Source organism: Perognathus longimembris, chromosome 21 (genome assembly GCF_023159225.1).
Source record: "Perognathus longimembris pacificus isolate PPM17 chromosome 21, ASM2315922v1, whole genome shotgun sequence".
Taxonomy (NCBI): Eukaryota; Metazoa; Chordata; class Mammalia; order Rodentia; family Heteromyidae; genus Perognathus; species Perognathus longimembris.
The window spans coordinates 7263134-7335222 of NC_063181.1; the positions used below are offsets into that span (position 1 = coordinate 7263134).

The following is a 72089-nucleotide window of genomic DNA, read 5'->3' on the forward strand; positions in this document are numbered from 1 at the left end:
TGGTCCTCATTTCCTCCCAGTGGAAGTTTAAAGGTTTGCTGTCTCTTCCAATGCTCCCGGTGCTTTCATGGACACTGTGGCTGACATTGTGGTGGCCCTCAGCTCAGAGGTCGCTGCTCTGGACCCTCCTGGGAAGTGCTGGCCCCCCCCCCTTTCCGACATGGCACCGGCCATAAACTCCTTGACACACACTCATCTTTATTTTGGTGTAAGGTGGAATGCCTGAGAGAAACACCCAGCAAAGCCTTTTGTCAGGTAATCCTCCTGACAAGCGAGTAATGGGGGTGTTTTCATCGTGGGCGTGTTGAAGGAGAAGCAAGCGCTTCTCCCACACCGAAGACCCCCTAATCAAATGATCCCAGAGCCCCAAAGTTTGTGCAGCGAGCCTACCCCCTAGCTACCACGTAACCGGGGCTGATTTGTGATGTGTAATTTGTCATAAAACAATATGACCATAAGTAGCACAAGCACAAAAACATCACTATCCTTCAGAGCAGAAATCTCACCCTTAGTGATCCTGTTTGTGGGACTCATTCCGTATAAGGAGAGAAGCTTCCGTCTAAGCACGAGTTGGATAAGAAATGTACGCACTCCTTGTGTATGAGACTGTAACCCCTCTGTACATCTCTTTGACAATAAAGAAATGAATACATGTTTTTAAAAAGAACAAATACTTAACATGACTATGTTGTCCTTTTTGTCCAGGGCTGGCCTTGGAATATTTCTATCACTGCCATCTAAGTAGCTGGGATTACAGGTGTGAGACATCACATTGGCCCAGAACACAAAAAGCTGCTTCAAGTGAAAAATGTGAAAGTTTTCATATAAAGACTAGAGATGCCATGCATAAACAGTTGGCATAAAGAACAGTGGTAGAAACACACATACACACACACACACATACACATACAAGAGATCTCATTCAAGAATACAGTTTTCCAAATTCTAAATACTATAAGAACTGATTTCAGTACAGTTAAAAGGCCATTCCCAAGGACATAATATAGCCATTATAAAAAAAAAGGTAAAAGAAGAGAATCATAAAGGAAATTTATCTCCCTTACTAATCAAAGATGAGTAATTAAGGGTCTTTTCTTGTTATCACAATCACAATAATCATTTTTACTGGTGGTGATAAGATGTGAGGAACTAAGAAGTATTCATTTATGAGCAGAAATTTCCATAAATATTTCAAATTTCCCCTGATTAATTTTAATAAATAGATTTATTAATAGAAAATCAACAAAGGTATCATAAAGATAGTTGTGCAATAACATTTATTATATTCTTATTTATGAAAGCAAATGGGAAACTACTAAATACCCAATAATTAATGGTTGTTTAAGTATATACATAATTTTGAGATTGTTTATGACAGAGATCAAACAATGTATAATTAACTGTCTTTAAATATTTGAAATATGCATAAAATGTCATATGTATGCATGTATAAGTATAGATAAGTAGATTAGATAGATGGTTATATAAATAACTGTGTACAAATAAACTTACACATATGACAATTATAACTGTCTTTAATATTTGGATTAGGAAATTAAATGTATTTTGTCTTTCTTTGCACTATTTGGCATTTTTCCAATTCATGCAAAGATCAGCTTACGGTTAGGAAAAATATTGAGACTTTTAATTGCATAATTTTGTGCAAACAAACATCAGAAAAAGAAAGGTTGAGGCTGAGTGTTTGAACTCTGATTAGGGATCCAGAAATTCACAATTACACCCTCTGTGTTAAGAACAAATGTGATTCTGTTGCCTTGTAGCTGTGTGCAGAATTTATTTCTTATCTCCTACTCATTAATTTAAGCCCACACGCCCCTTAACTCAGAGGAGAGTGATTTGGGGATATTCTAGATGGACGCTTTGGGAAAGCTCACATTTCTGCACACACTCATTTCCCAAGAACTCAGCATTCTGTCTTTACTAATTGTATCTACTTAGCTCACCGTTTACTGTTCCCAGAAATGCTTTAGAGGGTTTTATTTAGTGTGTGTCTATGAATATTCATAGACAGCCTGCTCCTGTATCAGAAACCACACCCACCGCTCTGCAGTATCCGCAGCTTGCCTGGGGAATGTCCTCTGGGGCTCGTAGAGCAACACACAAACTCGATGCTAGCAGCCTGCAGAATGCACAGAGGTCTGCTTTGCTGCACTGACTTTTTAAAATTTATTTTAAAAAATTCTTTCTGATATACTTGTCCTGTGCCATCAAAATGTGTTGTTTTTTTTTTCCCTTTGTCTGTTTTGCATGATCTGGCTATCAAGAGAACGGCCTTTCTAAAATTAGAATGACAATTTTCTAAAGATCAGAGATGGCATCTTGAAGGGATTCGACTTCTGAATTCTTCTGGGATGTGCAGTGAAGCAACATTGCGCATGCACACTCGGCAGTGCGTATAGGAAGGTCCACCTATAGAAAGATCAATAGGCAGATGCCCACGATGGTCCCTTGTAAGTGTCTCCACGAGGCTACCATTCTGAATCTGGCAAGTGCATGCAGAGGCATATGTAGGTGAGTCAGTATCGGGGTGTTCTCTGCCAACCTGCCTAGATTGCAAAGCTAGCTGAACACACAGTGGAAGAATGCATGCTTCATGTGCTTCCTTTATCTGAGTCTAGACACACAGCCCATCTGGAATCGCTGTGGCCCCGAGGGATGTAAGAACTCCTCCACCCACTTTTTGTGTTAATTCTTGAAGCCTAACTTCTTATCACCTGCCTATTTTACCTGGTAAGCCTTGTCTTTGCATTTCATGAAGGGACCCAGAGTGGAAATCAATTGCTCTTTGAGGACACCATACCCCATGAGTCCTCAGAAAGAACAGCCATGAACTGGGAACTCAACAGAAATTTTCACTTGGGTGGAATGACCTTTAATCATAACAACGAACTTCAGGCGTGTGTGTGTGTGTGTGTGTGTGTGTGTGTGTGTGCGTGCGTGCGTGTGTGTGTGCGTGCGTGTGTGTGTGTGTGTGTGTGTGACATTTCTGAAGTTCCAGTTCAAGGTCTCTCTGACCCATAGCATCTAACTTCTCATATTTTTTGTACTTTGCCTCCTATTTTTACCTAAAATATACTTCAATTCTACTAGTTTGAATTTGCAGAGTAAGTAAAACAAATCTGTGTTTACTAAGTTTGCCTGCCAATATGTTCTCTAAACAAGGCTTTTTCTTATTGACTGAACACATTCTCCCAGGGAAGAGCTGGGGTGGAAGAAGATAAAACATGAGGTTTTCTGTTTTAATTGGATCACATTTTTTTTTCATAAGCACGGGTGCACCCCGAGTACCATATTTGATTCTCTTCTCATAGTATTCTTCATGCATGCACTTTCCTTCTCCAGTGATCGAACTTCTACTTCATCACAATGACTCCAAATTTCTGTTGCACTTTTCCCCACTGTCTGTGCCACAAACCCATGTATAGATTTGCATGCTGGAACTTCTTCAAGCAGCTTAAATCCTACACATTCAAAGCAAGTCATTATAGACTCCTCCGGCAACCTGCTTTTGTTTTATTGTGACTACAATCTTCATATTTTTAATGCCACCACGGTCTTCATAAACATCTAGCTATCTGGGAGCCATTTCCCTGTAATTATTTTTGCCTCCCCTTAGTGTCGACCTGTCCAGTGCTTCCCCCTGTCATGTTCCTTGCCTATTAAGACTCTATAGTCAGCTCTCTCCTCTGTTGTAGTAGTCAGCTTTTGAAATAGTCCTGGGTACAAATCTTATACGTTCAGCAAGAACCAGCATATATTTCTCGTTTACATATGCCACATTTTTTCCTTACAAGATGCTCCCATCTGTACCTAAATGAAGACGCTGGAGAGGTAGATTTGACTCTTCCAATTTTCTCATTCTACATATTTGAGGCTCAAGAAATAAATATGTCATTTGAAACCCACATATGTTCTTTAAGTCTCTGGTTAATTTATTCCTAGAGAGTAACTTACTCATATTTCAAGATTTCTATGTCTATAGTCAGAGGAACATGGTATCTTCAATAACTCACTCACGCATTGTGTTCATATATCAATCCATGAGAGATTAGTTTTGTTGTGAATATAAGAATATGTACCTCTAAATTATTAGTCAAAGCTCTCCAGGGAAACCTAATGAAAACAGCACAGGCCAAGCTATAGATAAGAGGTTGATGGTGGGGATTTCCTTAAGTGGTATGGAGACAAGGAGTCCCACAGTCTGCCATCTATGTCTTTGAGAAGCAGAAAAGCTGGTGCTTTCATGGAGCCTGAGAAGCATAGTTGCTCAGACAATAACTCTCAGTTTGAAGCTGAAGCCTTGAGCACTGGTACAGAAGGCCAGTGGAAGTGGGGAAGATGCTTGCTGTATCTGAACCATAGGAGTCAGCACTAGTGAGAGGGAGTGTAGGGTAGGGGCCGGGGCAGGATGACCACATAATCGTTCCATTGATTGTGCCTCAGACTTTCTATGAGTGAGTGGCACCACCATCCGATGAGTGGCATAGCTTCACTCGTTTGCAAGAAACACTGCGTTTGTTATGTGGAACGTACAGGAATCCAAGCACGGTGGGGCTAAAAAGGATGTCATTGCGATAATTCCAGGAGGGGAAATGACAGCCATCTGTCTGGCCCAGAGAGATGGCAGAAGAAAAAGTAAGAAGGGATCTTGCTTGTGAATCGATTTGGGAGTAATATCTGAAGAACGTGTTGACGGCTTCCGGGTCGAATGGAGAGGATGCGAGGAACCCAGGACTCCAGGGAGTTCGCCAAGAACAATGAGGTTGCTCTTTGGCTGAGATAGATGGAATGGCGATTTCAAACATGGGAGTTGGACACTAAGAATATCAAGAAGTTTGCTTTTAAATGTTATCATCTGTAACTGACACAATGTCCTTGAAAAGGAATCGGTTGCATTTTTTTTTCCCCTTGCCAAGACAGCCACAGCCTTGGAGTCACCATTGTGCCTGCAGTAGACTTGAAGATGGAAGTTAAAACTCACCATGGGGTGGGGGGGGGGAAGCCTATCCATAGCTCACAAAGACAAGAGCCGTGATCTAATTCAATAATTAAGCCTCAAGGCAATTTGGCTGGGAGAGAGAGCTCTACCTAAAGAAAAGCTGCACTTCTCTCTCTACCAGTAATGCACAGACTGTCTTCTCAGCTCCTGGAATTTTCTTTTTTAAACATATGGAAGGATCACTTCCAGCTAAGAGGCTTTCCATACTTGCTTTAAAAGGGTGCTAACATTGCCTTAAAAATAAGATGTTATTAATGCCATCTCTCCTCAAAATTAAAGGCAACCCTGGAAGTTGAAGTAGACATTTATACCTCCCAGAATTCTTTCTTGCATGCTCAGGGTTGAACTAGATGATGCTCTTGTATTAAGGAAAACTCTCTGAAGTAGGTGGACCTGACACAATTATCATCATCAAGAGCTTAGACGGTTAAACCTTCAAAATAGGGCGAAGAATTAAGGAAAAACACTTCTAAAAGTAGTACCCCAAGGTGATCATGTATGAGATGAGATGAGGAATAAGGAACCTTAACTAATAGTTTCATATTCTTCCTACCATGGTGCACAAGTGTGATTGCTGAGAATTTAATTCTATACTTTTGATTCTCTTATATAGGTTTTCTTTTGGAACAACCAGAAACCCCTGCAGTCTAGTTTTTATTTTCATGTTGTTGGGAAATAATTTAGAGTCTATTGGCAAGTTGGGGAGAGACTTATCTTTATTGAGTGCATCATAAAATACCTTATATAAGCAATTGGAGACTCTCCAGTTCTCTCTGGTTGCAGAGGAAGTTGTCCTCCAACTCCTGGAGACAGGACTTTGAGAGTCAACCAATGACGTTCAAGTGAGCAGCATTACCTCATCAAAAGCAGTTTTCATTGGCTGTTCACTTTCCCAGTAGCTTTAAGACAGCTTCTAATACTTTAACCCTTCCATGTGTAAAATGTCTATAAAGTATGGTATTGGAAGTAACTTTTGATACTAAGATATTCTATGGGATATGCATAGAGCTTGTGATTATATTTTAAAAGAAAATACTCTTCATTTCCTTTCAAGGTACTCCAACAACACTGATGGTCAGTTTGACTTAATAATAATTTTATTTTTTATTTTTGCTGACTCATACCACCTCACTTTGCAGACTAGACTGCTAGCAAACAACTTTTAGTCACTGAAGGAAGAAGAAAGAGAACTGTCTATAGATTTCTTGCTGTGTCCACCAAATACTGTGACTTCTGAAATAGCTAACATTCCCGATGGATTCTATTCCATTATTCATTGGTTTTCAGCAACTGAGGACTAGGTGCTAGAGAGGAAAATGTAAATCTATTCATGTGGGGAAAACTAAGAGGGTAGAGTCGTGTTTAAGGAATTAAACTAGAGGATTCCTGATTAAACACGAGCAGATACTTGTCCTTTCTTTTCAACCCAAGGATTCCTTCAGACAAAAAGAAAATCTTACCTGTTCTATTTACAGCAGCTCCTGCTGTTCTGATCTCACACAAGGACCCTTCACACCCATTCTTTCATACTGCATTATGACAGTTCTGTGCAAAGTTGTGACTTCATTATATTGTTGCCCCCCCCTTTTTTTTTTAAATCCAGTGTGGCTATTTAGTTATAAAGTCATGCAAAGTCAAGATTTAAGAGTTGCATTTTTCTGGCCTCATTTGGAACCTAAAACAATCAACATCTGAAGCTTGGTGAACACCGAGATATTTGAGTCAGACTCAGGAATGAGGGCCTGAAAATGGCCACGCTTCTTAAAAACCAAGAAGACGAAAACAGCTCAGTCTAGAAAAGAAGAGCTGAGTCTTTTGTCACCTTCATTTCATGGACTTAGTTTCTCAGCGAGCTTAAAAAAGAGCTAGTTCTAGAGTTGATGTCTATTTTTTCCATTATCTGTATTGCCAATTTTTTTTTGGCAAATTAGTTTAAATTAATTTACCAAAATGGGAGAGATGGGTCAAAGTTGACACAGTAATGATAAGGATTACAGGAAGATGCACGGATAAAGCCCTCTTGCTGCCTCTTTCCTCTGGATCTGGTTTGTTTATTCTGGATGTATTTAGGAGTCTACTGGTATCACCATTACTCATTCTTGTTGTGAGGTTCTGTTGTCCGTCACTGCTGTGTTGATTCTAGCTTATGGGTATCAAAGCAGAGTGAAATACATTAACATTCAACTTCTGAACCAAGGGGTCTTGACTTCCACCTGCTATCGGTCATCTGTTTCACCTCCCGCACATGGTTAAGAGTGAATTCTCTAAGGCCAGATTCTCTCTGGCTTGAGCTTCGCACCTGTGGGTTGGAGCAGTCAGGGCTCCTAGTGCTCGGCTGCCTGATTCTATGATGAGGTGAGGTTCACATCGGTGGGATTTAGACATTGCGCCTGCTGCCTTCCTTCCTTTTTCTAAGATAGGGACGTGTCATCCTTTCACATTGTGGAAATTCAGATCATCAACCGGATCCGGTTCAGGGTTATCATCACCAATGATGAGCCATACGCTCTCATCTTTTAGCATATCACTTTATGTTACTGTGACTGCCGTAAGCATCATTCAAGATTAGTTTGTTCATTCACTCCTATTATTTTTTAAATCTGTCCTTTGATCTACTTTCTGAGTACCTTCTTGCCTGACACTTTGCCTAAGCCCTCGGATAATATAGAGTTAAACACATGAGAGCTCGTTCCTAAGGTTTCGCACTGGCTATGTGTCAACTTCACCTAAGACTGTACTTTCCCCAGCATGACTCATGGCTTAGTCTGAATCATCTTTCTAGGCTACCTTGCACTGTTTATTGAAAAACTTATTCAGTAGGAAATGAAGGGATGCACACTGAATAATTTGGGTATTTCCGGAAGTGTTTAATTCACCACTAAGCAAATAATCTTTTCTAAGTAGAATTATTTACCACAAAAGTAGAGAGATTAACCGAATAAGTGTGAAAGAGAAATACTTTGGAAGGATAATAATGTTGTCTGCCTAGGGAGAGGCAGAGAATAGAACATGAACAAATCTAGTGAAGGAATCTGTCTGCTCTACAAGAACGCCCTACTCTTAATATATGGCTGATTTGTTAGAGTCCTAATAAAGTTAATGGGAATGATAAAAACCTTTCCAAATATTTTTTGCTTTTACTTTAAAAATCAATACTTTGCTTTCCATCAAATTACAATGAAAAATGAAGCCAATATGTACCCTTTACAGAATCTGCCAGATTGTCTATTTTAAATGACCTAATGCAAGGAGAAATGCCCAAATGCATTTGTGCCTTCCAAGTGCTTGTTCCACTGGCATGCGGGCCTGTGCCCTCTGAAGTAACCCCATTAAAAATTGGGGATGCCAATGTTAGTTTTCACTTTCTGGTTAGACTTGGGATTAAGTCATTTCCAGGCTGAGTTTCAATGGCCTAAAGTGTATGATATTGGCAAGTTATGTAAATGAACTATCCTTCCTCAAGTTTCTTTATCATCTAGAATGGGAAACATAGACTCCATAAAATAAAGTATTGCTTCTAAATGTATTAAATGCTTTTAGTATTAACGTTAAATAATTACAGTTATCCTTTCCCCCTACCATGCAGAAGTTAGAAGAAGTAGTTCAATGGGTGTGATTTTTCTGCTATTAGATCAAGAGTTGTTTTACTTATGAAGTGGTGTGTTTAGAGTGAAGTCTGGGTGAAGAATGGTCCTTGCTAGGTCATATGAGTGCCTCGAGTCTCAGGACTCTGGCATCAGATATGTCAACTTCAAGGGTTATGTGAACCGCATAGAGTCATTTCAATGATCAAGATAAAATATTTTATATTCTTGAAAGTTTCGTATGAGAGCAAAACCCTTATAAAGTTATGATTTTAACACGTTTGATTCCAAACGATGGCATGAAATATATAACACCCTCTCAGAGCTTTTGTAACAACTGTCCTATAACTGGTTAATTATGGCAGGGTTGGGCTCAAGGCGAATAATAAGATCAAAGCTTTTCGTTCTTTGTAAAGAAAAAACAGAGTTTGTCTCTCGGGTCTAAGAGTGGTCAAGAGAGTCATTAGCTATAAACTCATAATCATAGCCAAGTATTCAGAAATTGGAAACGCACGTTCCAAGTCCTGCTATTGAAATCTGTCACACGTTATGAAAACACTGCAGCATGAGGACTAGCTCTGCCAGTGGAGATGCCTGGGGCACCTTGCAGTCAGTGCTGAATCTAGTCAGAAAAGTCAGTTTCCAGCCCGTTAGCTCCCTGGTGGGGAAGACAAGAACACCAGAGTGCAGAGCAGTGGAACCGACGGGGCTTTTGGACAATTTTTTAGGGAAATATGTTGAATCAGATGGGAGAGAAAGGCCTCGGGGATGCCTTAACTTGCTATTAAAAATCAGATCACATGTAGATGTTGGCAAGTAGAAATCCTGTTAAAGTAAATGCTCAAAAATGTAAATTTTTTGGGGGGGGGAGGGGAATTGGTATTTCAAAAGGGCCTAGGGAGATTAACAGTGAGTGCCCTAAAAAAGAGATGTCTGGTTCCTGCAGGCTGCGGGCACACTGTGTATTTGGTCCCATTACTGTATCTACTCTCCCAATTGGGAGGGACACTTCATTCTCCAGCTGAAGAAAATGATGAAGTTAGCTGCCCTGAGCTCACAAACTGGCCGTTTCCAGCTTGGGCTTTCTCTCTAGCAAACTCCACCATCCTTCAAGTATGTCAAGCAGAGAAATTTCATAAAATGCACTCAAAACTTAAGTGGTTGAAAGAGCTCACGGTTGCTTAGCAACGGAGCTTTCAGAGGTAAGCAGTGCGACAGGCTGAAGAAATCTCTAGAGAACAGAGGAAACCTGGCTTCCCCCTAAGTAGCTTGCCTGACACATTAAGAGGGAAATGTGTTTCAGCAGCTGACAGGCTGCACCTACAAGACAGCAGGCATGGACTGGGGAATCCCTGAGCTCCTTTCACTGTTGTATCTAAGATTAATGAACCATCACGGTACTAGAACTCAGTCCCTGAAACATGGCTACCCTTGGGTGAAGATCCTAATTTATTATTATTATTATTATTAATATTTTTTTGGTCAGGGAGTGCAGCATCTCAGTTCATTCTTCATTGAGTTCCTTACTTACCCAGATCCCTATATAATATGAGTCCACCCTGACAATACGTAATTGTTTTGCATGCATGATTTACTTAAAAGACACATGTTTCTTGAGCAAGCATAGTGAGCCACGCAGACAGTTATGTTAAGGGAATAAGCATGTATTCGCCACAAATGCCATCTTTTCAAGGAGCTTGCAGGCCTAAGGAGGACAAAAGAACGCACACGAGTTTCTGTAAGTGGAGAAGCTTACAGAACTGTGAGCAACCTTAGAGATAGCCTAGCAAAGATTTACCTTTAATTCGATTTCCAGGGCTCTCTGGAGACCCAAAAGGTCTTTATTTTATGATAGGTTTTATATATGGTGAAAATGCTTATCCATCTCCCATGTTTTGCCAAAAGGGTAACTTGAGGCTCAGGTTAAATGGTTCGCATAAATCACACAACTAGTGAGCATCAAAGAAAGGATTCAAATTCATGCTTTCGGGGCTGGGGATATAGCCTAGTGGCAAGAGTGCCTGCCTCGGGTACACGAGGCCCTAGGTTCGATTCCCCAGCACCACATATACAGAAAACGGCCAGAAGCGGTGCTGTGGCTCAAGTGGCAGAGTGCTAGCCTTGAGCAAACAGAAGCCAGGGACAGTGCTCAGGCCCTGAGTCCAAGGCCCAGGACTGGCCAAAAAAAAAAAAAGAAATTCATGCTTTATCATTACACATTTGGCATTTGGGGGTAAGTTAACATCCCTTGATCTGAGAAGACACTGGGAGCCACATGTAGGAGTTATAAGAAATAAAGTGAGAGTGTTTGAAAAGGAGGAAAAATTTATTGAAGAGATAGAATTTGATTGCGCATGATAAAATGCATCGAACCAAGTCACTGAAGATAGTAGGAAAGAAATCTTTAGAAGAGGAACAATTATGAATAAAGGATATAAAAATATGATCCAGCATTCCCACGCTTGGGCATTTATCCAAAAGACTGCAAAGCAGGATACAGTAAAGCCACCAGCACAACCATCTTCATTGCAGTATTGGTCATATAGCCAAGGTATGGAATCATCCCAGGTACCCACCAGTGGATGAATGGATCAAAAAAATAAGGTGCATATGCCACATCTATTAAAAAGGAGAATATCTCATCATTTGCAAAGAAATAGAAGGACCTGGAAAACTTATGTTAAGTGGAGTATGTCATTCCCAAAGAGGCAAAAATTGCACTCATCTTTAGATGCATATTTACATGCATTTAACTTGGGAAATAACACTAAGAATGTGTACACACATAAACACATTCCGCGGTATCTCTTAATGATATGTGAGCAGGATTAGGTAGGAAAAGACCAAGTCTTTGTGTATTCAGTGAACCTAACTTTGGCAACTTCTATGAGTTAAATGCTATGCTGTAGTTATGACACTGTAATTAGACATATTTATTAGGAGGTGTTGTTGATGGGACAGATGAATGAATGCCCTAAGCTGCACATGTGGAAATCACCAGCGAAACTCAAGTGTTGGCATCTGAGATTATTCAGTCAGTGCAGAACTAGGAGCGAGTTCAAGTTCTACCACGTTGCTTCAACTCTCATGGTAGCCCCATAGATGTTAACTGCAATGTTCTGTGTCAGAACTGATTCTTGTGTAATTTTTTCATCCCTGCTGGTTCAGTTCCTTTGTCATTATTCCACTTCTTATTTTTGTTCTGTTCACGATTGAAATAGGTTTGCACAGCACATCTATTTCTGTAGGTGGAAGGTAAATGAGAAGACTAACTCCTACAGTTTAGATCAACCTTACAGCACCTTGGTGTTACTAAAATGTGCCATCCCCAAATATTCACTTCTGGGAACTGGAGTTGCAGAAAAGAAGATGGCGCGTGCGAGAACCCAATGCCTTATCAACCAGGCTACCAGGCATACGGGACGCACTGGGATTCACACCCATGATCAATGAAGCAAAAGGAAGTGGGTTAAAAAGCAGTCATTGGGCTGACCTCTGGAGAGCGTGTGCAGGCATGCAGGTAGTCTTCTGCTCTCCCCCCCACCCCCCCCCCACTCCCCCCCCCACCCTCGCAGTGGATTCTTTTGCTATATTACTTAACAGGCAGCTTAAGGCCAATGGTTCCTTTGGTTACATGGGGACATTGACATTTCCGTGATGGTAATGAGCCTTCCATAAATCACACACTGTCGTTTGTGTGACTCCCAGACCGATTTTGTGGCTATTGTTTTCATTGTGCTGTGTAGCAGAGAGACCTGGCATTTTGGAGAATAGTTCTTCGGAGCAATAACAGCAGCTCTGTGCCAGATTCTGTAGTTGGACCCATGAGCGTATTAATGTAGAATATTAATAACACCCGGGAAACTTTAAAAGTTATCCTCTGCCCCTGGCTCAGAGGCCACAGGACTACTGCCCATTGGCTGTTCAGGTCCCTCCCCCTTGTCTGCTTTTCTCTGTTAAGCCATTATGACCTGCAGAATTCACATCCAGCGGTTTTCTTCATCAAACAAACAATGAAAGGGAATTCAAATCATGTTGCAAATACAAAAGGCTGCTTTCATCTAAACCCGGAATGGTTCATCTAAACCCAGAACGGTTCATCTAAACCCAGAGCTGTGCCTTGGGTGAAAACAAACACTGCTGTCCCCCAGCAGTTTGGATAAAAATCCTGAGGAAAAGCGTCATCAATATTCTATGGTCAAGTCACCCAGTTTATATCATTCAGTCCTTACAAAGCCTCTGAGGTGTCTCTTTTTCTCTCCTGTCTGTCTGTCTGTCTGTCTGTCTGTCTCTCTCTCTCTCTCTCTCTCTCACTTCATCTTTCTTTTACATAGTAGGAAACTGGGGCTCTGACAGCTCACGACTCCAAATCATTCACCTAGTAAGTAACAAAGCTGAAAAGAAACTCTGGTCTCTGAAACAGATCCCTACTCTGTACACTGCACCAAGGTTGCCTGTTACCTGCATCCACTCTGTCTGTAAACAGCACTGTCCCTGGCTTCTTTGTGCTCAAGGCTAGCACCCTACCACTTGAGCCATAGCACCCCTTCTAGATTGTTCTATATATATATGTGGTGCTGAGGAATCGAACCTAGGGCTTCATGTATACGAGGCAAGCACTCTACCAGGCCACATTCCCAGCATCATAATTCACAGCTTTAAGGGTTTTTTTTCCTTTAGAGATTCTTTCTTTCTCTCTCTCTCTCTCTCTCTCTCTGCCCTTTGATATGGAGGTAAATCCAAAGGTCATTTGTACGTGATTTAGGTAGTCAGACAGTCAAGACCACGTCACCACTTCTGATCTCACCGAAGAGCACATCAAGCTGTCTTTCTTTGTAGTGTTTCTGGTCATTTTCATCTCTTCACTTTTTTTTCTATATTATCCTGTTTATACTGTAAATCAAGCAATGGACCATCACAGGTGCATCCGGGGCCTAAAGAATTATTATCTACTCATTTTTCCAGAGATGGAAATTAGGAAACTTCCCTGTGTGGCGAGCACTTCTGGTCGAGTTTCTGGACACTTGGACAGCTTTGCAGTTTCCAAGTACAGTTTTGTGTCCAAGGCCTATTTATCTGTCATCTCCCCTTCATAGAGCAGAGCTGCAGCAAAGGACCATAATTCTTTGTGTGACTCCCTTAACGAAAGATTTAAAGATTCCTGTGTGTGCTATTTTGGAGGAATGGAACTGGCTCATATTGGTTTCAACATCATCTTGAAAGTTTAACATTGTCAGTTATGAGAGAGAGAGAGAGAGAGAGAGAGAAAGAGAGAGAGTGTGTGTGTTACAGGAGCTCTGATTTCTACTTAATTAACCCAAATTGTCAGAGCAGCATTTCTTGTGGCTTGTCACATAATCTTCAGGCTGATTTTTATAATTTCAATGCTTTTGACTACTGACTGTATTGAATCTAAATATGTATGCATGGCGTTTAGGATGTTGAATTTAGTGTCTTCTTCTATACCTCAAGCCTCATCTTCCATCGTTCCCCAGATCTGCTCCCCATCACATCAATTTCCTACCTCATTATCTCTGCACGAATGTAAGCTTGCTCTGAAATACATTCTAAACTCTTCCATACTTATCTGTAAGGTCAAACCATTTTCCTCTGGCCCATAAGATCTTTTCTGATTTCTTCAGTCTTTGTAAGGGATGCGATTCTGACGTTCACTGAGTAGTTTCACTTGGTCAAGTGGTAGCCTTGCGGAGCTCAGTGTTCAGAGTGAGGGTCACGGGAATCTGTTCTCTCCACTCAAGTGAGGAAAATTGGTAGGAGGAGATGAAAGGAGTAGGACAAACAAGAACACTTCTTTTTTGTAAGAAGTTACATGCAGGCTCCCAAAGGACTCGAAAAGGATGAGGCCCTACATCAAGAGGATTTCAAGACTGTGTGTCAGCTGGCTCTTACAGACATTGCCTGGATGGGACAAAGGGAGGGAACTGTTGTTGGATAATGAGAGAAAGGAGGCTAGAGAGAGAGACAGAGAGACCGAAAGAAAATCAGAGAAAAGGATAGAGACAGACAGAGAGAGAGAGAATGACACAGAGGGAAAGAGCAGAAGATGAAGGCTAGAGAGAGGGACGGGGAAGGTTTTTGTAACAGGAGCTGTCTGACAAACGCCATGGACTTCAGAAGAGAAACACAACATGAAGCTCCCAGTCCTGGGAAGACAGAGCTGGAGGATTCACTGTATGCTACACTCCAGCGTCTCCAAACTCCTGCTTCCTGTCTCCTCCTGTGTACACGGGAAGGACGCCCGGGGAAGCCAACACTTCCTGCTGCAGCCCAGAGCAGGCAGCAACGGAGGCGAGCGGTGAACCTCAGGGGCCCATGGGTAACGTTCAACACTCAGCCCGGGGGCTGAAGGCTGTCAACCATCTTGACAGGGCCTGGAGAAGACAAGCAGAAGGAACGAGAGCAGACACCAGCAAGACGCCGCGTGGACAAATGGCAAGCGACACTATCCATGTCCCAACTGCAGCCAACACCGCCGTTTGCTGGGCACGTGTGAGAATCTCTGTGGGTCTCCCTGAAACAAAAGGAGGTCGTTGAGAGGGGAACCTGGCATCTCCGGGTGACTCTGCTGGAGAAGCCCCAAAAGACCAAGTGAGGGTCCGGATTCCAGGAGAGTCAGGGCAGAGCCAGGAAGCCTGACTCGGGCGGCTTTGCTGCAGAGTTTGCAGTCTACAGAACAAAATGGAGGCACTGTCCCACCTCCATTTTGAGGTCATGACATGCAGAGACTTGGAGCATTTGGATTATGTAATATTTTATATCCTATGCCCCAGCGTTCAGCTTTGAGGAACAAATTCTTTTGTATTACGTGTTGGTAGATCTTATTTCCAGTATCTAAGCAGAAGAACAACAGCTATTTTCTTTTCAATAGTTGACGTGTATGTTTAAGCATGTGTGTGTGTGTGTGTGTGTGTGTGTGTGTGTGTGTGTGTGTGTACTGGGACTTGAACTCAAGACCTGGGCTCTGTCCCTGAGCTTCCTTTGCTCAAGACTAGCACTCTACCAATTGAATCACAGAGCCACTCTCAGCTTTTTTCTGAGTCGCTTATTGGACATGAGAGTCTCATGGACTTTTCTGCTCAGGCTTGGCTTTGAACTATGATCCTCAGATCTCAGCTTCCTGAGTTGGTAGGATTACATGCTTGAGCCATCCATGCTCAGCTATAATTAATATTTTTTAAAGGTTGAACATGTAGTTGGTGCCAATGAAATGTTTGTAGATAGCCTAGCACCCTTTAAAGGCTAGAAGCTTATCAACTTTGGTTCTATGTACATTAAAGTAACGGGTCTGGGTACTTTAGTTACGGGGAACTCCTAATGAATGACACAAAAAGACGGGAGCGAGTGGATATGACTGCTAGGTGATGGGCTATCGGTCAATCCCTAAGTGTTCATACATTCAAACATCTTCCCCATTGCACGTGTGTTCTCATCGGCAAGAATGCTGGAATGCCATGAACAAGGGCTGGAATTGTCTTGACACTCACATGCGAAGTAGCTTGAAGAGAAAGAGCACTAAAGCGGAGACTCAGTGTCCTACGTATATCATACATAAAGAACACTCTGTGTGCATTGACTGCGTAGCTCTGTGTGTTGGCAGGGGAATCTGGCTGTTCTTTTACAGACTGAGTGATGAAAGACTCAGAAAAGATAAGCCCAGTAGTTGCGTCTGGATTGTGCAAGGAAGCTTTCCCTCTTAGTATATCGAGTGACCTTCCAATTTTTCTTTTTTCTTTACAGTAGGATTTCTTTCTCCCTTGGTGTTCAATATGGAAGCCTCATGGAGGTGAACGTGACCGGGCATCTTCCTCGTGCGGGTCTTCCCTCCAGGGGCACCCAGGCAGCATCTCTCAGGAGAGAGGGGAGAGGTGGGACTGACTGTAGGCCGGGCGTTCTGCCTGCTGCACCGCCGGTCCGAGGCTTACTGCAAGTGCTTGTCAACTTCCAAAGAGGAATTGAAGCTGGACGCTGGTGGCTCCCAACTGTCATCCTAGCTACTCAGGAGGCTGAGATCTGAGGCTCCGAGGAAGAAAAGTCTCCATGAGACTCTTATCTCCAGCTAACCACTCAAAATCCGGAAGTGGTGCTGTGGCTCAAGTGGCAGACTACTAACCATGAGCGAAAGAGCTCATGGGATAGCACCGAGGCCCGGAGTTCAAGCCCCATGACCAAAGAAAATAAATAGAGGGATTTAATAGTATCCACATAATTTTTCTCTTCTCAACACCGTCAATGTTTTGCTGTCCACAGATGCTTTCAGGTTCAAACTCACACCCCTCCACGGGAGAGCATGTTCACTCTTTGCTCCGAGTTGACATAAGTTTAGTCGGTAACACTTTACATCAGATTTCTTTTCTTTTCCATATAAGCCTTTGATACCAAATTAATGTAAGTATCGATAGCAAGGGTGAATTAGATTTTTGAATCCGTTGTGGGGCGTGATCTCAGGGCCTAGGCACTGTCCCTGGGTTCTTCTTACACAAGGCTATTTCTCGACCACTTTGAGCCACAGTGCCACCTTGTTTCCTGGTGCAATCCTTGGAGATAAGAGTCTCATGCACTTTCCTACCCAGGTTGGCTTTGAACTGCCATCTTCAGATGTCAGCTTCCTTAGCAGCTATGATTACAGGCATGAGCCACCAGCTCCTGGCTAGAATAATGTTTTCAATGTTCCCCGTCCCAAGGCAAGCAAACCCACCAGTCCCAAGTACGGTGCTAACGCTGTCCTGACATCCTCAGTCCTGTTCTGAAGCCACACTAGAAAGGCAGGCTCTTCCATGAGTGCCATTGGCTTTATGAACAAAGACAGAAAGAGTAAAACAAAACCTATTTCCCTTTTGTCTCCTACATCTTACTAAAAGGCAACTTTCCTAAGGGAGCAGTTTGTACCTCTTGTATCTAGGGATAAATATAGTACACTAACAGATACATTATTGGTATAATTGTGATAAAGGAAAGATTTTTAACCAAATGATGCAAGTAGTAAGGTTGTTAGCTTGGTAGCTTCTAAAATTTTTCTTTGGAATATAATTACTCGGAAGTCTCCAATTTCTCTTATATGTCTTTAATTTTTTCCTTGTAGCCTAACTGTCAGAAACCATCTCCAGTCTCTCCGATAGGGCTGTGTATCCTCTTAAACCAGCAATGCAAATTATTATGTTAGCAAAGAAAAGAAACTTGCACTGTCATCTTCTAAGTGTTATCATAAAGTGCAGGATGTTCTAACCGCTGCGCTTAATTAAAAAGAGTAAATCACTTAGGAAGCCCCTCGGGCTGTTATTGGAGCTTTTGTTGGAGCAATTCATTCTTGGTATTGCTACTTAAAGAGAAGAGGCACACCCCTGCCCCTGAAGAAACACGTCCTGGCTGCTGGACACTTGGCCAGAGGCAGGCTGCGGACACCTCAGTAAGAGAGTCCGAGAGCTACTCGTGCCGGGACGTATCAGTACTGTCTCAGGGCTGCAGCCCAGGGCAAGCTTCTCCCGGACCCCTGGCCCAGGTCTCCTCTCACCCATGGCACTGGTGTGAGTGACCCAAACAAGCCCTGCCTTGACCTTCACCTGGAGAGAATCCATTGATGGGGTTTGTGTCTGTGTATTTGTGCCATTCTGTGCTGTGTCATTGTAGGAGAGGTTGATATTCGCCCATAGTCCCATCCCTTAAAACTGGAAGAACTCACACATGCAAACACACATACATGGACGGTTGCAGGCCATGTCTTTCTCATTCTGTTGGCTTTGCCAGGTCTTGCTAGATTGCCTAGCCTTTCAGTTCTAACTGGTTTCAACACACTGATGTTCAACTCCTGATGTTCCTTCTATTTCAGGTTTAAGGTTCCATTTTGCACCTGCCTCTCAACCCCAGTCGGTTTTAATTTTGTCAGACAAGGGGCTTGAACTCAGGGCCTGAGCTTTGCCCCTGAGCTCTTTTTACTAAGACTAGCACTCTATGACTTTTAGCCAGAGTGCCATTTCCCATTTTTGAGTCGTTTATTGGAGATAAGAGTCTCACAGGGACGTTTCTGCCCGGGCTGCCTTCAAACTGCAATCCTCAGATCTCAGCCTCCTGAGTAGCTAGGATGACAGGTGGGAGCCACCGGCAACTGGCCAGTTTCTTCCCCCCCGCCCCCCCCGCCTCATTGACCCCTGTCACCAAGCAGAGATGAAGCAGGACATAACCGTTTTGATCAGACACTCAGACAAATGGACCCCCTGGCCGCCATGCTCCCAGGCCAGCCCATCTTCCATCTTCACTAAGAGAAACAACTTAACATGACAGGGACCCGATGAGCTGAGAGCCGGGGTGGGTGGCGGTGGGATTGAGCGCGGGGTCGGGATGACAGGGCCGCGGCAGCCCCAGGTGGAGGGGGAGGGAGTGGTGGGCTCCGTGGTGACACATGGGGGAGAGAGAGAGAGCAACAAAGACATAGATCGTCAGGGAGCATGGGCGGGCGTGCCCGTGCCCAGGGCTCGACCCGGGCCTGGGTGAGCAGGACCACTGGGCCTCCTGACCACACGCTGCACTGACAAAACCAACGACCAAGCAGGGAATTCTATCTTGGGAGTGGTGACAGGCATAACGTGTTGCAACCTATTATAACACAGTGATAACACAGCCTGCCTGTTAGAGGTGTCAAGACTGGGAAATACTTTGCACCACACACAGCCATTTGCACAGACACAGTCACCCCAGTCAAGGTTGCTCTGGCCCTGCAGGTATATCCTAAAATCAAGACCTGCAAGGAGCGAGCTGTTTCCAAATAGCCCTTGCTTCTAAGAGCAATGTTTAACATCGCATATAGAGTTGCCAAAGCATCCAGCGCACAAAGGTATCGCTTACATCTAAGGAAGACGGGGCGAGACATGTAAACAGGAAGGAAACTATGACCTTGAGTCAAGAGGAAACTTGACCCAAACCTCCTCAAAAACAGATGTGGATGCCTGGCTTCACAGAGTAGAGCCTGACAACAGTTACTACCATTGTGGTGCTCAGGAGAACAGGAAGTTATGTTGTTTAGAAGTGGGTAGAAACGCCACTCTGCCGTTCTCCCTTAAGGGTCCTTTACTGGGGCTCAGGGAGGCTGTGGGGAGCGATCTTGATAGATCGTCAGATCTGGGGGGAGAATTTCCGGGGCAGACCCTCCATTTCAGAAAAGCTTCTGATGACCCATGGGGCCACACAGTGCATTAGCAGGCAGACAACCTGGGTCTGACTTCTCGAATTATCGGTGTTGTAACTATTTTTCTGCTCCTTATTTAATAGCACTAGATTTTATTTTCATTACTTACAAGAGGAACAAATGTCCTTTCAACTCAAAAGGTATTTGATAAATTCACCCTTTGGATTTTAGACGGTTGAGCTATCCCCATAATTGAATAAAATCTAATAGTGTTAAGTGTTTTCTTGATTCCAGGAAACCATCTCTGAGCAATGTTTCCTAATAGGCTTTTGTTGTTGCAGAGCTGAAGTCTTCTTTTGTCTCTGCACATAGACAGGAAGCGGATGGTCGCCCCTCTTCCTTTCCCGGGATCATGGTCCCTGGCATTATCCTGTGGCCCTCTCCTTACCAGCCTGTTTTGCTTTGAGGCTAAGATGCCGCAGGCCAGCGCTTTAACTCCCTGTGCCTTTGAATATACGAGATCGGCAGTGTAGACACAAGAGCACACATGCACACTAACAAGTACAGACACAAATGCACAATGAGTACTGATGAGTAAATAAGTGCACAGAGCCTCGGCGGTCAGCCCCTGTGTCGCTCATATATTTTGTTAGTTTTAAGTCACCAATACCCCCCCCCACCATGAAATCTAGGAGCATTCTTTGCACCTGTTTCTACTCTTGGAACCCTGGAGGTCGGCTCCCTGAGGCAGGAAATGTCTTGTAGAGACGCTGCTGTCTGGTTTCTCTGGCTGGCAGCGTTTCACTCCCGTGGCCTCAAGCTTCCTCAGTGTGCCACTCTTGAGATGATCCGTTTCCCCCCTCCGCCTGCCCCCAAGATTTCAGGAGGAAGTGCCACCTTGAACTTTGGCAGTGTTCTTTTCCAGAGAGAACATCCAAGACATTGTAGGGAAGATCACGTTTATTGGCAGCCTCTCTCCTCAGGACTTTGAGATGACAGAACGATATGGAATCTCAGAATGCTACTTGAATGCTATTCTCCACCTTCGGTTCATCGACTGCGCTTTGATATTAAGATGCTGCTGGTAGCTGGGCACTGTGGCTCATGCCTGTGATCTTAGCTACTTGAGAGGTTGAGGTCTGAGGATTGTGGTTCAAAACCAGCCTGGGAAGACAAATCTGAGAGACTCTTACCCCCAATTTACCAGAAAAGCTGCAAGTGGAGGTGTAGCTCTGGTGATAGAGTACCAAATCTTGAGAAGAAGAAGCTAGGAAAGAGCACAGGGGCCTTAGTTCAAGCCCCACTACTGGCACCAAAAAAAACCAACCCTCAAAAACAAAAAAATAGGCTCACAATATGAAACAGAAGAAATTTAACTATTGCATTCAATGCCAGAAGGCTTGTCTCGGTCATATCTTCCCCCAAGGGAAGCAGTGATTTTTCTTTGGAGTCTTATTAGAATAACAGCTTATCACTGGAAATAGTTTTTCGCTCTAGTCCTAACTCCAGAGAAGACGAGAGAACGGAGCCTACGCCTGGCTGGGGAAATCACCAGGGCAGGCGGGGAGCAGGCTTTGCTCTAACTGCTCTCTCTCTGCCCGCCAGCCCGTCTCAACCCAAAGCTGTCTTTGTCAGAAGAAGCTCCTGGATCACTTAGCTGCTCCTGTGACCTCCTTTGGTCAGCTCCTCGGGTGCCTTCTGTGCGAAAGCAAGGAGGGAGGCTGCACCTCACCACTGCTATCCTCCCGTGACCCCGGCTGCTGTAGAGTGTCAGGGGTTCTGTTTCCTTCTCTGCCCCTGCCATCCCTCCCCCCAACCCCCCGCCCCAAGTGATGGCAGAGGCAGCCACAGAGTCTGGATGCAAACAGAGGGAGAGGCCCGTTCTGTGAAGACAGTGGCTTCCCAGGATTCCGAGGCGTTGACTAGAGAATAGCCTACAGGAGCTGGAAGAGGAACGGCGAGTACTCAGGGCCTGATCGACCTCAAGCGCTGTCTTCCACAGTAGCCCAGTCTCCCTCTGCAGTGCTTCCTGCCTTTGCTGCTTCTCTCTCGTTGTGCAAACCCACACACTGCTGCTGTGCGGTGGTGGGAAGGCTGGATAGTTTGGTGGATAGAAAGGGAGAATGGGGGCGGGGTACATGCCTGTCCCTTGTTCAGGAGAATTCGGTGGTGGTGGTGGTGGTGGTGTGCGCATGTCCGCATTCCCCCCCATGAAATTCGATGTGCTGATGAAAGCGTGCATTCTCCGGAGTTAGATTCCTGGTTTGAGATCCTGACTAATGAATCAGCCAGCTCTATTTCAACTCTCATTTCACTTCTTTGAACCTCAATTTTCTCAAGGCATAAAATGATTTAAAAAGCGAAAACCCACCTATGGGCTGCACAAAGTTGTTCTGAGTTAAATGGCAAATGGCGTGCCCTCAATAAACACTGCGTTTGTTGGCCTTGTTATTGTACCAAATCACTGCGACCCTTGAGCCAGCAGCCCTGGCTTTTGAATTCATTTAGGGAAGATTGCCTAAAGCCACTCTGATAGAATTTCTGATCTTGAAGGGGCCTGGTCTATGCCTTTCCTCCCTGGAGACCCCTGAGGTTTAACGCTATATATGTATATCCTCATTTCTGCGAAATCAATATACATTACATGGAGCTCAGAATGGCAGCTTTTCCTGCTGGAAGGTATTAATGGATTGTGTGAAGCCCACAGGGAGACTACTTCCTTGCATAAAGGGTCTAAAAGCCTGACCTGCAGTCTGAAAGTGATCAGGAAGCTTCCAATAAACCTGGGGATCTAATCAATAGTTCTCACTCCTGGGTGATGATTAGTGAAGGGGCCTCAGTCGCCATCAGTGGCCCAGCACGAAGTCAGATCAGTTACACAGGCTGCCGGCTCTTCTGATATCGACTATCCATTACCCGTCCCCGGGAGGAGAGGGAGGGGACCTTCTGGTTTCCATGGCGGCGGAGAACTACCTTCATTTGCCGGCCTAAAGAAAACAAAGATAGAGGTAATGCCCAGTTTTTAAAAAATGCAGCACTAGATGCCCACACGCAGTTCTGGCAAGCTAGGTGTGAAAGAAAACCAGACATCAGAACTGAAAATAAAGGAAATACTGCTTTTCCAGTTTAAAATCTCCACTGAAAGTTTTCACTGCCACCTTTCTCCTGGTGTGTGTGTATTATATAAATCACATCTGACATCTCTCTCCATCCATCTCTCCATGTACCCATCCATCCGACTCTTGTTGCTTACCTGGTCATAACCCACACCAGAAAAGGACACAGTCTCAAGAAAAAGCAAGAATAGAGCTTACCAAATCCTTTAATAAGTTTATTTAAAGTTGTGATACTGAAGGTGTCCTGATGTTTAGAAAGAGGATAAAATCACTGAGCAATTATTTTCCAGGGCAGCTGGAATTTAGCGAGCGATGTGGCCACCTCATGGTCGTCCTGGGAACTTCAGGGACGACTTGTCAGGGATGAACTTCTGCACATTTTCACGCTGGTAAGGAGGGATTGATTACCTTTCTGTGACTTTGGCACGGTAACCAACCCTTCAGGTGTGAGTTTTGAATACTTACAATTTTCTGGATCAATGGCCTGCATAAAAAGGCAATGTGGGTGTGTGGAGGTGGCTGAGAATACTTGATAGATTGGAGCAGCTGTCTGTGGGTGGTAGATAGAGGGATATTGTGTTTGTTTGTTTGTGTGGAGTCATCATTGCTGCACCCGTGGCAGAACCGGCATTGTTAGCTGGTGAGTGGATGGGCAGAGGTTTCGCTTACCCCCAGGGGCCATTGGTATGTATGGGGGATGGAGAGTACGGTCAGAACTCAGCGAGGCGGTAGCCCCACACTGAAATTGACTTTTTCATTTTGTCTTCTTATTTTGAGTCAGAATCTCACTAGGTACTCCTAGGTTGACCTTAACCTCATTAGGTAGCCCAGGCTTGTTTTGAACTCATGATACTTCTGCCTCTACCTCCCAGATGTTGGGATTATAGGCATGTGCCACGGTGCTTGGCTTCACATTGTAATTCCTGTGGCTCTCTCTTGGGTCACTAACCCAATACTTATACATCCCATTAACATAATGAAAATAGTGACTTAGAACACCTTTCCCTCCAGTTCTGTCTCTGGCTGGCACATATCTTACAAGTTCAGACCAGCTAGGGTGCATCTTTCTACTTGTTTCCAAGAGGCTTTGCCATCTTTGCTTAGAAAGTGTCTGCTTTCCTCCTCTTCCTCCTCAACCCACCGAAGGCCATTAAGAAAAAATGTCAGGCCTTGTGTATAGTCCAGTGGAGGAGCAGCATGCTTCCCACGTACAAAGCCCCGAGTCCAGCCCCCAGCACCATAAACTAATAATAATCGATCAAGGTAGAAACATAATTAGATGAAAGGTGTTGAGATCTAGGAAGGACTGGACAAGGGATGGGTCCCGAGGCTCCAGCTTCTTTCGCTTGATCAATCTGCCTCTGCCCACAGCAGAAAGGACAAAGCCCAGCTGCAGAGTAAAGCCCAGAGTCCCAGAATACAAAGCCCAGAGTCCCAGAATAGGTCGAGCTTGGACTGAGTTTGGGCTGTTCCATGGGCAAAGAGGTTCCTAAGTGCAAGGATGGGGCATGCAGCAAGAAGGCCAGGCAATGTTAGGGCTGCCTGGGGCTCCAATCCTGACAACCCTGTTCCAGGGTTAGAGAACACCGGGGTTGGGTGAAGGTCCTGGAGACACTTGAGCCCCTTGAACGTTGAGCAGAATGGCTTCACCGAACACTTCACCTTCCCATCCCAGAGGGTGGAGCTAAGACTGGGCTCCCACTGTGACCTGAGGACTTGATCAGAAGCCATCAGAGGTCCCCTTACCAGCAGCCAGCCACAGGGCTGAGCCGTGGACAGCCCTGGGAGGCCGAGATCCCTAAGAAAAGAGCAGAGCAGCGCAGCACACAGAAGGAGGATGGCTATAGCTCACAAGGCCTGGGAACGTGAGCTTGGACAACCTGGGAAAATGCTCCCCAAATCCACAAAGGTGCTCACCTTGCAGAAGAGCCAGCAGAAGAAAAGAAGAGCAGGCTAGAACCCAAAGAGATCGCACTAGCCAGGACTCAACGAAGCAGAAGAACTTAGGGGGGGTCCCAGACATAATGATAATTAAAGAGGGAAGAAATGTGAAGGAAGTAACAAAGAATCAGAAATGAGTAAGTACATCAATGGGAGGGGGGACACACAAGGAAATAAGTAGACCATGGTGGAGAATCTTCTAGAAGAGCTATGGGCATAATGTCAAAACTAACAAACCAGAGGAGTGGTCCTTTTATAAAGGGAATCAGATCTTATTATTCAGCAACAGAAGTAGTATCCGTAAAAACATGACGACAGGGCTGCCCTCTGGGATTGCTCGTGGTTTACCTAGCATATTGAAGTTCGCGTCCTTTGGTGTGAGAACACACTCAGCCACGTTCTTTCTGAGCATGGCAGCTGTCATCACAATGTTCGGGAGGCTGGAGGGCTCTGTGTCCCCAGCGCTTGTGCAGGGGAAATGGGGCCACAGACACGTCACCAGGACCAGCTAGCTCTCTTCCTCGCTAGCCTCAGCTTTGATGAGGCAGGACATTTGCATTTAGCCCTGGGGAGTTGATTTCAGTAAATGAAACAAGTAGCTCCCGTGATCTGCATGGTTCAGGGAGAGGAATTAGAAAGCAGGGAGTGGGCTGAGCGGAGTGTGTGTCAGGGAAGGAGGGGGTTCACAGGCTAAGTGCACCAACTGTGCCCCGGGCCCAGGGCCCAGGCAGAGCCATGGGCACAGAAGCCTTCTAGAAAGGCGAACGAGGAGCATTCTGGGTCCCTGGGTGCTGACTCGGGGGGGTCTGGGGGACCATTCTGTCGCCCTCACGGTGACCATGGTCCCGCCTCCTCGCTCTTCACGGACCAATGGAATCAGACCACACGGCTGGTCACTGCTTTCTTAGCATTTCAGGAGTGAGTGATATGTAATCACCAATCACGTAGGGGTCACTACACCCAGTTAAATGCTGGGATGAACCCTTACACCCTGATGTTTTGCCTCTTAGATTTCGCCCCGTTTTGATTCCCGTGAAAGTAAGTAGATGAACATTTATGTAGGCAAAACACACCAGAGCCGAGAGACTGCTTGTTTTCGTAGTACATGAAAGTGCATTTGCAAAGACACAAGACATGTTCTGTCACATATGTCTGGGCTACAGGTTGTGAATTCTACAAGTAAATAACTGCAAGAAGAAAGTGTTTCTCCTACACATTTTCTGTCCGGATAAAGATGATCGCGGAAACTACTGAGACATGGAGAGTGAGCACTAGGGGAGAGGATGAAGTCTCGCAGCTTGGTATCTTCAGCCCAGTATTGCACAGCCATTTTGGGTGTCCAATTTTAGACTCTACACAAAAACAGATGGTTAAAAACATAAGTCATTTCCTGTATATGTTTCCTTTAACATGAATTCCAGTTACTCATCTACTAATTGGAATAACCTTTCTAGGCTCTGTGGTGTTATGTTTATTCACACTTTTTTTTTTTTAAAGATCGCCTAAGCTGGGATGGCTTATGGACTTACAAAAATGAACAGGCCTATTACAAGATGAAATTGATTTCGTTTCCCTGTACAAAATGTCAACGCGCTGCCTCTGTTCTTAGGAGAGCCTCCCATCTCTGCTGTGTGTGCCTAGCTTTGTCATGAAGGAAAGGAGTAATTGCTCAAAAAGTGACCTTGCTTGTTTTACCCAGGGTGTTGGCATGGTGCAGAATTCCTTCTAAGAAGAATTTTGTGGTGGAACCTGGTACCCAATATTTTGTAGGAAAGCAATCTTCAATGAAGATGAAGGAAGGAAAGTAAGAAAGCAAAAACTCAGAAATGTGCCCAACCAGTCAGTCATGTTCTCTCGCTTTGACTAACATCAACATTTTTCCCATTAAATTTTCTAATGTGTACATGGTATTGAAGATGTAAAATCCCCTGTGAACATATATTCTTTGGTCAATAAAAATATGAAAGAACAGTGCTGTTTGACTTCTTTCTAAAATGGGTCAAGGGTTTGGCATGTTGAATTCTTGCTTGCTCTTTTGGATTTTAAAAGCCTCTGTTCTTCAGATTTCTCTGTTAAGAAATTTCAGCAAATATTGTCAGTGAAAATAATTAGCCATCCTAGTCATTTGGATAGGAACAGAGAACACTCCCCTCTCAGTAGTAAAGAACACAAAAGAACACCAGCATTTGACTAGAAAGAAAGGGAAGTGGTCTTTTTCACCCAAACTTACCACTTTAGCACTTTGATTGGGATCTGTAATTCCCCTTGGATCTTTGCTCGCAGATTTCTATAATAAATAAATTGTGTGTTGTCAAGCGTCAAGAATTGTATTAGGTATTTATTATTCTTGCACACACACATGCATACATATACATGTGCACGCGCATGCGTGTAGGCTAATACACCGGGAAGCTGGGCACTCCTTGCTCCATGAAAACTCTAGGATGGTATGTAGAACTCTCTGGAAAGGGGAGGCTGGTTAGGAAAAATCTTACCAGAAACGACCAGTCCTTATAAAACGTGTGAAATCTTCCCTGGAATGAAGATGCTAAGAGATTTTTCTAAGCATTCTCTTTGACTCAGACACTTTTTATAAAACAAACAAACAAACTGGAATCCATGTTAACAAACAAAAAACCAACCCTGCTTTTCTCAATGGGTTGCACCAGTTCTGTGGGGGAATACAGGACTAAACACTGCTCTGACCCAACCATGCATCCTCCCAAAGCAAGCTTCACGAGAACTGTCGATTTCACAGTGCAGCCCTGAGAATCTGAGGTGTGCTGAGCGCTCTGTTCCGAGCGAGGCGCGCTCTGTTAAGTCACTTCAAGGAAGCTAAGGTAGAGATGAACAGTTGGGGAGCATGCTGAAGATCCTGCCCTGTCTTTCGGGTTTATGCTCTTGCTTAGCTGAGAGTTTTCCCACCCTGGCGCTGTTCCCGGCTTAGTGAAAAACCATCCTTGTGTGTCTGCCCTTGAGAATTCTATACTCGTGGGTAGAATTCAAGGGAAAAGACAGACGACGTAATTGCCGCAAGTAATATATTAGTGGTAATCCACCTGAATTGCTTGGCAAGAATTCACGCTAAACCAGAAGACATCAACATTTCAAACAAAAGGCTTGTATGGCGAAGTAGAAGAAAGGTAGTGACACTGTTAAGGAAATGGGTGCAGACTCCCATAACCCAGTGACTGGGACATACCAGCGAGATGTAGTGAGGGCTTGGGAAGCTAGCCGGAAGATTCTCCAAGGACTCTGAAGTTCTCTGCAAATGCAAAGTGACATTGTCAACCAACCATCACTACTCCACCAGCTATGACTATTTGCTACACCCTCAGCAAACATCTGCCAGCCTTCCTTGCAATATTTTCTTAGGAAAGGCAAAAAAAAAACCCACTGAAGATATGAAAAACACTATTCTTCATGGACAGCTGTCTTCTGGTCTAACGTGTACAAAGCAGGCACGTAGAGAAGAGAAGGTGTCTCTCCCTGACTCATCGGGAGCCTTCAAATTTTAATAACGTTAATAGTCTTCATCTTGAAATTCCATAGCCACCTACCGTCCCTGGATCCGAAAAATCATTGGGGTCTTCCCCCACCACCCCCGCCCCCTGCCCCCCAGCTGACCATTAACATAGAGCCCAGAATAAGCTTTGGTGATTGGTCTCTCACAAGAAATTTTCTATTTTATTACATTGTCAAATATATGGAAATAATACTTCTTTGTAATATTTTCGAATGGTTACTTTCATATGTGTAGAATCTCCACTGCCGTTATTTTCCTGATTGATCCTGTTTGAACTCTAAATTCCCTTTTCTCCAGATCTGTCTGGCTAGAAGTTTATTATGTTATGACTCTTCTCGGAAAGCAACGTTTGGTTTCATTGATTTGTTCTGCTTTTCCTTACTGTGTGTGTGTGTGTGTGTGTGTGTGTGTGTGTGTGTGTGTGTGTGTGTGTGGGAGAGAGAGAGAGAGAGAGAGAGGGAGAGAGAGAGAGAGCGAGAGAGAGAGAAAAGACTTGTCATTTACTTCTCATTTGCTTTCGACCCATGCTGGGTTTTCTTTACGTTCCTTTTTCTTTCCTAGTGTCTTTTCTACTTTAGTTTTTGTAGTAATGCTTTTGAGCTCAACATTTTGACCTTGTTCCATAGGCATTTTACTATTTGAGCCATATGCTCAGACTTTCTTTCTTTATTTTTTAAAATAGGATGTTGTAGTATTTATACCTCAGTTTGCCTGAGCCATGTTCGGATTCATGCTTCCTGTGTAGCTGGGCTTTCAGGCACATTTCTCCATGCCCAGCTTTTTATTGGTTGTGAAAGATCATCCTACTTTTTGCCCAGGTCAGCCTTGAACCTTGAATTTCCTGATCTTCATTCCCCATGTAGCTATTATAGAGATGTTGATTTACTAGTATTTTTTAAATCTGTACTTGGTCTTTTCTCATTTCTTACAGTGAAGGGTTCCATCATTAATTGGATATTTTCTTCTTTAATCAGCATTTAGAGTATACAATACCATTTTGATTTGTCATTTGATACATAAATTCCTTAGAATGTACTTATCTCTACCAGCTCAGTGTCAACCTGTCAGTGATTTTTCATGTGATTTTTCCTGGCTCGTTTTCTGGCTTAGACTCTTTTTATCCAGGTGTACTTTTTCCAAGAATGCACAAAATATCTTCTCTTTGGTCAATAGACATCTGTGTCTGAACTCCTCTCGTGGCTACTGTTCTATGGTGGCTTCCGATTGCCATTCTCCCTTGCCCCACAGTAGATCAAGAGCATTGTTGGTGGGCAAACTGAGTGAAACTGCTTCTCAGCACAATACGGTTACCTTCTCAGTTAACTGTCCACCCCAGGCAGCTTAGGGTCAGTTCAACTTGACACACACACACACACACACACACACACACACACACACACACACACACACCCTCACAGGAAGGATGTTTCCATCCGTTCATCACCAAGGCACACAGAACTTGCTTACATGTAAGGGGTGAGCATCTGTCAGCACGGGCTCTGTCCCGGGTTGGTCTTCAGCGATGTAGCCTTTATTTTCCACTCCTTGTGTTTCTCTAGGAGGGCTGTCAAGAAGAACGTGGAACAGGGACACAAATGAAGAGGTAAAACGGTGGCTAAAATGAAGCCATGTAAAAGCCTTTCGGAATCACAGATGGTCAGGTGCAGTAAAGTATTGATGGGGGAAGAACCACTGATCTATCAGTGTTTTTGCAAGATCTCTAGACCATCTCTAGACTTTCTCCCTCCACTGAGTCAGTCTTTAACAGACGCAACACTTTTGCTGTCATAATGGTCCCTTCCCTCCCCCCACCTCCAGGAAATGCAGACCTACCTCTGGATGTGCTTCCACCGGATGCACTTCTGATAGCGAATTAGTAGTGTGACGGTTGCCACACCAGCAATCACCAGGACGATGAGGACGACCGCTATGGAAATGCCTGCAGCGTTGAACACGCGACCCCCAGCCCGGGCATCCGCTTTACAACAACGCAAAGTTAGCAGTTAATGGAGCTGTTCGGATTCTTTTTGAAGTTTGCATTGCTGCACATTAATAACAGGAGGGGGGATTTCACTACGACACCTCCACCCGTGCCTGCAGTGTACACGGAATAATTGCATCCCTCCCTGCCTGTCTCCCTCCACCTTTCGCCAACTGCAGGTTCATGACTCTGCCTTTGTATGAGCGTGACGAGTTTCCATCCTCTCCACCCCTCAGCACCTTTTCTTGTCCCTCTCCTCCTTCCTGCTAATTCCTCCCAGACACTCCCTCCTCCACCCCCTGCCACCCATCATCATTATCAGCACCACCGCTGCTTTTCACAAATGAGCGACGACACACCGTATTTGCCTTTGCCTTAGCTCACTCCTCCTTATGGCTGAGAAAATATAAACAGCCTCTCACTAGAAGAGGCTGGATTCGTTCTAGGGGGCCACCGTACCACATCCAGCTTGAGTCCTGAAGCATGGGCACAGAGGACGAGGACCCCGCGGAGAAACGCAGCACACATGCAGCGGGCCCACGGGGCACCCCTGCGATCGGCGGGAGACCTTGGGCCCCGGATGCTTACTGCTGAGGTTGAAGGCTCCTCCCCAGTCTGTAGGAGTCTGTTCCTCCGCACACTGGCACTGCGGCTCGCGGCCATCCACCTGGAAGAACCGCTAACAGATCCTCTCATCAAATGACTGATGTAGTCAGTCCACGGTTTGTTTTTTGTTTTACTGCACTTAAGGCTAATGTTAGTGTCATATCAAACACACACACCTGTGCACGCATTTATACACACACACACACACACACACACACACACACACACACCAGCACCTGTATTGATCAGTGAGCTAAACTACACACAAAAATCAGTGAGGCATGAAAATAAGCAAACAAGACACAAGAAGTAACCATCGCTGGAGAAATCTGTCAAAACAGGAAAGTGAAATCTACAGAACAAGACCGGAGGATTTATCTTTGCAGAACTCATTCTTGAATAGTCTCTGCTACAGTCAGACATATGACAGTCAGAATGCAAACCCACTCTAAGCTTAATAATAATGGGGGGGGGGTTACTGACATGGGAAACATGGTGGTAGGATATTTAATTCATAACAAAGCCCTGTGTGAGGGCAGATCCAACTCTGTGGGAATCTATGGGGAGTTAAAGCTACGCCTTTCCCCCTTTTCCCTAACATAATATCAGTGTGCCTAGTCCTGTCTGCCAAATGGGTCTTTTCCCAAAGCTGAAGTGTGACTGTTGCATACATGCATATATATACAGTACTTGAAATTATTTGATACATATCTAAAGAAGTCTCAGCACATAACTAATTGGAGTTAGGAAAGATGCCACCCCATATCATGAACTGCCAGCATTGAATAGAGTTGAGTTTGAAAAGCTTTAGCCTACTGTTGACATTGATGTATTTGTACTAATAGGTGCTATCATGAGATGAACCTTTCGCCTTCAGGGTTAAACTCCATCTCTGGGTAAGTTTCTAGATTACTAAGCTAACAAAACACTTGCTTGGGATGCATTTTAATAACATCTAGTTTGACTCTTTGACTTGAATTTACTGAGGATACGTGCCAAAATCTATCGTCCATCCATCTATCTACCTATCTTTCTATTTTCATCGATTTATCTGATTATAATGTGCAAGAATAAAGACTATGTAAATAAGGGGCCAGTAGCATACTAATTTTAGAAGTAGCCAGATCTTACTGAATTTTCGTCACACTGAGAAGAGCAGCTTGTTGGATTGTAGACCTTTCCCAGGCTTACACATTCCCCATCGCTGCATACCTGGAAGTAAGGCAACACTTGCGTTAGAATGACTGATTTTCTGTAGTTGAATTAAAATGTATGTGATTTTTTTCCTATTGTTTCTGTTTTTTTTTTTTTCTTTCTTCCTTCTTGTTCAGAGGAAACACTTCAAACATTCCATCATAGTACTAGAAAGCACTCCTGTGGGATCATAATGGCTTAATCTAATATATGAACGGGTCTGGTGAATGATGATTTTTTTTAATTTCTGGTTTGTCGTAGGGCTTGAACTCAGGGCTTGGGCACTGTCCCTGAGTTTCCTTTGCTCATGGCTAGCGCTCTACCACTTAAGCCACGGAGCCAGTCACTGGCTTTTTCTGTTTATGTGGTCCTGAGGAATCAAAGCCTGGGTGTCATGCATGCTAGGCGAGCCCTCTCCACTAAGCCACACTCCCAGCCCTATTGAATGCCTCTTTTGATCATCTGTGTCAGTATGGTTACTGACATCCTAGTACTTGCCCAGTAAAAGTGGTTGAATAAATACATGAAAAATGTGGCAGTCACGTTAATTAGAAAAGAAAGCCATATCTGATTTCATTAGATGCCTAATATAAGATACTAATTAAGGATATTTATAGCAACTATGTATCACTTAACAGGACTACAATCAAACAAAAATACTATTACAGTGTTATTGCTTCAATTTTTTTTTTAAACGGCCGTTTTCCCATAGATTGCCCCTCTGGAACCCATCACAGAATTCAATAATGTTTTCTGACTAGCAGAACCATAAGTTTAATAAACGAACAGTTACCACCTTACCATGCCATCTCCACACTTTGTTCCAGAATCTACTAGACCAACATCTGCAGAATTATGGTAGAAAAACACGGCCCTGCATTGGCCGGTAGCGTTCTGCGGCGGAAGCTTCAAGTAATAGGTCTTGCCATCACCATGGAGAGGTAGGAGCTGCCCCCCAGTACAGAAGATCTTCCCACACTGGACGTCTCTGCAGGAAAGGGAGGACCTTCTTAGATATGGAGTCAGTAAAGAGGCCAGGCTGGAAGAACAGTAACCCAGTGATATTTCCCTAGGCCCAGGCTTTGCATGCAGAGCGGGTAGAGAACACATCAGCACTGCTGAAGTCCTGAGTCTGGGAACTGCGATGAATAAGGTGTTTAAAATAATTAAAGTATTTCCCTGCGATCCTCACGTGCTGGTATCAGTCAGTCCAAGTTCATAGAAGAATCTTTCCTTGCTGGGAATGTAAGTGTGCATGACTTAATGAGAATAGGTAGAGGTTCTTCATATTCTTTCTGGTGTTTTGGCTGACTCTGATGAATGGCCTGTCAGATTCTAATATTGTAACCCACGTTTTACATGCAGGTGGCAACTGAAAAGAAGGAAGGAAAGAAGGGAAGCGACCCTTCATTCTACCTAGTATAATTATGAACAAAGCTGAACTTGACCTTTGGCTTGTGTGGCTGTGGATTTCAGTCTAAACCTTGTTGTTGTTGTTGTTGTTTTTCCTTTCACACATTCAAGCCTTGTCAGATACCACTTGCCCAAACCTAAAGCGTGTTTAAGCTCATCCACTTATCTGGCAGATAAAACTTCTGAATTACCCACCCTAAGTTCAACTCTGCCTTTCCTTTTATGACTTTATTTCCTTCACTATGTTGTTTGTTTGTTTTTAACTTTCCCTTCATTCCATTTGACTCATTCCTTTTTTTTTTCTGTGATGTTATTTTCCTCCATAAGCATTTTAAATCTCTCCATTTTTCCTTTTTCTGCCCCATGACCTCCAGATAACACAGTATGTAAACACTTCTGGGAGTCGGGCTTTTTCCTTTCCTGCTCCCCTCTCTCCCCAATCCCTCAGGCAAAAGAGGCCAACCATTGTCATAAGAGCCATAGCACTGGCTTTCAGAAGCCACTTACTTCTCTTCACAAGGAAGGAATCTGTTCCCCTTGTTTTTGCAGTAGCCGAATCTGTCTCCTTTCTTATTCATCTTGTAGCAGGTGTCATGACTGCCTTTTGCTCCTGGGATGTGAAATTATGATTAAAAATAAGACAAGGAAGCCACAAACATGGTTAAGTCACACAGCACCTTATTTTCCAATGCAGTTGAACGTTTAGTATCAAGGTAGCGTTACATAGCAGTGGAACAGAACGGAGTAACTATTCACTCATCCTATCGAGTTAGGATGCTTAAGGTAGGAATCAAGACATAAAAAGAAAAAAAGGAACAGTGTTAGAGGTAGGGTTCTAGATATTTCCTCAGGACAGTGCCACTGGTGGTATGCTTTCCGATCTTACCCCACATTCTTACAGGATAGTAACAGACGTCTCACCGTCACCGAACAGCGCGTGGCACTGCTGGTCCCGAGTGGGGCATTTCCCCAGGGAGCAGTAGCCTTCTGCATTCCGGCACGGGGTCCCATTGGGTCGGAACTGATCCGGAGGACATTCGGGGGAGTGGCCGGAGCAAACCTCAGGAAGATCGCATTCATCCTTGGCTGGTCTGCATGTCCACCCTTCCTTCTTTATCTGTTAAAGACAATCACATCCAACAGAGGTGTGCACACCTGTGCTACAGAAGAGCGGCAAGTTGGCTCCTTTAATTTATCTCAAATGTCTTGGCCATGCAACAGTTACTTCCTTCTCTATTACATTGAAAATTGTTCTCGTTTGTAAAGGTTTTGGGGCTTACATGGCTTTGGGCATGATTAGGTGGCAAGTAGTTATAAGCAGAATGAACATAAAATAGAGAAATGGAGACACATTCTTGTGTACTTTTGTCTCATCTTCACACACACACACACACACACACACACACACACACACACACCTCGCATTAAGGCATGACCTTTTCTCCAATGCCCTACACACATCTGCCTGGAAAAAGGAAATCAAGCACTGGGAACAATACCCTCTTTACCAGAGGGTATTGTACGGATCCATTCTGTCACCCAGCTGCTCAGCATTCATTTAAGTGTGCTGGGTTCTGGCCAGAATTGAAGATGTGTGTAAACGGCTCTGTTCTTTATGAGCTCATGATCCAGTGAGGTAAAAGATGTATTGGGAAACCCTTAGAGAGAGAGCCATCTGGGATGTTTTTTTGTCATTTTCCCTCCACCAACGAGCCATTATCTCTTGGCAGCCCCAGTGTAACTCCTCCCTCCTTAACATCATTATTGTCTGGATGACAACTTTCCTCTCAGTTGAGGTTACATAGGAAGAGGGGCACCAGTCACGTGACTTCACTCCTAAAACACGTGCCACTTCTCCCCTGGGTCCCATCCTTAGCAGCACCGGATGCTCTGGTATGCGCAGGCCTTGCTTCCTCCTGCAGTTCGTAATGGAGGCTCGGCTAAGGTCAGGCAGCTCCTCGGTGGCTCATCCACCGGAACTGAGAACAGAGAAACCCTCCCCGCCCCCCACCCCAAGGGCCTTACGTGACAAGCTTCGCAGCACGCGCCTTGTGCACAATCGAATCCTGGCTTCAGTAGGCATCTGTGAGCGTCGCAGCAAGGGTTAGTGCACTCCTGGAAGAAAGAAGAATCAGAATCGAATAGCAAAAATAGGCTTGCATCTTGATTCCTGCTGGATGAGGTGATTAGCTGTGCTTCAGGAGGGAACTTTCAGGATTAAATGCAAATGGCTCTGGGATGCCGGTCACAATTACTGTTGGAGATTTTAACTGAGTTTCTTTCCTTTTTTAAGCTGTGTCCACAGCTTAGGAGCTCTCCTAGTCATGAATAGAGAGTGCAGGTCAGGCATTGACGGCTGACACCTGCAATCCTAGAAACTCAGGAGGCTGAGATCTGAGGACCATGGTTCAAAGTCAGCCTGTTTAGGAAACTCTATGAGACACTCGTCTCCAACGAACCACATGAAAGCTGAAAGTAGAAATGTGGCTTGAGCAGTAGAACATTACTGGCCTTAAGCAAAACAGCGTAGGGACAATGCCCAGGCCTTGAGTTCAAGCCCCAGGGCCTGCGCGTGCGCACACACATGAATCGAGAGTCCAAACTCTGGGTCCTTCCATTCTCCCCATGGACCCCGTGCCCTGAAGGACTCTGCTGTTTCATCATTTATGCTAAGGTGTGATGCGATTCCTAAAGGTCTGACACTATCTTTTGCCCAATATGCCAAGTAGTTAAAACTGACTTTTTTTTTTTAAGGCACCTGCTAGTAACAACATCAGGGTGGCCACTAACATCCCACCTGCTCAAACAAAATTAAAACTGCGAAGGAAATAGCAAATAGCTGCCATGTGATCACACCCGATGCTTGCTGGGCTCGAATGAGGCCATAGGGCCCTTGCCCAGATGCCATCTGAGCCATTGGAAGATCCGTTCTTCTATCCTCTAGACAAGTGGCATCCCTTTACGCTCTCTGACGAATATGAGTTAGAGGTACACGTGGCATCTACCACATGGTACTCGGAGGAGCAGAGCAACGGCACTCTGGAAATGGGTCAGCATGTGGCGTGGTGGCCCCATGCCACACCTGTTCACTGGGCGCCATGTTTTCACGACTCCCCTGAGACTTACATGCACTTGTGAATTTGAGTCAGAGGTTATCTAGGACACCTGCTCAACTGACAGTCTTCTGAGGGGAATAGCTTCTATGTTGGGAAAAAGCAAGCTCATTTGAGCATTTGCCTCAAAGCCTTTTCCTAAATGCTCCACAGACCAAGTCTGCAATGAAGTGTGTGAAAGGTTTCAAGGATGTTTGTTCTGTTAGGAAAATTTTTGTGCGAATGGGAATTGTCCAGTTGCGTTACAGACAGGCCTCCGAAGGCCGGGAGTAAAGCGCAATTGACAGAGCGTAAGAGATACTGTAGGATTAGCTACATCCTGCTGTGTCTGAGAGGTCAGATTCAATGGTACCTGTGGGTTCTTCTCACAACACCAGCCAATTAAAATGTCCGCTGGGGAAATGCGAGGTTGCTGTTCCCTAGAAAAACCATCATGCACAAGTCATCATTTCCTAAGAAGCTTTGAAATGACGTTGCCTCAGCCGTTGGTTTCCAAATTAGAAAAAAAAATAATAAAGCCTGATTTCATTTCGAGCTTTGCAAGGCATCACATAGTTGGTGTGATTAGACATGGCTGCCTCGGTTCCAGCTGAGCCTAAACCTTGTCCCTGAAAGGCAGCGCCAGGTACCTGGAGAGGGCCACAGTCACATTCCTCGCCCTCGTCCACTTTCTTGTCCCCGCAAGATGGTGAGTCACTAAAACTGTCAGGAAACGGTATGTTGGACATGCACGAGGGCTTGACATTCTTCAGGTATTGCTGGTACTGGGCTTGGCTGCACGTACTGAATTTTAGCGCTGGGATGCTATGGAGAGGATGAAAACAAGGGTTTAGCCTGTTGACGCGTGGTGGGCGGCACTGAGAACGCACATGTTAACCGTGGGAGTGGAACGGGACACGGGCTTCATAGGGTTGGAAGTATCTTCTTTAGTCATGGCCTGACGTGTTATTTAAGCAAAAACAATGGCAATGCATCCTCCAACAAACCCTTCCTGAGTCTCAGCTTGGTCATCTGCGGTTTCATTATTAATGCTAAGGTGTGATGCGATTCCTAAAGCTCTGACACGATCTCCTTGGCATGTTATCAACCTGCGTTTGCCATTCCTGCCGTGTTGCGAACCTCACAAGTCAAGGAATGTAGCACGCTCCGCGTTTAAAAAAATGCCTACTGCTTTGTGTGGTGCCTGGCACCCAGAAATCCTCCGTGAACGTTGAATGTGGAAACAAGCTGTTCAGGGACACCATACATATCCTTAGGAAGGCTAACTGCTTCTTTCCTAAACTGAAATTTGTCTCCCTTCTACCTTCCTTTTGTTTGACTCCTTTGACCTAATTTCTTAACATGATGATTGGCTAAATAAATTTTAGAGACTCAAATTACATGAATTAGGGTGTCAGGATTCTGCTAACATTGCCTGTTATGTAGACAATAATATTGGGAATTGGTTACTGAGTTTTCACATATGTCAGGTGCTTGAGTGCTTTACTAATTGGAATCACTTCATCAATTATTTGGAAGTACTGATAATCATTCACAGTCTATTTTCTTACTATACACAATGTATCTGCTGTAGAAGGAGTTGACCTATGGTCACATAATACACAGTATAACCAAAGGTTGCTGGAATTCATTCGTCCTATGACTATTTCTGGAATATCTAGCATGCATCGAGGACTATTCTAGAAAACAGCAGTGTGATAGGTACCAGGTAAAATCCTCTGGCCTCCTGAAATCTATGTTTTGGTAGAAAAGCAATCTAATGAAGAAGCTCAGTAAGCAAAACACAGACTATAATCTTTAGTGATAACTACCAAGCACAAAACAAAACAATAGGAAAAGAGAAGGTGGAAAATGCCAGGACTTGTGTAAAATGAAAGAAGACTGGAAATTTAGGTCAGATGTCCTGGGAAGGCTTTGCTGAGAATAGCATGCCTGTAAAGACCTATAGAAGACAACGATAGCTTAAAAAGAGCAAACCAAGCCATGCCAAACCCACCTCTCCCCTACAGGTCTTGGTAGAGATCAGTGCTAATGATGGTCATGCTCTTTTCCTGTGTGCATAGGTACAGTTTTAGAATTGTGTTCAGCGTATGACTAGAAAAAGACCAGACGAGCTGAGAGGATTCAGTTAAAAAGTAGACTTCTCACCTTGTCTGGCTTTGTAGAAGAGCTTCCAGGACATTCCACTGCATAGAACAATATCCCTAAAATAATACAGCTCACCTGGACATTACACAACAAGCACATGCAGGTATTAGAGAAGAGAATATACGCCTCACCTTCCTTCTCTGTCCATCACACATTGCCCTAAAGGACAGGTGCACGCGCTGTCACTGTGCTTCAGGCCAAGGTTGTGCCCAAGGTGGTGTGCCATTCTGTTTGCCACTATGTTGGTGTCAGGCAGCAGATCCTGATTTTTTTTTAAAAAATGCATATTCAATTAAAAAACTTTGACTAAAATTATTTATTAAATTAGAAGAAAAGCGATAAGATTAAAAATATTCATCACCAACTTTCAGAAGAGAACACATGGTACTACATGCATAGAGTACTTTGCACAAATGGTTGGAGGACCTGCTTTTTACTTCCTCGTTCACAAATCCCTGCTTGAGACATCATGGATCTTAAATAGCTCCTTCCCCATCACCTCGGTTTCTGTACAGAAGGAACTTGGAAATGACTAGCACTGTGTGTGTGTGTGTGTGTGTGTGTGTGTGTGTGTGTCTCACAGTAACACTTATTGCATTCACATAGACTCATTCTTAGGACTAAGGAAAAGCAATTAAGGCCTGTGTCCAGCAGAATTCATCTTTGGAAGCCCTGAACTCCCAAGGACTGGAGGTGATTTTTAAGTCACCGAGGGGAAAAGCACTCAGGAATTGGATTCGTGCCTTTCACAAGAGCCTCAGGAAGGACCTCTTGCACCTTCAGTAGGTGACAACACAGTGGCAGGAGTCACCCTGATACCCACTGGGCCCTGGTCAGACACCTAATCCAACAGTGCCTACACCTCGGACTTCACAGCCTTCAGAACAGTGAGAAATAAACTCCTAATGGGCAGTGACCACTTTGTGTTTGGTGTTTTATTACAGCCTTGATAAAAATGTGGCTGATTATCTTTTTGGCACCAGATATTCTAAGGGGGATACAAGTAAAACGATTACACTGCTCTTGTTTGCAATTCTATTCTCACACAACAAAACAATGCTATATTTTCTTGTGGTGGGACTTTTTATTATGGGGGAATAAAATCCCTGAAGATCAAAGACATAAAATTCCTGACAGATTTGGTCATTATCGTACCTCGCACTTGTATTTCATGTTTTGGTTGGGGAAAAAAAAATTTCCAAAGAGGGGTAAGCTATCAAGTTATTCAAAGCTGACAGAGCACTTTGTATTCACTCATTTCATTTAGCTGATGTGAGTTGTAAAACTTATTTTTTTTTTATTTTTTTATTTGTTTTGTTTTTGTGGCCAGTCCTGGGGCTTGGACTCAGGGCCTGAGCACTGTCCCTGGCTTCTTTTTGCTCAAGACTAGCACTCTACCTCTTGGGCCACAGCGCCACTTCCAGCTCATTTCCATATATGTGGTGCTGAGGAATCGAACCCAGGTCTTCATGTATGCGATGCGAGCACTTTACCACTAGGCCATATTCCCAGCCCGTAAAACATTTTTTGCATTGGTTAACATATCACAAATGATAGAGAATCAAAATGGAGAGTCACCAAAGATCAAATGATGGGCATAAAATATCTTTAAAATAAATGGCTGGGTAGTCATTTTTAAGAAGTAAAATGTCTACAGGCTTAACAGGACCATGGTGGATACAGCAATTAGGCAAAAACATGAAGGAAATAAATACAAGTCTTCACATTGCCAGTAATGTCTCAGAGTCTTACTTGCCCATCACTGATTACAAGGTTCAAGACTTAGTAAAGGGTCAGACAAACAAGAAGAGAAAATAGTTGTGCTTTGTGAACTACAAGCCTGTCTTGACAGAGTACAGTAAGGGGCCTGTGCTTTCTTGTCCTATCTTCACTTGCTGAAGCAGCCAGGAAGGTGTGTGAATAACACTTCTCAGAAATAATCATATTGAATGTGCAATGGGGCTTTCTTGTCATGGGGTGTGTCTCTGGATATGAGATCCTTCTGAACTCCAACCTACATTGATATAGCTTCATTATTCAACTATTTAAAAAAATTATACAGTATTTAAAGGTAAAGGTGTTCACTAGAGGTGTTTTCATACCGACAATTAAAAGGTGCTTATTTTCTAGTAGCAAAAGAAGTTTTGGCGAACACAATAACATTCTTCATCATGAAAATGCATGTGAATATTAAAATAGCATTACAGAAATATCTTTATTTGTACTGAGACACCCGTTTCAGATACTTTATGCTAAGAAATTTCACCTGGACAATGGAAGCACATGGTTTTCTTTAAAGCTTGGGGCTAACATGAGAAGAGAATCGGTGTGCCTTTCGAATAGTATCAAGTTAAAGGCTTTCTGTGGTCTTTAACCAGAGAGTTCGATGATAAAGCTATGTCATTGAAAGAAACTAGGTCAAACTGAAAATTAATTAGGTAAATCAGAGTTTAAGAGATTAAAAAACACACCAAGAAAAATTTAGTAGAAAACTGGATTATCTTTTACTCCTTTAAAGACAGTCCTCATATCTTGTTATTAAAGGGGAATAAATAAAATTCAAATGAAATATAAATTCAGACATAGGTTTCTTAACTCCAAAAGTAATCTGAATCTTAGGGGTGAAATTTCAAGTAATTTATTTTTTAAAATCAGCTAAAGCTATTTCAAACATTAAACGTCAAGTAGCTTATCAATGCAGTTAAAGAGCTATGGTTTCCTTTTTTAAAACAACATCTAGTTGACTTCAATTAACCTGTCTCCAGTCTTTCTGTCTAGTCATGTTTGAAATAATATTGGTGACTATAAAATGTAACCTTTCTGCTTTTTAAAGTATGCTTGTCTTTTCTAATAATCTTAAATAGGGAATGTGCTTGCTGCACTAGAGTTTGGAACTAAAGAGCTGCATGAAATTCCACAATTTTTTAAAAAATAAAATATTTTCCTTACTTCATAAAGAAAATAGAAGTCTCTGGGACATACCTTGAGAATACATGACAAAATGCATAAATGATCTTTCACAGACTCAGCAGTTACACAATTTAATTCCAACATTTTCATAAAGTAATATACAACAAAATCATAGCTCACCTTAACGACACTCGAGGAATAACGCGGTAGGCACATCCCCGCTGAATAAGAAATTCCTTGAGTATGCGTGTAGAGCCACTTCCCACTATAAACAAGATGCAAGTACACTCTTCAATCCCAGTCAGGTTTAATTAACACAAAGACCAGATGGCATTAATGTCCCAGAATGCTGTGCTGTGCACTTGAAATTGTCCTCCCTTTTCTGGATGAGCTTAGTGTATACTGAGCTCATTTTAAATCTAAGAGCACTGAAAAAGCCACTACAATCTCCCGTTGAAATTGAAAAAAGAACAATTCTAAAAATAAAATGAGAATCTCACTTTTAAAATTCTAGTCTACCCTTGCACTAAGCTCTAGATGAAACCACCAAGAACAAAAGACTGATTAGTGAATTCATTCCAGGCACCAGGGATCCTATCTCGACCAAACAAACAAATGCAAACAAAGTTTAAAAAAAGTGAAAAAAGAAAGAAAATGAAAGTGTTATTGGCATTCAACACCATGATCAAATAGCTATGACTGAAACACTTTAAAACTTTTAATCAACCATAGAAACTCGGAGATTATAACTATAATCAAAATCTTTAAGAGGCTTATAATATGAGGGCTATTCTAGATTGCCTAAAAAGACCAATACAGATGTGTCTATTACAAGAATTCACATTTGATATAGTTCACAAACAACTTTTAGAAGTAGGTCATTCTAAATGAACCTACCACGGGCTAGAAGACAAGACTTAGAACATCAAAGGATTCAAATTCAAGAAGGGTAGGCAGGTAAGATTTCCCCTTCTAGCCTTGAACTTTTTTCATCAAGAAGATATAACGCCTTGTTTTTTAAACTTAGGAAAGCTCCGATTCGGACACTGTAAGTTTTAGTATTTACTATGGGTCTTGCAGAAACCTAGCATTCTGGTCCTCCTGGACTCTAATGATCTTGAAAAAGCACCAGGAATGGTAGAACCCCAGAGAAAGAACTATCTAGAAGCTGATTTCTCTCATAGATGCATCAATGCTGAAGCAGTATCATGACAATGCCATATGCATTGTCTTTCTGCTTCTAAATCTATGTGAATATGGGCGAGATCAATAAGAAACTCAACGCTTAAGTCCCAAACATGATACTCACTTAGACATGTAGTAGTGATTCACTCCTCTCTCCTATTTAGAGACAACTTCTTGATATGCAAAGCTCCTTGTCAGCATAAGGGAAATTTTCTTAAGTAAAAGGATCCTTCTATATCCATTTACATGGCTCTGGAGCTACTCATTAATTGTTTAAAAATATGCGTATGGGGCTGGGAATGTGGCTTAGAGGTGGAGTGCTTGCCCAGCATGCAGGAAGCCTTGGGTTCAATTCCTCAGTACCATATATACAGAAAAAAACCAGAAGTGGTGCTGTGGCTTAAGTGGTAGAGTGCTAGCCAGGAAGGAGAAAAAGAAGCTCAGGGACAGTGCCCAAGCCTTGAGTTCAAGCCCCAGGACTGGCAAAAAAAAATATGTACAAAGTGGAAGCCCAATGTCGATTAAGTTTATTGGGAGGTTTATGGTGATATTTCACTACTGCTTATCTCCCATAAGTTTGGGTATAATAGTACATAAATATACATACCCAAGACTTACACAACAATATTTGGCATCTAGGTTTTAAAAATTCAAGAATGGTATGATTTGGTAATTTGTTCAGTGTCACCAGTCAACCAAGGACTAGATCTGACCTCTGAGTTTAGACTTAGCAAGCTTCATGTTTCTGAGGTCAGACTGAAAGCTAAGCTGCAGATAACCCCAGCAAGAAAATGAGTAAGAGGGTGTGTTGAATTCTGAGAGGCACATGGAGTCTCAACATGCTTTGCTTATCTGGTCACATTTTCAATTCTGCCCAGGAATGAGTTTATTAGTTTCCCTTGGGGGCTGGGGATATGGCCTAGTGGCAAGAGCGCCTGCCTCTTATACATGAAGCCCTGGGTTCGATTCCCCAGCACCACATATACACAAAATGGCCAGAAGTGGCGCTGTGGCTCAAGTGGCAGAGTGCTAGCCTTGAGCAAAAAGAAGCCAGGGACAGTGCTCAGGCCCTGAGTCCAAGGCCCAGGACTGGCAATAAAAAAAAAAAAAATAGAGTTTCCCTTGGTAGTTTAATCAATATTTTAAAAAAAATTCACTTGGGAAATTTGTTTATAGGTAGAAGCAACATTTTCTTCCCATGTGTACTACCCAGTCAAGTACTATATAAGGCTTTTTTTGTTCATTAGTTCTGTTTGGTATTTTCATAATGAACATAAGATGTTCAGGAAAATAGAGTAACCACATACCTCAGTAACAGAACATGGTCATAATGCTTCCTTTTCCTAAGGGTTGTTTCTTGCCAAGATGAAAAATGTGACAAGGTAGTTTCCATATTCGCGTCTATTTCTATTTTGTCTCCATTGGTCCATACTTCAATGCCCACCAACGTCACGTGTATATTCAAGGTTTTGTAAACCTGCTCAGCAAAATCATTTTTCAGACAGTCAGTGGTTAGGAGGAGTCTGCATCACTAACATATCCCTTCAATTTCCAAAATCTTTCAGGAGTTTTTACTTGTTCGGTACATAAGAACACAGTGCTGTTATCATCTAATAAATTGAAAGACGAACAAGAATGCAGAGTGTGTTGTGACGGTGAATATTTTGTTGAGTGTGTTTACTTGGGAGATGACCATGGTTCACAAAGACTCTTGATGAAATCCTTCTGCAATTCCCTGAAATATCATAAGCCTTACAGACACTGGTCTTACAAAGTGTCTAGGAGAAAGAATGTATTAAAAACTCTCAGGTGAAAAGTGTTCTTATATTACCAATTTGGTGAAAGTGGCCCACAGTGGAATGAATGTTCTTTGCTCCTCTTTCTACTTTAGGTGGATGGTAGGGTTTATGGTATGTTAGGAAGTTGGAATTGGCCTTCAGAAATGCAGCTGTATTTGATCTTTTATAGCTACCTTTTGATCTGAGAAACCTTAGTAGCGATTCCTTAAGCAGGATAGGAAGTTCTGTAGCCTATAAATAACCAGTTTCTGCTGGTATCATTCTATGGAGTCTCTTTACCCTAGTAATAGACCTGTGCTGTTTTAGAAGCTATCAGCAAAGAAAGATGTGTGTAACTCACACTGTATTTTGTCAAACTGTAGATAAAATAATTAATAATACAGATGTTATTGCAACCATTTTCTTAATTTCTCTGCCAAACCATAAGCGACTCATTGGACTCCTAAAAAAAGTTTTGTTACACAATCTGATAGAGGACTCATTTGAATATTGAGGTTTGCTTTATGTGTGGTTACATCTCTTAGTCTCCACACATTGTTCTTATGCATTGTATGATTAGAGATCCATATTTGAAAGTTCTTATAATATTAAATGTAATTGACTTGGAAAACCAAAATCTCAGAGCTCTGATTCGTTACTACGCTTTTTCTCCCCATTGATTGTTTGTTTTTTTTTCAGATTAGTTCACATGGTGCATTTTTGTGATTGAAACTGCCTCAGTTTCGAGTTACTAAAATAGTCCAACAGAAACACCTTAAAATGTTCTTTGCATTTATATTTTCAGATTGAATCAAATTATAGCAAACCTTACCATATTGACAAAATTGACCATTCCCCAAATTCGTTTCCTTAGTTTACTGTGAGGTTTGCTGTTCCTGCGGTACTGGAAAGAAAAACATCTTACCAACATTCACTAAGAATAGAGACCAAGTTAACAGTTCAGTCATTACAAGATACTATAAAGAAAAATGCATTGAAATACTAAAGAGGTCCTCTCCCAGCCAAGTAATAGCTGGGCAATTTATGGAAAGATACGTTTTTGATATAAAGTCATTAGACACAACAGTCGGTAAAGAAAGACACTGCAATGTGGCTTAACACTAAGATTTTCTTTTCCTTTTCAAATCCATTACATGGATGTATTGAACCAACTCATTAGATTCTTCCAGTATGACTTTTTCTTTTCTTTCTTTCCTCTATGACAATATTAGCAGTATCATAACACCTCCTGAATCTATGGTGACCATGGATTATGGAATATACCATCAAAAGCACCGTTGAGCAGAACATGCTTGCAAAGGACAGGAAGAAGTTGAAACGTCCAGGCAGGATCGATCCTGTCTCCAGCCTGCTTGGAATTGGGTTCTGTTCTATAACTTTCTGAGCTATCAGGACCTTGACTAAATGATTAATTAAATATATTTAAAAACAAGGAAGTGTTGTATAGGGATAAATGCAACTGATCAAACCTCTTTCGTGATCACGCTAAGAATAAACATGCCTATTCTGAATCTTGTAGGCCTCTTCCAGCGACCTTTCCACTGTTCTCTTATTATCTCAAATACTGAAAAAATTTCCCAGGATACAGCCTTACAATCTCTTTAGTATTTATTTCCCATGGATTCTACATAGTGCTCTGATTTCTATTACTACTGTTCCATTGAAACCATTCCACTATTCCAAAAATAGTTCAGTAGAACTATTCTTGATAACTCACCTGTGTCCTTTGAATAACAAATGCTCTGAATACTTTTACTCATCTTTCTGGGCATTTTTTGTATAGTTCATACTGACCATTTACACATTCAAAAAAATTCCTTCACATCTTGGTCTCTATTAGCTTGTATACTCTGACTGGCTCCTTGCTGATTCCCCTTCATTTCTCTGCTTCCTAAGTGATGGTTTCCCTGACCTATCCATCCTCCAGTTTACTGATTTTCCTATTCACATGTCCATTTTCTGTTTAATTTTCTCAAGGACATGTTTTTTTTTTCCTTTTATAGATATAGAAATAGCTTATCACATCTGCCTCCTATTTTTCCTATCTCTTGTAGATCTCTCATTATAATTTTGACTCACTTTTACACCTTTAATAAATGTCACCCAATACTTTCATAATAAGAATGCTTTGAAATACCACTAGATGATTTAGAGTTCTGGGTGAGTTTATTTTCCTTTCTGTTTATGATGGTAGATTCTTTTTCATGTGACTCAGGGTATAAAAGGATCTTTTCGGAACATTTTTGACTTGGGTTCTAGTTGTACCAGATCATAACCAATTTTTTTACCTTGGAAGCTTTGCTTGCTGTGTGTGCACCTGAATAAAAGCATACTATTATGCCTCATGATTAATTTTGTTCTCCCATGGATAAAATTTTCCCTACCGGTGGAAATGTCAAGCAGACAGAAATGTTCTTTTATGTTTCACTGCTTGATTGGAGGTTTTCTAGTTTTGCTTCAGGAATGAATCAGTTTTTTGTGGCTCTGGGGATTGTACAGAAGACTGATCCAAATGCCAGACTTTAGATCTTAACGAGGTTTGATTTCTCAACCTCATTTTCCTGTATTCTGTAGATCGAAGTCCTGGAAGTTCTGAATTTATTCTTTGTTCTGATAGAAGACTTCCTGCTTAAATTTTAGCATTTGGAAAATTTCAGTGTTCCCTTTTGATCTCGACTGTGGGGTTGCTGACATGTTTTTAGTTTTAAATGCTATTGAGAATTTCCATAAGTTTAGAGTGGGAGTAGGTTGTCTTGGGGTTAGTCAGCTATGTTGTGAAGAGGACCTGATGGACTCTTAACTACATCCGTTTTGGGAAATGAGAAACAAAACTTACCACATAATCATCAGCAACCACGAGCAGTTCGATATAGCTCTCCTTGCGGGTACTCTGGAAGTTCATGGAAAATTCGATGATGCATGTCAACATCCTTTTTTACTATAACATTTAAGTCAAAAAATCATAACATTTTTAAGGTGAGAGATGTTCCTAGTGTTGATATTAACAGGTGAAGGAAATGAGTGGATCTATTTAAACACCCATTTCATTATTAACACACATGGTTCTATGCACCAGAGTTTAATTAAGCAGCATTTCATATCCATTAGCCTTCCTCTTTCACTTTTTCAGTTCAAGTGGCTACCTGGTAGTTCAACTAAGAGTTTAAAGAGCTGACTAAGTCTAGTATGTAATTATCTATTCATTCAGTTTTTCAGTCAAGTGCCAATAGCTCCCTCTTGTGGTTCTAGCTACTCAGTGGGCTGAGATCTGGGGATTGTGAGTCCAACGCAGCCATGGGGGTCTACATTCTCTACCACAGTGTAGCGTCTACATTAGATGTAGACACCAATTCTGCACCTCAGACACTGTCTAGACCAGGAATGTGAGGAGATAAACACAGATTTCTGGGAATCATCTAGAGGAGATTTAAAGGGCTAAAATCTGCTTGCATACAGAGGACTTGCAACCACCTGACCAAAATCACACTTTGTATTACCCATAAGTAAGTGTCCTTAGCCATTCAAATATTAGCACCTTCTCCCTTTTATAAAAAGGGGGGAATCTGGCTTATCATTATCAAGCCTCCCAATACTGGAGGGGAAGACAAAAAAAAAGATAATATGAAGAATAGGTCCAGGACACTTTAGACTTCTTACACCCTTATCAGCTATCTTTAGGGATGGCATTCTATGAAGAGGGTCAGAGACATCCTTATTATTTACTTATTGAAATGGGTGGAGCCCACTGACACCTATCATAGGAAATAAACACCTATTCACATGGATAGCAATGAAGTTTGAAATTCAGGCTTCATCTAAGCATCAGATTCCTGAATCTGATATTGTTTTTGCTAGCTGGATGTATCATTTCTTTTCTAGATCTCAATGGAAATAAGAGGTATTTTACTTGGGTAAATAGGATTGAAAGTAGGTCACTCACTTCTGCTTTTTGGTCTTCCTTATGGTTCTCATCCTCTGGAAGCATTTCCTTGGTGAAATTGAGCTCTTCACAAGAATGATTGGCACCATATGTCCCCCTCGTGCTATATTTGAACACCAAATGCTCTTTCCCATCAGAGTATTTCAATGGTTCGATGAGATACCTTTGATCATTTACTCTGAAGAATCCCCTGGGGAAATTGGAACACGATGCATATTCACAATCTATAACGATTCTATTCACTAAAGTTATTTTCCCAGTGTTTGTGATAAATCCTAGATCCTTGGGCATTCTAACTATGATTTGTACTAATTGAGCAATATCCCTGCCATTGGTTGCTTGAGATACTAGCTTGCTATACAACCCAGGCTAGCCCTGAACTCTTGAAGCTCTTGCTTCAGCCTCCTAAAGCTGAGATTGTAGGCATGTACCACCACACTAGAAAATTGAACAATCAGGAGAAAGTCTCTGGTCTTGGTGGCATGAGTACATGGGCCAGTTAATGTCCAGGAATCTTTCAGATCTAAGCCCCTTGATCTCATGAAGTACAACTCGTCCTGCTGAGGGTCACACACTGGAGCTCATAGTCACTGCTGAACTCATATGCTATCCAGTTTTTCCATTATTTTTATATCTAACAGGGTTAAAGTACAAAAGAAATTAGTCAAAAAGATAAGTTTAATGTCCATAGGAAAACTTTTTTTTTTTTGTCCATTGTGGGGCTTGAACTCAGGGCCTGGGCACTGTCCTCAAGCTCTTTTGCTCAAGGCTAGCACTTTACCACTTGGACTCACAGTTCTACTTCCAGTCTTTGAAGTGGCTGGTTAATTGGAGTTAAGAGCAGCACAGGGACTTTTCTGTTTGGGCTGGCTTCACACTATGATCCTCAGATCTCAGGTTCCTGAGTAGCTAGAGTTATAGGCTCGAGCCACGGGCACCCCACCATAGGAAAACTCATAATGAGATTCTATGCCTTACCTGAGGCCATTACATGTGCTGATACTGGCTGCTGAGTCATATTCATGTACAATAGAACCTTGATAAAAACAGTGATCCTAAAGTAGAAAAGTTCGTTAATACTAACCTCATGCAATCTTAGCATTGTATAAATATCAATTAACCTATTATATCAGTATCTATTTTCTGTTGAGAATATATCAGTATTTTATATATTTCTATGCATTTATTCACTACATTCTTTCGTTAGAGACCTTTTATCTTACTTAATTGCTTTGTGTAAAGTCTCGTATGCGATCTTTTCTCATAGGGTGATGATGCCAATTTTTAGATATGTGACCTTTTCCATACAACTATGACCCCTTAAATCCACCCTCCCACATCATAGTCAAGCTAACCCTCTTGGGCCAGTATTATAATTTCCTAAGTTGCTTATGAAATCAAGCATGTTCTTGATGCTTCCAAATTCAGTTCTTTCTGGCCAGGTGCCAATGACTCCCTCTGATAATCCTAGCTACTCAGTGGGCTGGGATCTGGGGACTGTGATTCAAACCCAGACAAGGCAGGAATGCAGTGAGATTCTTATCCCCAATGAGTTATCACAAAGCCAGAAGGATTGCTATAGTTCACGTGGTTTGAGCACTAGCCTGGAGCAAAGAAACTCATGGATAGTGCCTGGGCCCTTAGTTCAGGCCCCTGAACTGCCCACCCTCTCCCACTCTCCCCGCCCCAAAGAAAAAGAATAAAAGTGAGACTCAATCATTGACTGAATTTAAAGACTGCATAATTTTGTAAGATTGTATTATGACTTAGATATCACAAGGGTCCATACTTGCTTTAGAAAGAGAAAGTGGGCTTTATAAAACATAATTTTTAATAAGAGGTAATGTCTATTTTGTCTAGAAGTCTGCAGAGGATATGATCTGGAAAGGCAGATGGAGGTAAATTAGCATATACCTCATTAGGATAATATTAATGATTAATGTAAGGGTTTATTTGGAGAAGGAAGAGGAGACCATAATGGCGGCATGCATCAGAAGGTCTGGGCAAGAGGCTGCAAATCACACTAAAATAAAATTCCATGGAGATCTTAAAGGTGTTTCATGTGTTAGATTTTAGCTTTTCCCTCAGTCACCATTCCCCTAGGATCTCTTACAGTCCCCTTCTGTCACTTTCTACCGAATTAAATGTAGACACGTCTGCTTAGTAAACAAAAACACATTGCAAAACACTGAATCGCTTGCTGGCCAGTGGCGAGTCTCTTTGAGGGCTCATGGAGTCCTGTTTGCTGATGTTCTGTCATTGAGTGAGGGAAACCCGTTTGGGACTCAGATGCAATGCATGCTTTTTGGGCCGGTTTGTAAAGCTGGAATTGGGACTGAAAAATAACGACAGGATAGAACAGATTCAGAGGAAGGGCAGAGGATGAGTAACTATACCAAGGTCTGGGGGTGTCTGGTGAGCGTGTCTCCATTCATGTTATAGTACGTTTCACTGTAGTTGGAGGCAAGGATGTCCCTGTAACAGAAAGCAGGGCAGAAATAGGATTTGTTCATTTTAAATATCTAACAGATAGGGCTTGGAATGTAGTTTAATGGGAGAATGCTTGCCTAGCATTCATGAAGCCCTGGGTTCTATTCCTCAGCACCACATACACAGAAAAACCCGAAGTGGCGCTGTGGCTCAAGTGGTAGATGGCTAGCCTTGAGCAAAAGAAGCTCAGGGACAATGTCCAGGCCCTGAGTTCAAGCCCCAGGACTGGCAAAATGAATATCTAACAGATAAAAACAGTCTTGTGGTAGAGAAGAGTCTAGGCACAATAGGAATTTTTTTTAAAGCTTAAGTATAGAGTTACAATATGAATACTGAAACCTATAAGATGCCAACCACAACTTTCTAAAGTGACTGAAATAAATTTGAATATGACTATGAATGTGATTATGGTATGAAGTTTATGTTTTGGCAGGGGATTCAGAATAGATTACAGCTTCTTTCCCCTCTCCCATATTGTTTGGGTTTCTTTTAAGCTAATTAACTTGCTTCTCCAGTAGTGTCTAACTTTGCATTCTATTTAGTATCTGACAATTCCTCGTGCCTTTAATGTATGGGGATCTGTGACAGACAGTACTGAAAGCCCATAGGAAAAATGATGGAAATTCACAGCAACAATGAAGGGCTATGGAAGAATGCTAAAGGCCTTAGGGTATTTTCTTAGCCACGTAAGATGTCTTGATGAAGCAAATTCTTCCCCTTCCTTAGCTTACTCCTCCAAAAGACCTTAGTCTCATACATATTTTGGAAAGCTTTGAAGTCAATTGAAGAATGATACTTTTCCAATTTCTTTTTGTCTATGGATTCAAACAGTACTAATGTATCAATCTTCATTTTTGAACAACCAGATAAACCACAAAGAACCCCAAGTGTCCCCAAAGAGGGTAATTTGGGGACCAGAGAACAGGGTCCATGGTCATCGTTAAGCTGATGGGATGTAATGGGCTTGGGTTTAAGGGAAGAATTCCCTAAATCTATGGGTAATAATGGCTGAGGAATTAACTTTCCTGGTAGTTGAGGCAAAAACAGGAATATCCCCAGACAAGGAAATTGGCAAGGTATTGGATGGCCAAAGAACTTACCTTGATCGTAGCAGGTGAAGGATTAGGATTTTCCCACTTAGCTTTATTTCATACAGTATTTCTTCTTCATACATTTCCTAGAAAGCAAAGTCATGTGACTTTCACAGGCATGTATTTAGTATTCTTTATTTAATGTCTCACCTGCCACAGGAGCAGATGGACGTTTATCTACTTCCCACTTTTCCAACTTCAGCCTCTTCAGGGAATAAATATTAAAGAGCTGAACTTAAAGTGAACTAGCATTACAAGGAGAAATTTTGTCAAAATTATATTTAATGACACTTTGTTCTAGAAGTTAAATGGAAAATGTCTACTGTCCCCTCACCCAGGGACTTACAGATACAGAAAAAAGAATATTTGTAAAGAAACTTATTGGAAAAAAATATGACACTGTTTCCAAATGGGAGGGGCAAGACGGTTTCTGATCTCAAGTCATAAGAGAGGGCCTCGCTGAGACCTTTGGGGAACTTGAAATACATCTTGCTTGTGATGCTCTGACAAACATGACAAGTTGTTACCTTTGTCCAGCCTAGAAAACTGACCGTTGTAGTGGGAGATGGGGGAGAAGCCGTTGCATTGGGAAAAGTCTGCATTTTCAAAGTTGATAGGGAAAAGGGCCTATCAGTACTTTCTGTGAGCCAACTTGAAAGCCAAAATGTTAAATGCAAGTGTCTATTGACAGATATCTAAGATCATTATCTAAACAATTTTATAACAGTGTAAATTAAAATCTCACTTAATTTTAGACCTTGTTTTCTCTATGGATATTATCAACTTTCTTTTCGTGTCTTTTTGTTGTTGTTCCACAAGGACTCAGGGCCTCAGGGTCTCCTTAGCTTTTGTCTCCTGTGGAATCTGGCGCTCTACCACTTGAGCCACATCTCTACTTCTGGCGTTTTGTTTGTGCAGTGGAGGTAAGAGTCTCTGGGATGTGTCTACCTGGGTAGGCTTTGGACCACAATCCTTAGATCTCAGCCTTGTGAGTAGCTAGGATTACAGGCATGAGCCACCACTGCCCCGATATATATATATATATATATATATATATATATATATATATATATATATATATATATATATATATATATATATATATATATATTTAAGTGCCAGTACTGGAACTTGAACTCAGGGCCTTATACTCTCGATTGTCTTTTTTTTTTAAATGAACGTTATGTTCTACCACTTAAGCAACACCTCCATGTTTCAATTGGCTATAATAGGTATTAGTTAATTTTGAAAAAAAATACATGTTTTCAAATTTTTAACACTCAATGAGCAGTTGCTCATTTAAGCAACAAGCCAAATGGGACTTTTTGTTCCTGTGAAAGTTCTTGCAGTTTTCTTTCTTTCTCAAGAGAATTGCTGATGGAAGTCCTCAATTCGAATTGAAAGGTAAGAAATGGCAGGAGCTAAAACTCTTATTAACTGTTTTGGTTGTTTGCTAATCCACTAAAAGACGGGGCTGTTTACTCCTGAGCACATGCTATCAACTAAATGAAAATTAGCTGAAAAATAGACAGTTCTGCATTCATATCTACTTTTGATTGGCCGCGAGGCAACTTTTTAAGTACTAGTGAGGGCGGTGACATAGTAACCATTGTAACAAAAGCAAAAGGGCCATAGTAACAAAAGCAAAAGTTGTACCGGTGCATTAAAATCATGGATGTGTCCAAGATCTCGCTTCTGGACCAGAGGAAGTCTTTTAGGATGAACTAGTTCTTGACCATTTACTCCAAGGATGACCTTTTCTAAAAGGAAACATAAGGAGAAATTCGTCTGATATAACATTCATCTACAGTGACGGGAAAAGGAAAGTTTTCACCAATTTCCAACCAGCAGCCTTGAACCCCCATCTTCCTCCCCTTCTGGGTAAGGGAATGAAGGCAGGGATCCACAAATTCACCTACAACTGAGAAGGGAAAACGCCAGGAATGTTCAGGGCTTCTTCTATGTTTTCGCCTTATTCTGCAGCCATTACTTTTGTCATTTTAATATCTTTATGACTGTCCCTGAGTTCTTCCTCCTTCAAAGCTCCCCCTCAATGAAAATAACTAGATTTTTTTCTTGCTCTTTCAGGAATCTTTGCATCTGAAATCTAAAATCTCGCTTCCATTTGTTAGAATTTTAGGGACCCCATGCTAGCCGTGTTAAGTGTAATCTCTGTTTGTAGCGAACTAGGAGGAGACCTCAGGGCTTAGATTGCAATGAAGGGGAGAGGGCCTGAACTGACCCGATCTCCATAAAGCTTTACCCATTGTTTGAAGCTGTATGATCATGAGCAGGTAGCGTACCTAAATTCTGATCTGCATCTGTGACTCATTTTCCTTATCTATGAAGTAGAGAGATGACGGTGATCAATGGTAAACATCCTAAAGGTGAAAAGTGGCTAACAGCTCTCACGGTGTCTAGTTAGTATATTGTAGGTATGCAGAAATGTCATGCCTTCCTCCTCACTGGGGCTCCAAGCCCTGAAGCATGAGATGCTATGTTGCAGATTCATCCGATCTCGTGATTGGCCACCACGTGGGCCGAGCCCTTTGCTATCTTCTCAGCAGAACCTCTCTAGGTTCTGCTTTCCTCATTGATCATTTAAACGGCGGGGCTAGACATTACCATATAGCATACTTAAAAGAAAAACTCAATACAAAGTTCAAGACATACCTTTAATCTGAGCCGTGAGTAACATCATCCACAGTACATAGCAAGGACTCATCCTGCGTGACCCGGTGGAAGAGGAGCTCAGGCACCTGCGTGAAGCTGGGCGTCAGACACCGTCCTGGATTCCCCTTCTGCGGCAAGGATGGATGGAGAGTGTGTCAGGCAGAGGGGTAGTTTTGATCCAGCACCAGGAAGTGCCCCTGGCTCTGGTGACACAAGGCGTTCAGTGCTTGAGGCAACAGCTGAGGGTTGGACATCATGTTCTAATAAAGACAGCCACTGAGCTGCTAGGGGGAGACGTGGGCTTGGCACAGGTACCCACTTCATAATTCATATGCACTTGCTTCTAGATGCATCAAAACTTCAAAAGTAGACATGGCCAGAACGTTCTAGAAAGACCCACTGGAAGATGTTTAGAGGTCTATGCTTTTGCTGAAGAAAGTGAAGTCTTTGCTATGTGGAAGACCACAGTAAGACCATAAAGGAACGTTTGACAGAAACAAACAAGACAAATGCATTGAAGAAACCCCACAAAATATGTAAAATAGACCACATATCATGTGACTTTATTGAATGAATTCCTAATTTACCACATTATCTGATAATATCCTTGGATAATATCCTAGCCTTGAACACAAAAGCTCAGAGACAATGCCCACGTCTTCAGTTCAAGCCCTAGGAACAGCACAGGTACACACACACACACACACACACACACACACACACACACACAAACACACTATTTTAACTCAAGTGATCATCTCTTCCAGGAGAAATTCTGACATTTTTTTCAGATCAATGGAAGAGTTCATTGAAGGCCCATAGGCCTAGACTGTTCACCCAACCAATATTCACACATGCATCAAATAGGGCATGTCAGCCTCGTTCCCAATGGCAGGCAAAAAGAACATTTCAAGTTACATGATGAGAAACACACTGTGTTCTCCTTGGTTACCCTAAAGATTGTGCGAAAAGAATCAATCAATTTTTGAAATGCCAGTCATGAAATCTCAATTATTCACCATGTCATGTTTAATTATAAGGATTCCAGGTATCTGTCTGCTATCTTCTATTAGTCACTATCTCAAATGCTACATAGTTATTTATGTGAACTTTCTAGTGTTTTGAGAACTTTAAGGAAATGAACAAGAGCTTTGTAAACAGTGGGGATGAGAAACCAAAAATGATGGAGCCAGGCTGCTTCTGTGTTTATCTTATGATATAACCAGGGCATCTCTCTTCTGAGTGAGGGAAGTTTATTCTTACAATTGTAGGACAACTCTGTAATCAAGGTTTCAAAGTTGAAAATCATTGCCCCACAGTTCAGAACAGGGAAAAGTGAAGGTTTTTATAACTTGTCTATAATTGGTCTTCCCGTGGGTGACAGTGGCATCCTATATTTAAATCAACGAGTTCATTCAACTATAACAAAACCTTTCTGAAAAACAATCAGCCTTGAAGCAGATTCCCACATGAAAAGAATTCCTCCTTGGTAGAGTCTGAATATTAGACAAAGCAAATTTTAGAGATTAGGCTTCTGAGAAAGTGTTTTTCTTCACTGATAATTTCTCTGCTGCAAATCAGTGAAGCTCCCTCTCCTTGTGCTCTAATGAACTCCCATCATCACTTCAATAAGGAGTTTTCAGGCTGTAGGTTCATGTGCTTGTTCTTTATTGCCACTTGGCTTGAGGTCTTTATGGAATTATCCACAAATAGCTTTGTTTTGGAGGCCTGCAGCTTTGTTAAGAGTGGGCCCTGTTTTGCCTTCAATCTCGCTTAAAACCCAGATGTGTCACTTTTATGTGCAAACGGAAGAACCTACACCCTTCTCTCTCGCTGCATACAGAAATTGACTCTGAACAATTAAAGTCTTAAATGTAAGGCTCAAAATTGCAATTTCTTAAAGGAAATACAGGGGATATGCTTTTCAGTGGGCTTGATGTTTTGGGTGAGACCCCAAAAGGACAGAAAACAAAAGCAAAAGTAGACAAATGGGAATCCATAGATTCAGAAAGCTTTGACTGCAAAGAGAAAGTCACCAGAGGACAGACAGAGAGAGCCCTCCTAAGGGGAGAAAATGTTTGCAAACTATGCTTCTAACATGGGGGTTGAAATTGACTTTAAAAGAAATATCATTACAAAGTATTCCAAACCCACATGAAGGGCATCTTGTAATTCTCTTTGTAGATTCAGAAGCCAATCAGAGCCTATTAATTGTGTTTGTATTGTACTGAAAAGAACACCACATTCAAAGTTGGGAGCTTTGTGTCCTCCTGTAACTAACTCACTGACTTTCTAGGCCTTACTGTCTTATTTATAATTGAAATTATTATACTGTTTGATCTCTAAGATCTCCGTAACATCAAAATCCAAATGCTTTCGTGCTTTTGCTATTTTTCCTTTCCTTAGACCTGTATTGCAAGTAGAAATGTTCGCCTGAGATGTGAACTATGAAGTGCAATAATAAAAAATCAGGGGGAAATGTAATATTAGAAAATTATACTGCAGTAACTTTTGAGACACAAATTCTATAAGAGGCATAAAAGTTGACTCATTAGTACCAAAAAGTGCAAGGTTCTTCTTGGGGAAAAGCAATCACAAATAAGTAGAATGTATAATTTTCCCTCTTAATTCTAGTAGTCACATTAATTACCTAGTAAAACTGAGCCTACTATGTAATATTTGTAGTTTTTGCCTCCTCTGTAGAGTAGAGGTAATAAAAATTTCTGCACAGGATCACTTTGAAAATTAAATAATCAATAAGTGTCTAACACATTATACTATAAAACAATATATATTACATTATGTATTCATACATATACATATACTCTCAACTTTGTCAAAGAATTGGCATTATTTCTCACCTTCAACCTAGTTTTGTTTTATTACCACTGCAGAGCTGCTCTAAAACATTTAACTCTACCTGATTCTCACACATGTCTGAGTTGGCCTCTGTTTAAAGAATTGCAAATCTCATCCTTTGTAGGATCTCTAAATATAAAAATGTTCACATATAGTTAATACAGGCAATGGAATGTGCCTTCTAAATGTAAACAATGGAACAAAAATGCTAGAGCAAAAGAGAAAAGAAAAGATATGCACCAAGTTCAGAAAGATCAAAATGGCTAAGGCAGCATAAACTAAAAGCCAAATGCTGACAAAGTGGGAAACGCAGCATAATTAGATTTTCTCCTTTTGGATGAACATGCCCGTGGTAAAATTTCCTCTGTCTTAATGATGCTATATCATCATAGTGACCCGTACTGTCATAACAAAACACATTACTCGTGGATTTTTTGGTGATGTTGATACAAAGAAGGCAACTTGTAATTATGTACAACAGCAATAATAATACTTGATAATAAATATCTCTGTTACTAGGTCATGACTTACAATACAATGAAGCCAAGAGAAGATTTCTGGGTTACAAGACCAATACTTTTAAACACTGTCTTAGAGAGCAGTCTTCCAATGTTGCCAGGTGCTGATAGCTCCTGCCTGTAATCCTAACTACCCAAGATGCTGAGAGCTGAGAATCATGGGTCAAAGCCAGCCTGGGCAGGAAAGTTTCTGAGACTCTTGTCTCTAACCACCAGAAAACCAGAAGTAGCACTGTGGTTCAAAGTGGTAGAATGCTAGCCTTGAGTGAAAAAACTCAGAGATAGCAGCCAGGCCCTGAGTTCAAGCCCTCGACTAACCAAAACAAACAAACAAGATGTTTACTGTTAAGCAATGTGTCACATTATGCTTAGAGCAACTTTATCCATCTTGCATTTGTCTGAGTACAGTTCATGTAACTACAGTCCCATCTTATGATGCATTTCTCAGGGTTCTTCATTGTTAAAAGATGTAGGCCTGTTTTCATTCATTCCCCTGATTTAGAGTGGACTGTAGATGTCATGTATGTAGGTATCATGACCTGCTTCTGTTTTTGCAAAATATTTTATAATCATCAAGTGAAATTACCTTCAAATATCTGACTGCTTAGTTCCTTGTCCCTTCTATTGGCACACAAGTGAGTTCTTCATAGCCATCTCTCCTTTCATCATCCTACAGTTTTAGTGGAAATAATTCCTTCAAGGCTGACTAGGTAGAACAGAGAGAGTACATGCTAGTCTTTAGTGGCTTAATCTTTAATTCTTTATTGGATTTTACCATTTGCCTTCAATGTGACCATATAACAAATCACTCTCTGGGATAATGGTCTCCCATCTTTCCTAAACCCACAAATGGTTTCATATATGGATTTTCCTTCTTCACCTTTCCCTGATAGCTCAAGGTTTTGTCCACCTCTGTCCTCCAGTCTGTGTTTTCATGTGCAAGTGAGCTGAGTCAATGTTGGCTTTTCTCTTTGCTTGTTGGTATGGATTAGTGGTGAGACGAGCTGAGGTATTAGTAAGTTTGTTGGTTGGTCCAGAAGATCATAGTAGAGTGGTTTCAATCTTGACCTTACAAGGTCAAGATCTGAACTTGCCTCTTCCCTATTTATGACTGCAATGCAAGAATTATGAGTAAGGCTTTGATTTTCATCTTTAAAAATAAGTTCAAGAACTTCAGAAGCAGAAACTATGTCTAACATTCAGGTGTTTCTTGCAGGTTCCAGCAACACTAGATGAAGCAGGCTGTTGGGGCTCAATAAACAATAATTTGAGAATTGGATTAATTTACTAAAACTCTATGGCTACATTGAGTGTATATAATAAAGGATAACAAGTTTGATAAGAAATGTACTCACTGGGGATCCGGGGAAGCCACCACGACACTTCGTCACCCCCTGAAGGACCAACGGCTGCGCAGGACACACACACAATACAGCATCAGTGAGTTCCCCATTACCCCCTCACCCAACGGGAGACCAGCTATCAGAGACCCAAGCCCTACAAAGAAGCTAGATCTCCCTCCCCCTCCCCACCCCGAGGGAACGAAGAACCCCCAAATCAGGCGGGGAGCTCCCATCAGGCGCTGGGAAGTCAGTTTAGCTGGGGAAGGGCTGAGCAGCCCCAAGGCCGCACAGGAGCCGGAACTGGCAGAACCGGCCCCGTCCCCTTCCCAACAGGGGCCGGGGGACGGCCGGCAGGGCAAGCCCCACCAGAGGCGCCTGGACCTCGTGGACTCTTACAGCTAAAATCACAGGCGCTGGTGGGCAATACCAGCACAGCAGGGACACCTGGGCCTGATCACATCCCCCCCTCGCAGTGGAGGCGAGGTCTGAGGGTGCCAAGCCACACCCGGACAGTCGATCCCACTGGGCCCCACACATACTGCCCCCCCCCAACAGACTCGCGGGAGGGCGCAAGCACAACCCAACAACCCGGGGCTCGCTCTGGGAGGCGTACACCGCTAAAGTGGACAGGGCCACAACGCCAGAGCCTGTTGTAGCGGGCGCACAGGAGGGCAGGGCCCCCAGCGACAGCCCCGGCTCTGGTAGGCATACCCTGCTCTGGTGGGCGGGGCCACAGTGGCAGCACCTGCTGCTGTAGACACGCCTACACAGGAGGGAGGGCAGAGCTACAAACCAAACCTGAGAAGCTATCCACAGATCTCCAGATGCGCAAATCACAAAGAAACATAACACAGTTCATCAAAGGGCAAGCCAACTCGCCAGCTCCAAAAAGCAGCACGACTGAAGAGGAGATGGAGATTAAAAAAGCAAATAAGGCCATGATAACAGGAATGATGGAAAGCATCAGAAATGAAATCAGAAAACAATTCCAGGAGTTTAGAGCGGAAATCTTGAAGGACACCCAGGAAGCCAAGAAAGAAATGGAAGCAAAAATGGATACAATGCAAGCCTCCTTTAAAGAAAATCTTCACATCCTGACATATGGTCTAATATCGACATTACATTTAAAGCCCTAGGCGAACTTTCTTGCGTGTGGCCACGTGGCTACTGTATATGTTCGTGATACATTGTATATTGTATATATGTCTACCTGACCTAGAGAAGAGATAGAAAAACAGGACGTAAGATATCACAAGAAATGTACACACTGCCCTACTATGTAACTGTACCCTTTTTGCACAACACCTTGTGAAAAAATTTGTGTTCAATTAATAAACAAATAAATTTTTTTTAAAAAATCAAACAAAAAAGAAATGTACTCACTGACTTGTTTATGAAACTGTAACCCCTCTGTACATCACTTTGACAATAAACTAATTAATTAATAAAATAGATTAGAATATTATAGTTCCACTTCTATATTCACTTTTCTAGCAAAAAAAAAAAATTGAAGTGCTCTGGATTTCTGTACAATGACTGCCAGTGTCTCAGAGTTTACCATGATCAAGAATTTTTTTTTGGACCATCAAGTACTCAGGGAAAGATCACATTAATATGTATATACGTGGAGTGTGTGTGTGTGTGTGCGTGTGCGTGTGTCTAACAAAAATACCCATTGTGTGTCCTTCTCTAAATCAAAATAATCTTCACCCCATCTCTACAGACTTCCCACTTAAACTCCATGGACTGCGAGCAATGGTACCTTCTAGAACAACTTGGTCTCTGAGTGCCTGTCAGAGCAGCCCACCACTGATCAAGGACAGAGGCTGACTATGGCCCTCACACATGTGCCAGAAACTTCCCACTGCTCAGCCCGCTCCCCCATGCAAGAGAAAGTTTATGGAGGTGTTCATCCTCCAGAGGTTCTTTTTTTCATTTCTTTATTGTCAAAGTGAAGTACAGAGGGGTTACAGTTTCATACGTAAGGCAGTGAGTACATTTCTTGTCCAGCGTGTTCCCGCCTCCCTCATTTTCCCCTGCCTCCCCTCTCCCCATTTCCCTCCCTACCATGAGTCGTACAGTTGGTTTGCATCATATAATTTTGTAAGTATTGCTGTTGCATTGGTTTGTCTTTTTATCCTTTGTCTCTCGATTTTGGTAGTCCCTTTCCCTTCCCTAGTTCCAGTACATGTATATGTAGTATTCAGTGCACTAAAATCAGCTACAGTGATATCAGGGGTAAAACCATGGGAAAGAAATACAAAAGCAAAAGGGCATAATTTTACATGGTATGTTGAAAATAACAACAACGACATACCACCTGTTTCCATAACTTGGAGTTCATTTCACTTAGCATCATCTTATGTGTTCATATGGACATAGCTATTGAGCTATTGTGATCTTCTACTAGGACTAGGCCCTCAGAGATTCTTTGGGTCAAAATGGAGCCAACTGATTCAGGCTTGAATGAACCTTTCCAGCTAAGGTTGAACTAAAACTGAGTCTGTGCACATTCCCTCCTCCAGGCTCTTGCTCATTTGGCTTTAACACTACACATTGGTTATTATTTAACTATTTTGCAAATGAAGCCCCTAAGATACACTGTATCTTATACCCACAGCTAAACAGGCATAGCTAGTGAACTCCCACATTCCAGGCTATGATTGTCTCCATGATCACCCCGTACTCATCTGTACAAGGGCGAAGTGAGGAGGCGGGATGATTTCACAAATTAACAAGCCAATTTCACTCTCCAATCTCATACAGATAGTGAGAGGTACCTTGTCTCTTTCCTGCACATCTCACGTTGTATATGATACCACACGTTCTCCATTATAGGTGAATAACAGGGCTTTGCTTTAATTACAAGTACCTTTTGATTGCAAAGAGGATTCAGAGAAGTTAGGAAGTTCACAGGAAAACAGAAAGGTAATTGGAAACAGAAATTTATAGAGAAAGACAAACCTCATCAGTACTCGGAATCAATATGTATCCCAGACATGCCTTTTTCTAAAATTAGCTTCAAATCCATTAAGATAGTTAGATATTGAAGGTCTCTTCTAACTCTAAGATGTTCTGTTTCTAATAATGAAATCTGACTTCAACCATATGCTCTGGGAAAACAGCTCTTTATCTAAAAGAGTAAAATTACTGAGAGAGCATTATAAGTCCTTCTAATGAGTTTTTCTACCTGATTTATATCTAGCATTTTGGTCCTCCAACTCCATAAAGCTTATTTTAATTTCCCAAATGGGAGTAAGACAAAAAACAGAAAACAATGTAGTCACATCTTTTTAGAGTACAACTAATTGGATTTCTCTTCTCATTTGTTCTCACTGTATTTTATCCTGAAAAGAAACTTTATTTTTTTGTCTTTCAATTTCTTAATTGTCAAAATGTGATACAGAGGGGTTATAGATTCATACGAAAGGCAGTGAGTACATTTCTTGTTCTACTTGTTACCTCCTCCCTCATTTCCCCCCTTCCCCTTTCCCTCTACCCCCAAGAGTTGTGCAATTGGTTTACACCAAATGGTTTCTAAGTGTTGCTTTTTGGTCTTTTTGTTCTTTGTCTCTCGATTTTGGTATTCCCTCTCCCATTAGAAAACTTTTGTTGATTTTCTCTACTCTTATTAATATTTTGATCTTATCTTTATATTTCTGTGGGTTGCAGGGAAAGTACTTTAATGTTCCTGAGGATTTGGGGGTTTTTGAATAAAATATGCATATATTTTATACCCGGTGAGAAGAGCAAGGTCTCAGATGTTAATTTATTACAACAGTAGAGGAAGTGAAAGAAATCTAAATTTCAAATTCTCAGTTCTTAAAAACTGAATTCCATAATACATTCAAAAGATTACACATCATGATCACACTGGCTTCATCTGAGGAACATGTTGTTTTTCTTTATGAATTTATAATCTCAGATACTCTTTTTGTTGTTGTTGTTGGACTCGAGGCCTAGGTGCTGAACTTCAGCTTTTTTCTGCCCCCTACAGGCTTATGTTCTATCACTTTGAGCCACAGCTCCACTTCTGACTTTTAGGTGATTTATTGGAGATAAAAATCTCATGGACTTTCCTGCCCCGGATGGCTTTGAACGGGGATCTTCTGATCTCAGTCTCCTGAGTAGCTAGGATTACAGGCATGAGCCACCAGTATCCATCTCAGATATTCTTTATGTGAAGGAAAGCTCACTAATATATTGTCATCAAGTTCAATATTATACCGATGCAGATACTAATGTTTTGAAAGATGCAGGATACAAAGCAGACATACTGTATGATTCCCCAAGCCTGAAACCAGAAACAGAAATAGACCTAATTCACAGCAGTAGAAAGCAAGTGAGTGATCACCTGGGATCTGGGATGGGGTTGACCCTGAGTGGGAAGAGAGATTCAAGGGATAGATGGTGGAAATGTTCCATACATTGAATGTGAGGGCAGTTAATTTGGTCAAAATTCACTACCTATGTCTTCCGAATAAATATATGTTATTGGGTGTAAATTATACCTCAACAAAATTCTGTTTCAAACATGTGCATAATATGCGTGTATCATAGAGAAACAGGAGAGGGTGCTATCTGTGAGCCCTAAGGTGGGTGCATGGGCATCTTCAAATACCACTCCATCTAGTGGTCATGCCATAGTTTATCATCTCCTTCTTAGGAAAAACAAAAACAAAAACAGGGAGGATGAGTTGGATATATCATGGGTTATCTGCAGTGTTTCCATCCAAAAATGCTTCCTGGTTTGAGATTGGGCTTTTTAGAGTCAGGACAAATGAACTGTTATCTGTTCACCATCCCCTAGAAATGTTCATTTTTCAAGCAACGGTATTTGCTACAGGAACAGCCTGGTTTTTACTGGAGGATAAATTCTTTGTGGTGGACAGCAGGTGTCACAATTGCCTCACAAAAGACTAGCATGCTGCGCCAAACAGAAAGGTCCTCATCACCTCAAGAGGCATCTGTGAGCACCCCAAAAGCGTCAGAACTACTGTAGTACTAAGCGGATCACCTCAGTGACTGCATAATAGCTCTTGTGGGCCCAGAGTTTAAATTCTAGCACTGCTTTTACAAAACACAAAACATGATAGGGTTCAGACTTAGAGCTCATTTGTATTGTTCTTAAGAAAATGATATGTCGAGCTGGAGATGTGGTAAGCACAAAGCTCTGAGTTCAAATCCCAGTACAACCTCCCCCCCCCAAAAAAAAGAAAGGAAATAATTATGATCATTTGATTTAGCATAGAAAGAGTATATTGTGCATCCTCCCCCTTTCCTGGAAAAAAATAGCTTTTATAACCTCAATGTGGCAGCTGATTGCCAGGGGGAACAGCCGCGTGATTGGACGGATGGACATTGCAGCCCCACCCTCTAGAGGAGGTGGAGACTGAGGTGATTAGGAATGGAGGAATGGCCAATGGTGCAATTGGTGTCTTTCACCAATGGTGTAATAATGACCACGACTACTAATGAAACCTCTCACTAAGGGCAGAGTGGGTGGAGCCCCTGCATTCCTGAACAGGTGAGGGTTCCCGTAGGGCAGCAAGGCTGGAAAGGGCATAGAAGACCCATGTCTCCTCCCATATACCTTTCCCCCCAGCATCTCTTCCATGTAGCTGTTCACCTGTATGGCTAGTAACATCCTTTAGGCCATTACATGCTTTCCTTCATTCCCCTGAGCCTCTCTCTCAAATTAATTGACCCCAACGTGGGGTTTGTAGGAACCTGGGACGTACAGGTGGTTGGTGAAGAGGCCAGTCTGGACTCGCTGCCACACTCTGGTGTCCACAGATGATGACAATGAACTAGAGAGCTATGCCATGTTTTGGTTTGAGGTGGTCGGAAAGGGGGTGGTGTCTATGAAAAGCAATTGCTAGATGCGAAAAAGGCATCCCAGAAAACGGTGACAGTTACATAAATGGGCACCACATTTGCATATGGCCTCCCATACATCTTCAATCCTCTGTAGATGACTTGTAATACCTAATGCAATGTAAATCCAATGTAAATGGTTGTACTGTTCAAGAAATAATGGCATGAAAAGGGATAAAAGCTCACTGCAGATGCAATTCTTATTTTGCAGGTACAGTAAGTCAGTGGTTGAATCCACAAACTCAGAACCCAGAATAAAAAGGTGCTGTGGGTATCTATGTACAACGGTGAGAAGACTCTTGCAGTGATTAAAGCTCCGGATCCTTGTCCTGGCAAAGTAGCTTCTCACTGAAGAAGATTCTTCAAGTCTATTTAAAAGGAAAAAAAATGCCTGGGTATTACAAATTGTAAGATACTACATAAAAAAATGAAAATGGAAATCTATGGAGCTTGAGCAATACTAATAATGGTACCAAGAAAACCGTATCAGGAACTCCATTTGGGAAGTGAGAAAACAAATCACTTGGTTGAAAGTCCCACAGCCACGTTTTTGTTGGCATTATGACTAGCACTTAGGTATCTTAAGTCCAAGTTTAATTTTCTTTCAGCAGTCACAGTTTATCTTAACCAATAAAGGACGCACCCCTTGTCATTCAAAGCTCTTAAGAAATTGCATGGTCTACCCTCCCTCCCTCCCTATTTTTTTTTTTGTGTCCTTCCTCCCCCTCTCATCTCTCTCCCTGCACTTTCTGTTTCCCTCCCCATCCCCCTCCCCTGCTCAGCTATGTGGGGAAAGAGGGAAGAGGAGTCTCACCTGCTCTGTTCTCACACTGTCAGTTGTGGGGGGGACTCCCCACACCCAGGTCCCAGTTTTCTTCTGCAGGTCAGGGGGTCACAGCAGCTATCAGAGCATACCTTCAAAGCACACAGACAGGAAACGCCGTCAACAATTGATTCCCATCGGGGACACAGAATTGGGTCATGAGGTAAAATCATACTTTTTAAACTGAATTACTCTAACCAATTCTATCGGGCATGACCAGGGAAAATTAATTATAGAGGGAAAAAAATGTAATGGGCAATGAAAACTACATCTTCGAGAACCAAAAATAAGGTAAATCTAATCCAGATGGTATGACATATCAATTAAACGAAGATTATTTCCATACTAGTCAAAGGGTGTGAAAACATAGAAAAATTGAATCCCTAGTTAGTTTTACCACACCTGCATAATTCGGATCTGAGATTGGTAGTGGTTATATACACACAATCACATGCACTCTTCTCAGAGATGAATAAAAATGCTAAAAAGTGTGTACTATAGAAAACTAATGTGTTATTATAAAAATGGAGTGACAACTGTGAGAATTTTATTCAAAAAATATGGGGGTAGGTCTATGGTAGAGAACGTAGTAATATATACAACATATTAAGAGCTTGGTTGGAGAAAACAGCTCATGTTATGACAAATGGGCAAATTCACTGAAAAATTTCAGCACCCACAATTGAATTTCTTAGGCATTATTTGCCATGCATGTCAACCATGATCAAAATAATGAAACATCATCATAAAAATCATACAGCAAAATCAAATAGCAAAATCATATCCAATGAAATGAAAGATAACACACCAGATACTTATATTTTATATATATTCTCTATTCAACACTGGGAGGCATGGAAGCGGTATGAAGGTATACTAACAGAAAAGTGTAAATGATATTTTCATTGTTTATATGAGACACAATTGTCTATTTATTCATAAGTTTTCTCCTTAAAATAATAGATTCCTCAATAAGATTCCTGCTTAAATTACAACAATAATACTATCAAAATTAGAAACAGTGAACTAGAATCTAAATAAAAAGAAAAATTTATACCTGCAACAAATGAGAATGTATTTCAGAATAAAACTTCAAGTGATACCAGAAATATGCAAAAATCTTGAGCTGTAATTTTCCCAAGAAACTTAAAAGGCGGTTTGTTTTTAAACATAATATTTCATATGTGACTGTATCAGTGGTTCTCAGAGTGAAATCTGAATTTAGTCAGTTTCATTTAAATCCTAATTGTACTTGGGAGCAAATTGCTTTTAAAAAGAAGTCCAAGAGTTGAAATGAGACACTACTACACAAATTTTGCAAAAAAGATTTCTATAATCTCTATGACCCTTCCTTTCCCCTTCAAAGCTAGTGATGAAACTTGCTACTAAAATTCATTTTATCATTGGAGTCAGTAAACTAGTGTGATGCCTGTGAAAAATTGTATATAGAGAGAATGATTACCTGAAAATCTAAAAAAATAAAAGCAAGGTTGATTAAGTCATAGCATTTTATCGACCCATGGACTCTATTTCACATTTCTGCATAACAAACGGAAGCATAGAGTATTGAGATGTCTTGTCCACTGTGACAGAGCCATCTAAGGGGAGCATTCTGGAGATCTACTTTACTTCACCGATTTCTAGCTCTATCCTCTGAACGAATCACTTTCCTTAACCTTCATTCTTCTCCATATAAGGATATTGACAATACCTATTGTGTACATTTGTTGTGCAAACCATGGGAAAGACTGGATATTAAAGTGTTTTGAAGATTTTTATCTCAAACATAAGTATTAGCTTTCTTTTTTGTTTCAAAAGGGAAAGAAGATTGCTAAACAAAGATCTTAGTAGTCTGGTTCTACAAAACCATCCATTGCACTACACAGATGCCTTGAAATTTTACAATGTTCATTAATGTCATTTCCTCCATTTCTACTTATCTGTACCTTTTACTTTTCTCTCATCGTTGGTTTACATCACAACTATAGAAATAGACCAAATACCTGTGGAGAGAACTTACTTCTAAAGCTGAAATGGTTCTTGCTTAAGAAATGACCAGTTGATATTTTATTGGTTGGGAATCTGTGAATAATACATCTGGAAAGATCATAAGCGCAATGTTATGGTGATGGCTTACTTCTTTGGCTTCACCATCGCATAACCACGTTACCATCTTAAAGCGATGTCCTGGCTTTTGAAGTGCTTTGTGAAAAATAACTCGAATCAACCACATAATGCAAGTATAGATCCACTTACTACTCTGCTATCAGCTTTTCTTTAGCATTTCCCAAAGAATGTCAACAAAATAAAGAAAAGGCTTACCCTCCGTTACCCACTAATAATAAAGCATGAAACCCCAGATAGCTCCACACCTTAGGGGGGCCACAGTCGCAGCCTTCTCCCACTTCCAGAAAGTGGTTGCCACACACCGGAGGAGTGATCATACTTTTCGGACTAGGTGCTTGTAGCAGGCACTTCGGTTTCTGAGCTAGAAGGTATCTTCGGAAATGTTCCCGGCAGGAAGTACTGAAATCCTTTGGGAATTTTGAGCTGTAAGCAGAGCACATCAGGAATTAAAGAATGATACACTGTGCAGTGGTTTTTGTGTGATAAATACATCTGACCCCACTATAGGAAAGTGCAGTCACGAGGGGTGAGCAGAAAAGAAGCAAGCATGATTCCGTCTAGGGGAAATCAGTGCAGACGTACAGGTACTGTAGTCCTAATTCTTTAGTGATGAGCACCTAAAAGAAAACCCAAAGTACAGTTTACTCATTTCTCTACCCAAGGTCCTTGCAAAGAGATGAGTACTAATGGACTGATCAATTTTGGTGATACAGAAAGGCAAGGCCAGTATCTGAATGGACCGCATTAAGTTAACATAATGTGAAGTTAATATGGTTACCACGCTCATGAACTCAACCTTGGTGCCTGTGTACATATTCAAGAATGAGTCCTGCACATTGGTGGATGGGATATGTAGCTTTTGAGGAACATCCCAGCATGTGCCTAATCCACTTAAATTCTTTAAGGGTTGGGACACCCACACGCCTGTTACTTTAGCGTAGCGCCATCTTACCTGAGATACTGATTCATAGCACAGCTGCCAGAGGGACACTTGGTGAAGTATGGGATGTCAGGCATGCCCAGGGCATGTCCCAATTCATGGGACATCACCGCCGCCAGGCTTACATTGTTCTTCTTAGCCTGGAAAGAAAAATAATAGGAGCGATACCTTGTTTCACTCCGTGACTTTGCAGTTGTTACCTGCATATAGGAGTTGAGAAGGACAGCTTGAGAGAAGGACAGCCGTGGGCACCAGGCCCCATTCGCTGTCACTGCTTCGTCATCTCATGCTGAAGGCACCTCTGAAATGGTTGGAGTCTGAGAAGCTAGCCATCGAGTCAGCACTAAGCCAACGAACTAAGAGAGACAGGTCTCTCCGTAAAGATGGGGCGTTTTGGTTATATAATAGGGGCTCTGGGGCCTGTAAGAATCTGTCACCATCTAGCATCAGATGGCCCCCATGGCCCTTGCTTTCTTGTCCACTTTCTTGTCAATTGACTAACAGAGTTTTCTAGGCCACAGAGGCCACTGGTAACCTCTTGTTCTGTCTCAGCATTTCTGCTCTTATTCCCAGCATCAACTTAAATGAGATGTCTTCTGGCAGGATTGACATTTTATCATCTAAGGAGCCTTCTGGAGTCTGGTGCACTACTGTTGCACCATGAGGTCTCCTCTAAGGAGCCTTCCATGAGATGATCTCATTGCTAGCAGTATTTACTGACACAGAAAATATTCCTTGTAATGACTAAGTACAAAGCCCTCTGCTGGACATCACAGAGACATCGAATCACAGGGAACCTTAAAATAAATGTACCAACCTCGATAACAGCCACTGAAGATGGAGAACACAGGGAATTGGAGGCCACCATTCCTACGCGCCCATTCCTGAAGCCAATCCCACTACGCAGAAGGTACAGATACACTGTCACATTGCACTCTGGAACCATCAGACATAATCCATTTCCCTTGCTGTCCTGCCCTTTGTATGCTCAGTAGGCCCCAGATCCGTGTCTACCATCTCAGAGCATGAATAATGACTACAGGGGGTTATTGTGCATCCAAGACATTGTCTTACTTTATTGATCATTTTGCTTTATTGATGGTTGATTTCACAGGTGCATTGTAAAGCAGGTCATGACAGAGAAAACCCTTTCCTGAGAACGCGGGTCAGCAAGCTACTCAGCATCCGTACGCCTGCCCTCTCCCCCAAGCGCTCACCTGAGAAGCTGAGCGTGGCTGTGGATCCTCTTGTGAGATCGGTGAGATCGGTGCCATCTCATAAAGTTGCTAAATGTGGTGCCTATCCTGGGTTCCACCTTTATCTTGTCGCCGTCGGACCAGATTTCCATCCCTACCAGGGCCACGTGAACATCTATCGTATTATAAATCTGTGGAGTGAGAATTTTTCTTCATGAAGACATTCAAGATTCTTTGTAGTATGTTAGACCTGTCCGGCTGTAAGTCAGGGATACAAAGGTAGACTCGGGTGATGAGTTTCCCTTTTGAACGTAGGAATCCTCAAAACGACCCAGCTACAGGATGTGTGAGTTTATCTCAATGCTGATCCTCGACGTGTAGCTCTCATCTCCCAGAACTCTGCCTTGAAGGCCCCGGGAAACTTATCCCCTTGCTGTCATCACAGAGATGCCAAACGCTTCTCGGTAGAGGCTCATGCTTATACACAAGTATCTTACCACATTCAGAAGGTTCAAGACATTAAACACGAAGGTTTTCATCTGAGTCAGGTTACCATTATACGTCTTATACTGTAAAAATAAAAATAGAATAGCAAAATGAAAAGTAATAAAGCTACGGGGGTATAGGATTTCATTCACAGAAAAATACGTGTGTTAATATGCCTTCTATCTATGAATTCCAGGGTAAAGCTTTGTAAGACTTGTTTGGCCAAGTTCTATTTCAAATGCAAGAGATTTTATTTTTCCAAAGAGAAAAATTAGGCGTTTGTAAAATGTCAGTGTGCTCCATCTTTTAGCTGAGTAAATCAAAAAATTTGAAAATTTTAAATTCAAATTTGATAATTCTAGGTAAAAATAGATGCTGGCATCTTTTTCTCTGTATGTATAACATTTGCAAGTTATACAGTTTTTATGTAACTTGTAAGTTACAATTTTTGCTTATATTATATTTTTGTAATATTTATATTACATCTATTGATTTTTAGGTAATAACGTGAAATAACTTATTAGTTTAATAACTTTTGAGTTTTAATTAGTTATGTTATTTTATTCATCTATTTTTGCTCATGTTGGGGCTAGACCTCAATGTCTGGGGACTGTCCCTCAGCGTTTTCTTTTCAAGGCTGGTGCTTTTCCACTGGAGCCACGGCTTCACTTCAGGATTTGGGGTGGTTAATTAGAGGTAAGAATCTCATACTTCCCTTTCCTTGGCTTAGCTTTGAACCTCGATCCTCAGATCTCAGCTAGGAGTAGCTAGGATTACCAGCATGAGCCATTAGCACGTGACTGCTTTATTTTTAATTTTGTGGCTGTTGGCCTACATATAGCTATACAGTATTAAGTATATTACCAATAGCTAAATATTTGACAACAGCTGGATATTAAATGAGTAGGAATGAAAACTATGGAGGACCAGGCTGAGCAGCCAGGATAATCAGGTGAACCAAATCTTGTTAACTACAAGGTTTGTTGCCAATTTTAGCCTGATAAGTAAGCTCAAAAGTTGAGGAAACTGTCCAAAAGATAAACACGTTTCATA

The 72089-nt window shown here is 42.1% G+C and overlaps 2 protein-coding genes across 2 annotated transcripts in view; both read right to left on the bottom strand.

Moving 5' to 3' along the window:
- Positions 1-26105: 26105 nt before the first annotated feature.
- Positions 26106-54895, bottom strand: Adam7 (ADAM metallopeptidase domain 7). The gene is made up of 23 exons (XM_048330762.1): positions 54868-54895; positions 53851-53954; positions 52204-52280; positions 51010-51088; positions 49592-49668; positions 48614-48803; positions 47510-47563; positions 45485-45556; positions 44182-44351; positions 41870-41954; positions 38911-39041; positions 37261-37435; positions 35544-35633; positions 34440-34635; positions 34026-34128; positions 32907-33093; positions 32043-32123; positions 30894-30972; positions 30158-30263; positions 29792-29888; positions 28001-28063; positions 27029-27085; positions 26106-26150 (listed from the first exon to the last, which is right to left on the bottom strand). The coding sequence occupies exons 1-23, from the start codon at positions 54893-54895 to the stop codon at positions 26106-26108; spliced, it is 2346 nt and encodes a 781-aa protein (XP_048186719.1).
- Positions 54896-66289: 11394 nt separating this feature from the next.
- The window catches only part of Adamdec1 (ADAM like decysin 1), a 17131-nt gene continuing 11331 nt past the window's right edge, over positions 66290-72089 (bottom strand). Inside the window, exons 9-14 of the mRNA XM_048330987.1 lie at positions 71048-71119; positions 70572-70741; positions 70172-70253; positions 69367-69494; positions 68660-68837; positions 66290-66379 (exon numbers count right to left, since the gene is read on the bottom strand). Of these exons, the coding sequence (XP_048186944.1) occupies positions 66290-66379; positions 68660-68837; positions 69367-69494; positions 70172-70253; positions 70572-70741; positions 71048-71119 (720 nt within the window). The remainder of the gene's footprint in view (positions 66380-68659; positions 68838-69366; positions 69495-70171; positions 70254-70571; positions 70742-71047; positions 71120-72089) is intronic.

Coding starts and splice junctions, on each gene's coding strand:
- Adam7 (XM_048330762.1), bottom strand. CDS start 54,895: ATGATGTTACTCACGGCTCAGATTAAAG. Junction 51,089..52,203: donor CTTCACCTGCTACGATCAAG/GTAAGTTCTTTG, acceptor TTTCTGTTACAG/GGACATCCTTGCCTCCAACT. Junction 48,804..49,591: donor AGCACATGTAATGGCCTCAG/GTAAGGCATAGA, acceptor CAATTTCCCCAG/GGGATTCTTCAGAGTAAATG.